The 72,089-nt window shown below is 32.5% G+C and overlaps 7 protein-coding genes across 7 annotated transcripts; 4 read left to right on the top strand and 3 right to left on the bottom strand.

The window, feature by feature from the left end:
- Positions 1 to 14,639: 14,639 nt before the first annotated feature.
- Positions 14,640 to 16,869, bottom strand: LOC112033248 (probable glutathione S-transferase). The gene is made up of 2 exons (XM_024066018.2): positions 16,540 to 16,869; positions 14,640 to 15,282 (listed from the first exon to the last, which is right to left on the bottom strand). Exons 1-2 carry the CDS (start codon positions 16,852 to 16,854, stop codon positions 14,938 to 14,940), a joined length of 660 nt encoding a protein of 219 aa, XP_023921786.1. The 5' UTR covers positions 16,855 to 16,869; the 3' UTR covers positions 14,640 to 14,937.
- Positions 16,870 to 21,223: 4,354 nt separating this feature from the next.
- LOC136066067 (uncharacterized) lies at positions 21,224 to 23,063 on the top strand. Its single transcript, XM_065769936.1, has 2 exons — positions 21,224 to 21,607; positions 22,374 to 23,063. Exon 1 carries the CDS (start codon positions 21,257 to 21,259, stop codon positions 21,587 to 21,589), a length of 333 nt encoding a protein of 110 aa, XP_065626008.1. The 5' UTR covers positions 21,224 to 21,256; the 3' UTR covers positions 21,590 to 21,607; positions 22,374 to 23,063.
- A 9,610-nt stretch (positions 23,064 to 32,673) lies between these two features.
- On the bottom strand, positions 32,674 to 35,839 carry LOC136065821 (L-ascorbate oxidase-like). Its single transcript, XM_065769539.1, has 4 exons — positions 35,241 to 35,839; positions 34,933 to 35,025; positions 34,625 to 34,837; positions 32,674 to 33,218 (listed from the first exon to the last, which is right to left on the bottom strand). Exons 1-4 carry the CDS (start codon positions 35,538 to 35,540, stop codon positions 32,856 to 32,858), a joined length of 969 nt encoding a protein of 322 aa, XP_065625611.1. The 5' UTR covers positions 35,541 to 35,839; the 3' UTR covers positions 32,674 to 32,855.
- Positions 35,840 to 43,155: 7,316 nt separating this feature from the next.
- On the top strand, positions 43,156 to 44,317 carry LOC136066201 (putative F-box protein At5g66830). Its single transcript, XM_065770115.1, has 2 exons — positions 43,156 to 43,432; positions 43,599 to 44,317. The coding sequence occupies exons 1-2, from the start codon at positions 43,156 to 43,158 to the stop codon at positions 44,315 to 44,317; spliced, it is 996 nt and encodes a 331-aa protein (XP_065626187.1).
- A 1,253-nt stretch (positions 44,318 to 45,570) lies between these two features.
- LOC112026062 (leucine-rich repeat protein 1) lies at positions 45,571 to 51,606 on the bottom strand. The gene is made up of 6 exons (XM_024058741.2): positions 51,131 to 51,606; positions 48,591 to 48,662; positions 48,221 to 48,364; positions 47,757 to 47,828; positions 47,592 to 47,663; positions 45,571 to 45,971 (listed from the first exon to the last, which is right to left on the bottom strand). Exons 1-6 carry the CDS (start codon positions 51,364 to 51,366, stop codon positions 45,899 to 45,901), a joined length of 669 nt encoding a protein of 222 aa, XP_023914509.2. The 5' UTR covers positions 51,367 to 51,606; the 3' UTR covers positions 45,571 to 45,898.
- Positions 51,607 to 59,428: 7,822 nt separating this feature from the next.
- LOC112036028 (L-ascorbate oxidase homolog) lies at positions 59,429 to 61,811 on the top strand. Its single transcript, XM_024068844.2, has 3 exons — positions 59,429 to 59,830; positions 60,012 to 61,121; positions 61,242 to 61,811. Exons 1-3 carry the CDS (start codon positions 59,583 to 59,585, stop codon positions 61,540 to 61,542), a joined length of 1,659 nt encoding a protein of 552 aa, XP_023924612.1. The 5' UTR covers positions 59,429 to 59,582; the 3' UTR covers positions 61,543 to 61,811.
- Positions 61,812 to 63,240: 1,429 nt separating this feature from the next.
- LOC112036057 (cytochrome P450 82C3-like) lies at positions 63,241 to 64,461 on the top strand. The gene is made up of 2 exons (XM_065770112.1): positions 63,241 to 63,316; positions 63,794 to 64,461. Exons 1-2 carry the CDS (start codon positions 63,241 to 63,243, stop codon positions 64,459 to 64,461), a joined length of 744 nt encoding a protein of 247 aa, XP_065626184.1.
- The last annotated feature ends 7,628 nt before the right edge of the window (positions 64,462 to 72,089 follow it).

The raw sequence follows: 72,089 nt of genomic DNA, 5'->3' as shown, positions 1-72,089 counted from the left end.
CAGGATTTTTACTTTTTAATTTTTGAAACCTAGGGTTTTAAATTGGGACTTAAAATTCTTTTTTCCAAATTGGCTTTTTGCTTAACCATGGAACTAGTAGTACTTGTGATCTAACTGGTAGTGCTGTGATCGAACTGGTAGTGCTTGTTAAACAACTATGTTTCAATTTCATCAAACTAGGTTTTTGCTTCCTAAAGTACACTCTGTGATCTACCATGGAACTTGTTAAACAACTGGTTTTTGCTTCCTAAAGTACAAGCTTTTTGTTCTGTTAAACCTGAGGATTACTATGTTTTACATACTGTGAATATGTTCTGTGCCAACATATATATTATGATTTTCAAACCAAATGTGAAAAAAAAGGAATATGCTCGTCATAAAAATATGTTTTGTGCCAATTACATCCATTTTGAGTCACTAGCAAAGGAATATGCTTGTCATAAAAAAAAAAAAAAAAAAAAATGTAAAAAAGGGGCAATGCAGACAGGTTCAATTCTAAGCTATGCTTTCTCATGAAATTGGGTTTTTGATTCTATTCTTCAATGTAAAGCTGCTAGACCATAGTATTGATTATTGCTTTTCTACTTTTCCTTTCCATGGGTTTGTCTCCCAAAAACAAAACAAAAACTTTTAATAATATTTTTTGTTTCTGTGTTGTGCTTTATGTGGACCATAGGACCACATGATACTTTTCCACATGCAAACTCATCTCATACTTTATTCTATTGTATTTTATATGCAGATGGCTGACTTGACATTCAATTTTGAGATTCATCATGGTGGTCAGTTTGTGTGGAACCCAGATTTGGTATATTTAGGAGGTAGTACTTCTTTTATTGATAATGTTGACCTAGATAAACTTAGTTATTTTGAAATACAAGATATTTGTTCTGATATGGGGGCAGTTAGTACAAGTAGATTTCATTATCTTATTCCTGGAGGTAATTTGGAGCAAGGGTTAAGGCTTATAAATGGAGATGATGATATAATTTATATGTGTGAGATTCATGCTGCATGGCCTACAGATAAGATAACACTATATGTTGAGGGTGGTGAGGAGCCACTTGCAGTTGAACAACCATTTGGTAATTAGGAAGTAGAAAATGATGATGATGTGCATGAGGCACCTCAGAATGGTGATGATGTGCATGAGGTGGGTCAGAATGATGATGATGTGCATGAAATGCATGAGGGAGGTAATGTGGATGCTGAAGGAGGTGGTGGATAAGATTTTGATTGGCTGGAGAAAGGGTTTGAGGGGCTAGATTTTGATGATGATGTATTTGGAAATGTAGATGATGGGCCATCTACACATGATGGAGTTAGTGTCAATGCAGAAAACCCACATAGGCCCTCTGAAGGAGATGATGGGCCACCTACACATGATGGAGTTAGTGTCAATGCAGAAAACCCACATAGGCCCTCTGAAGGAGATGATGGGCCATCTACACATGAGGATCTACCTGTGTATACAGCCCCACATAGGACTACTGCAACTGAGAATAACCCACCTCTTGAAGAGGGTGAATGGATTGACCCACTTTTTGAAGATGACATGGAAAGTCTAGTAGGGTCTGATGATGATCAACCAGCACCAATTGCTGCAAAAGAACCTGAGTTTAATGTCCAATTTGACATGAGAAAACCAGAGTTAAAGAAATGAATGAAATTTCCAAACTCTAAGGTATTTAGGGAGGCATTGAGGGAATATGCTATAAAGAAGCCAGTAGATATCAAGTTCTAACTGAATGAGAAGAAGAAGATATCAGTTTATTGCATAAATGAATGTGGATGGAGGTGTTATGCATCTCAACTATCTGGAAAGTTGACATTCCAAATAAAAACATTCAATCCAAAGTGCATCTGCCCTAGATCCTTCAAACACAACTAAGTGACTTCAAGTTATGTTGCAAAGAAGTTTATGCAAGAGTTTGACAAAAATCCCAATTGGAAAGTGGCTGGTGTTCAACATCATGTGAAGCAAACACTTAAAATTGACATAAGTTACAGTCAGGTGTATAGTTCAAAAAGGAAAGCCACTGACTTAATTATTGGGGATGAACAGCTGCAATATAGAAAGTTTAGGGATTATGCAGAGATGATAAGATTGAATGATAAAGGAAGTAGGATTATTTTGCAAACTGAAATGGAAGATGAAAATGCACAGCCCAAATGTTATTATTTGCAAACTAGTTTAGATGGGTGCAACCTAAAAGGGAGATTTGGGGGGCAAATACTTTCTGCCATAGCTAGAGATGCAAATAATAACATTTTCCCAGTTGCATTTGCTGTTGTTAAGCAAGAGAACAAAGATTCATGGGTATGGTTTATGTAGCAGTTTTCAGATGATATTGGGAATCCAGAGTAACTTAATCTGGTCTTCATCATTGATAGACAGAAGGTATGACCTACAATTGTACTAACATATTTAACTCACATATTTAAAGTTCAATAATACATGCCTCAGTTCATTTCAACATGTTTAACTAACATATTTACTTGATTTGTTTTATATATGAATTAAGGCCTTATACCTGCAATTGAGATGTTGTTCCCAACTTGTAAGCATAGGTATTGTGTGAAGCATATCTATAATAATTTTAAAGTGGATCATAAGGGCTTGAAGATAAAGGATGCACTGTGGAGATGTGCTGGAGCCACAACAATCAGGGAGCTTGAGAGAAGAATGTAGAAATTGAAGGATTTGGATGTCAAGGCATAGGAGTTTCTTGCTGACATCAACCATGCACAATGGTCTAAGTCTCACTTTAGTTGTAGAGCTTTGTGTGACTGTTTAGCTAATAACTTAAGTGAGTCTTTTAATGCCATAATCTTAAAAGCTAGGGATAAGACAATTTTAGCAATGTTGGATTGGATCAGAGTTAGGCTCATGACCAAACAATAAAAAAAGATGAAAGGTATAGCAAAATACACTGGAAAAGTGTGTCCTAATATTCAAGATAAATTAGAAAAGTTAAAACATGAATCTATATCTTTCAGTGGGGAAGGAAATGATGACCACCCCACTCACGGAGGGCTATAAAAGGAGGTTGAAGCGAAGGTAGTAAGGGTGGGATTTTTTGGGGAGGGAACTAAGGCATGCACAGAGAGAAATAGAGGGAGGTGCCATACTGGGTTATTTAGGGGAATTGAGGGAGACTATTGTCACTAGTTTGGGGCCTCGCTTGGTAGGATTGAGCACCACATCCACTTACAAATAAATTGTGAGCCTTTTGTTGCCTCAGTGTTCGTCTTGGGCATGCACAATGTTGCATTTTATTTTTAACAACTTGCTAGAAAAGGATCAAGTCTCATTCAACCAAGGTAAGTACTACTACTCACTAATTCACCATCCTTGTGTTCTAGAGAGAAAACTGACTTAACCGTCAGAGGGTCTTTAACCGATTCACACCGATCACCCTTGACAGTGTTTTTTTTTTCCTCTTCAGGTCATCAAGCCATCACCGTAGTCCAGAGCGTTTAGCCTACTAATTCTCGTGCTTCATCAGAGTACATTGGTTTGCCAAAGTACTCTGAATTTGCTTCTCTAGAGAGATTGGTCCTCATGATAACAAAAAAATGATAACAAACAAGCAATAAATGGTTAGAGACATTTTGATCAAAGAATTATGGTAAATATTAAGATTTTGGAGCTGTCTTAGCAAATCTAATTGGCTTGCATATGAGCCACTTATGGGTGCTACACCAAGCCCACTTTGCAACCCTGAGTAGTGCATTTCTTGGAGGTTGAGGTACTCTAGTAAGTTTGATGCTGATTTGAGTATGATAGGGGTCTAAATTAAGCTTAGTTCGTCCCTAGTAGTTGTCCATGACCAAATCAAGTCCAAAACGTTTTACAAGGAAGGAAGCCCAATAGAAGCACCACAAACATGAATAGGATCCGTCCATGAATATCGTGATCATCCAAATCAAGATAGTCGTCCATAGCATACAAGGGCATGGATGACCAACCAACACTTATCTAATTTCAAAGGATCTTTCTACAAGCTCTATGCAATCAGACCACTATCATTCCAGAATGTGAGGAGGATTCTCCAAAATCTGCTCCATTTTCTCCATTAACTCCACACATCTCCCATGATGATATGAATCTGATCAAGTAGACCTACTCCTAACTCACTATAAAAGGATCAAGTCTCATTCAACCAAGGTAAGTTCTACTACTTACTAATTCACCATCCTTGTGTCTTAGAGAGAAAATAGACTGAACCGTTGGAGTGTCTTTGGCCGGTTCACACCTGTCATCCTTGACAATCATTTTTTCCTCTTCAGGTCATCAAGCCATCATCGTAGCCCAGAGTATTTAGCTTATTGATTCTCATGCTTCATCAGAGTACATTGGTTTGCCAAAGTACACTTAATTTACTTCTCTAGAGTGATTAGTCCTCATAAAGCTATTAAATTTATCCTTCCCCATTCCCTATGTCTTCTGCCTATATTATCTCCAAAAAAAAAAAAAAAAGAAAAAAAAAAAAGCTCTATTGTTAAATGATGACAAACAAATAATAAATAGTTAGAGTAATCTTGATAAAAGAATTATGGTAAATAGTAAGATTTTGGAGCCGTCTTAGGAGATCTAACTGGCTTGCATATGAGCCACTCATGGGTGCTACACCAAGCCCACTTTGCAAAAATTTTATTAGGCCCATGAAAAGTACAGAAAAACTAAAAAATGCCCTCTTTTACTCTTCAAAATACATTCTATTAAATTCCTCAAGAAAATTGTTTGTGCGCTTTCGGCACTTGGACGACGTCGACCAAGACAAAAGAATGAGCCCAATAATATTTGGTCTTGATAATTCTATATGGGCTTTTCCTATATTGGACTTAGAAACAATTGAGCCTTTTAAAAGTTCACACTACTAAATCTTTTTTTTTTAAATGCAAAATATAAAAAATAAAAATTCACATGTCAGATTCATACGTATACTTTTAGTCATGACTTTTATTTATTTTTGTTCTTTGTCACATTACTAAATGTTTAAATAATTTAATAACTCAAGTAATTTAATAGACACAAATAGTAAATAATCAATTCATGTAATTCAATGCATGTACATATATAGTTAATGAACAAAACATCATTAGAAACTTATAATAAATTACACTTTACCACCCTAAACTATGCACTAGATTACACTTTACACCCTAAACTATCTAACTGCACACTTTGCACCCTAAACTATCACACTTATCACACTTTGCACCCTGGTGTTATTTTTACTGTTATATTTAACAGAATCTTGCTGTATGTGACAAGCACATGCTTCTTATTTAGGTGGAACAAAGTTAAAAGACTAAAATAACCTTCCTCAAACTCAATTAAAACAATTTCCACATCTCCCTTTATCTCACGTGGGGCCATCCTCTTCATGATTCCACGCAACTTCATTTGCATTGTCTCTTAAAAAAAAAACACAAAAATCTCAAAGTTTCTCTCTTATCTTCCTTGGCCATTGACAAACCTGGGTGCTTTGACCATCAAAAAAAAAAAAAAAAAAAAAAAGGTCTATTGTTAAATGATGACAAACAAATAATAAATAGTTAGAGTAATCTTGATCAAAGAATTATGGTAAATAGTAAGATTCTGGAGCCGTCTTAGGAGATCTAACTGGCTTGCATATGAGCCACTCATGGGTGCTACACCAAGCCCACTTTGCAAAAAATTTATTAGGCCCATGAAAAGTACAGAAAAACTAAAAAATGCCCTCTTTTACTCTTCAAAATACATTCTATTAAATTCCTCAAGAAAATTGTTTGTGCGCTTTCGGCACTTGGATGACGTCGACCAAGACAAAAGAATGAGCCCAATAATATTTGGTCTTGATAATTCTATATGGGCTTTTCCTATATTGGACTTAGAAAACAATTGAGCCTTTTAAAAGTTCACACTACTAAATCTTTTTTTTTTTAAATGCAAAATATAAAAAATAAAAATTCACATGTCAGATTCATACGTATACTTTTAGTCATGACTTTTATTTATTTTTGTTCTTTGTCACATTACTTAATGTTTAAATAATTTAATAACTCAAGTAATTTAATAGACACAAATAGTAAATAATCAATTCATGTAATTCAATGCATGTACATATATAGTTAATGAACAAAACATCATTAGAAACTTATAATTTATATATACTAAAATAAAACGCCTCTGACTTATATTTATTTGACCTTTTTTTTTTTTTACTACTTTAGGAGTTGCCACATAGGATTTAGAACTTCCATATTTTTCCACATAATCTATATTTAAAAATAAAAAAAAAAAAAAAATAACTAAAATTTTAACTCGAATTTTCCTACCACTAAAACCCGACTCTGAAAATAAAAAACACAAACTATTTCTCCCTAACGTCTCTCTTCTCTACCCTTCTCCTTCTCCCAAAATGTAAAATCAAAACCCAGCTTTGAAAATCAACACTAAATCAAAAGAAAATTTTGTGGAGTACCACTGTAAGTCTACATGTTTACGAGATAGAAAGATCAAGATCAAAAGGCAAACGAGGTGGCATAAATCTTTATTCTGCGTAGCCTTCTTAATGGTTCATAGGTTTGCAAAAAAAAACTCTTAGGGGGCGTTTGGTTGCTATGATGTTACATTACACCATAATATTACGTTATTGTAATTTTACATTAATGCAATCTCAATATAAGAATACAACATTACATTATTTTGGAAAGTAAGGAGATTAAGATGATGTGATATATTGTGTAATTTTAAATTATGGTAATGTTAGGAATAATAAAATAAACCAAAAATTTTAATATCACATTATCGTAATGTGCATCACAGCAATGACACATCACAACGAAAAAGTTGAAACGGTGAAGGAATGAAGGAGGAGAAACCAAGTACAAAGGAGAGAGTAAAGTTAAAAAGGAGGAAGATGAAGAAATTAGAAGGTGGGGGATGGCGGGTAGGTGGGATTAGGGAATGGTAATATCTGGATTAAAAATTTTGGACTTGGGAGTGCCAAGTTTTGGGTTTTAAAATTAACTAGTCGCAGTCATGTGTGTGTGATAATTTTTTTAGGCTAGTCTTTTTATAATTAATATTTGTCATGTTATTACATCTTAAGTTGTGTTATATACGTATCACCAATATATAGTAAGATTCATGCTGACAAGAGCTTTTGCTCATGGAACTTTATTTTTTTTTATTAAAGATTACTATTAGGAACAAAATGAGGATAATTAATCTATATTAAAAAAAAAAAAAAAAAAAACTAAAATTTTAACTCGAATTTTCCTACCACTAAAACCCGACTCTGAAAATAAAAAACACAAACTATTTCTCCCTAACCTCTCTCTTCTCTACCCTTCTCCTTCTCCCAAAATGTAAAATCAAAACCCAGCTTTGAAAATCAACACTAAATCAAAAGAAAATTTTGTGGAGTACCACTGTAAGTCTACATGTTTACGAGATAGAAAGATCAAGATCAAAAGGCAAACGAGGTGGCATAAATCTTTATTCTGCGTAGCCATCTTAATGGTTCATAGGTTTGCAAAAAAAAACTCTTAGGGGGCGTTTGGTTGCTATGATGTTACATTACACCATAATATTACGTTATTGTAATTTTACATTAATGCAATCTCAATATAAAAATACAACATTACATTATTTTGGAAAGTAAGGAGATTAAGATGATGTGATATATTGTGTAATTTTAAATTATGGTAATGTTAGGAATAATAAAATAAACCAAAAATTTTAATATCACATTATCGTAATGTGCATCACAGCAATGACACATCACAACGAAAAAGTTGAAACGGTGAAGGAATGAAGGAGGAGAAACCAAGTACAAAGGAGAGAGTAAAGTTAAAAAGGAGGAAGATGAAGAAATTAGAAGGTGGGGGATGGCGGGTAGGTGGGATTAGGGAATGGTAATATCTGGATTAAAAATTTTGGACTTGGGAGTGCCAAGTTTTGGGTTTTAAAATTAACTAGTCGCAGTCATGTGTGCGTGATAATTTTTTTAGGCTAGTCTTTTTATAATTAATATTTGTCATGTTATTACATCTCAAGTTGTGTTATATACGTATCACCAATATATAGTAAGATTCATGCTGACAAGAGCTTTTGCTCATGGAACTTTATTTTTTTATTATTAAAGATTACTATTAGGAACAAAATGAGGATAATTTATAGTAAAATTGAATTTTTTTTTTTTTGAAATATTAATTCTACCATACTTAGTTGACTAATTTATACATTTTCAAGTCAATTGAACACATTTTGCATATTACATGTATTTCTTGTTTCCATAAGGTTAAGGACATTCCCAATGCCAATGATCCACTCCAATATTTTTGCATGCTTGGTTTTGGGATACGAAATGTGTTTGTTCCAAAAAATTGTATGTTGAAGGATTTGTCGATAGTATTGGAGAAGGTTTTTTTTTTTTTTTAATTATTTTTTTTTATCTGGTAATTGATTTTAAAAAAGAAAAAAAGAAAAAGAAAAAGAAAGAGTAGTTGTATTCTCTCATCATTTGATTCACATAACAACACAATTACTAGTCCATATTTTGCATTTTTGTCCCCTTCTATGTTGGCTTGAAGAAGGATTTTTTTTCCCCTTGTAATTTGATCTTATACAAAAAATTTGTGATCATGTTGTATGCTCATTTTGTGATTGTGTAGTTGTATGATGTTTTTAATTTGTAATTTTTAAGTTGTTTAGGATTGTAATTTATAGTGTTGTGTGTGTTTTATGGATTAGTGATTGCTCTAGTTATAAGCAATAATTTTTCCTTGTCAATTAAGTGAATAAAACCTTATCATATACCCTCCACTATAAAGCCCAAGCCTTATAGCAATTAATATATTTTTCAATTATAGCTTATGTTTAATGTTCTCCTCAATAAATCCCAAGCCAAATAGTCTTTTACGCTACAATACCTATTCAATTGCCACTTTCCTTAAGAAAATCAAAAGACACTATTATTAAATTATTGTCTTTCACAATATCAAAAGTCTCTTATAATTAAATTTTTAATAATACTTAAACAGCCGAAACAATCATTAATATCTAGTTCTTCGGCTCTTACTCTCTTTATTTAACTGAATTACTTCTTCATACCTATTCAATTGCCACTATCCTTAGAAGAAATCAAAAGACAGTATATCTATTATCTGAATTATCAAAACTCCTATACAAATTAATTATTAATAATTTTGAAGTAGCAGAAAAGTTATTAATATTCACATCATTTATTTTACCTTCACATAGTAAAAGGTGAAATTAAATGTTGGAAAATGAGATATTTAAATTGGGTAACTTTATTTTTTATGTAATTTATATTATTACCGAGGAAATATCCTTGGTAGCTATGTTGTTTTTATTTTTTTCTAATGCACTGTAACTCTCTCTGTCGTCGGTGCGTGGGGGTGGAGCTGAGGTGAGCTTAAGGATGAGTTTCGAGGTGTGTGTGAGAGAAGTGTGTGAGGAGTGTGTGTGAGAGAAGTGTCTGAGGAGAAGTGTGTGAGGAGTGTGTGTGAGAGAACTGTGTGAGGAGTGACCAATCCGGAAAATGGAAATGAAAATTTAAGTGGGTGTCATTGTAGCATCATCTAATTTCTTGTTTGATTCAGGTGAGAGTACGTGGAAGAGGTGTGTTTGATCTGATTTCTTGTTGGATTTTTTGATGAAACTTGTTAGAGTAACGAAAAAATTAGAGGTGGGTTACGGAGCATAAACGGCAGTAACCTCATGTGGGTAAAGTGTCAAAATTGAAACCACGGGTAGGCACATAGAAATAGAGGCAAACCACAGGTGGGTAAATTGTAATTATCCCTTATTTGAATTTAAGTGCTTTCAACAATTGTGTAATTTCAAGTAGTAATTCAAAAATTAATTGATGTTGAATGTTCATACTTTGATTGTGTAGTTCTATTATGGATTTGGGTTTTAAGTTATAAGTTATTTAGGAACTCTATATGTTCTACTTCCTCAAATGATTAAAAACATATACTATTACCATAAATCTCTCTCTCTCTCTCTCTCTCTCTCTTTGAGAGAATATATATAATTTAATAGATTTGGAGGATGTAGTTGAATTTAAATGTTGAATAAAATGAGCTGAGATTATATTTTGATTGTTAAATAATGAACTTTTTATTTCAGCTTAAATGAGTAAATTTCATGGAATAGTAGTAGCCACGGTTGTCGGATGGTATTGATACAATTCATTATTTTTCTACATTTTACAGTTTATTTTTATCAGTACTAGTGTTTAATTGGATATGCTTGATTTGTGTACCTCATGGGGTCAAAAATTTTGATGCTTTATTTATTTATTTTTGTTATTTTAATGAAAATCAAAGTAGGTAGAAGTTAAGAATGTAGGTAGTATAACTTGTATAAGTTTTGATTTTCCAAAAAGATTTTATTATTAACGGATCAAAGACTTTTACTTGATTGTTTTGACACAATATGAATTCCTATATTTGAACTCTCATTCTTCCTTCCAATTATAGTTGTTAAGTTTTAGTTGAAACACAAATGCTTTTCCAATGAGCTTTTCTATTTTCATTCAGTAGGTTGAAATTTGCATTTATCTAATAAAATATTGAATATAAGATCATATATGCTAATTGTATGGTCTTACAGTTGCAGATTTTTTTGATAGCTCTCTTACTATTGTTTGAAGTAATTTTTTAGCTTCCTTATCAAACAAAATAAATATAGCACACAACTTACAATTATTATTATTATTATTAATAATGTTGCTTATGAAACTCATATGAAGTCTTGTTATTTAAGAAAAAATAAAGTAGAAACAATAGCTTGTAAATAACCAAAAAAAAAAAAAATGCAAATCTACTTTCAACCATTACAATATTAATATACAGAAATTAATAGAGAAACATTGAGCACAAGTTCAATGAAAATATCCCTATTTAATAATATTATCGATATGAAACTTGAAAAATTATTATAGAAAATTTGGGGCAATATTTTTTGCTCTATTAAAATTTAGATGATTTTAAACTATGGTCTATAAAATTTTAGAAGTACAGTCCAAAAATATGGGTATTACATTTGATAAATGATCACAACCCCAAAAAAATAAAAGTAAAATTTTGATTAACTAAAATTCTAATTTTAAAATTTCTTTCCAATTATTTGTGTAAGGACACGATTTGGATCCCAAGCCCAAAGTGTAAGTGGATCTAGGCATAATGAGCCTAATACAATGAATTTGTAGAGTGTGGGTTGGAAAACTTGGTTCTAATGAGTTAGGTCACAGGAATAATGGATCCTCCAGACAGTAAAGTAAAAGTAAATTGGATTTATCCAAGGAAAATTGTTCTCAACACAATCCAAGGAGATTAATTCTTGTGTATATTACTTGAAATTGGTTACAGAATACAATTTGATTACTACAGTGTTTCTTTCTCACTCTCCAATCCCTTCCCTTAGGGCCTTCCCTCTAATTTATACTATCTCTCCCTTCTCATCTTTATCCTACACGTGGACAGTAGATTGCTTATGTTGATCCTTGTCCTATCAGCACCCTTCTGAAGTCTTTGGGGATAGTTGTAAGGCTAAAAAGCATTGTTCAGATATCATTTCTTCATTAATGCGGCCGAAGAGTTAGTTACAGAGCATTTAATGCGGTGGTAGCAGCTTTCTCTTAGATATTACTGAGTTCCCATCCCTCCTGTACGTTCATAATGCACGTCCTTATCAATGGAACTTCCTGGAAGGTCACCTTCGATGATAGGGAACACACTTTAGCCTCCGCTTTGTTTAGCCGAGGGGATATCCTTCCTTGGACTACCTTCAACCCATAAAGAGCTGTCTTCAACCTAATAAACACTTACTTAATGTTACTCTTCAAAATATAACATGAATATTGGACTCTCCTTGGTCAATCAAGGTTGGTTGATACCTTTTGCTGGGCCAAAAAAGTGCTACCCACATTTGTCCTATGCTCTCCCATAAATTTTTTTTTTTTTTTTCCTAATTGAATCAAACAAACCTCTAATAATCCTAACTTATAATATTTTAAATATGTAGCACCAACAAAAGAAATAAAAAAGTGACCACAAATATATGAGACACTGCATAACAAAAGCTTCCAAAGTTACACATGTATTCTACTTCTTTATTCTATTCTATTTGAAATCATGCTTTTTACCATTTTATTTATTGCTTTTAATAAATTTATTTTTGGTTCTACTTTGTCAAATTTTTTTCTTCGTCTACTTTAATCAACTCACTTTCTTACTGGTAATCATTCTGAGAATTTAAGAAAAATAAATTTTAGGATAATAACATATAATGAAAAGAAAATGCACAAAATGTACCTTTGTATCAACAAAATTAGCCCAGAACCTAGCTTGAGCTCTCTAGTAAGGATCAGAGGGGAACAATGGAGACTTGTCATTCTAGACCTCATCTATGTACTGAACAATGACAAGAGACTCACATACTGGTTTCCCGTTGTGGATAAGAACTGAGATCTTCTTGTGAATGGGATTCATCTCTAAAAGCAGAGGGCTCTTGTTGTCATTCATCAAGTCCTCTTCCTTGTGATAATATATTTGAATTGCTTTTACATTTCTAAAGAGTTTTGATTGTTTTTTTCAGTAAAATATTTTCTTTTTGACTAAATTATACATTGCATAATTTAAGTTTGAACAAAGTTTGGTAACAAAATTAGTTGTACCATAAGGCTATAACCTTATTCAATATCTTTTTATTGGAGGTGAATTTTGATAAATCCACTGTTAGATTACATTTTCTTTTTATATCCTCCATGTTTGCAAAATTTCTATTAAATTAAAGATCAATAACTATGTCATCAATAAATTGTTTAAATTGTAAGTTTTTGTAATTTAAAATTATGCATAAAATGTAAGCTTATAAATTATATAGTAAATAATATTCAATTGTCACAAAATTTAATATATATGTGTGTTAAGAATGTAAAGAATATACAATTTAACGGTTAAAATTTTAAAATATGTAGTAATGTGAATGATATTGAGTAAGGTTGTAATCTTAGGTTAAAACCAATTTTGTAGCTAAACTTTGTTCTTTAAGTTTAATGTCATTTTTATTTCATCTCATATTAAAAATTTATTTTTTCCTATATTACAAGCTTTTCTATCCAAGTTGGTTGTTAAGGTAGCAGTTAAAATTCACATAAACCTGTCATACAATAGGTCCAATCATATCATACTATATTATTATTTTAATTTATTTATGTCACATAAATTTAATAGCCTAAAAAAATCAATAATCTCAATCTACAAACATATCAACCACTACTGACAACACAAACCTCATTGCATTTCTTACTATCACACCCAGCTCAACACTAGTAAGAATCCTCAAAACTATGCCTCGATCAAAAGTGAACCATTAAATAGTGAAAAAAGTTAACGAATGTCTTAATTAGGGTATTGATTTTTTTTTTTGCTAGGTAAATGCAAAGGCTCGAACCCCCGAGCTTAAGGTATACAGGGACACCAGGTGCTACTAGGCTACAAGGCCAGTGACAATTAGGGTATTGACTTACGAAACATTTATAGGAACTTTTTATTAGAAATGAATGTCTAATATAAGTGATACAAACTACATTGTCTTCGTATAATATTGCCGAGTTATCTTTGATTAATGAAAATTCACATCGTTCTTAAATATGTTGAATTGTCAATCTCAACTAAACACATTCACAACTTGCTTCATGTATTGCAACAATCCCTATGCGAATTGAAGAAATAGCATATTGTTTACTTCTTCTTAAAAATAAAAGCATATTGTTTACTTAATAGATCTCCATGAAATGCAAGGTGGCCATAAGTGAACAAATATTATTTTGTGATTGGCCTTTACATGGATTAGAAATATGTAAAGCATTAACAGCAAGGGGAGAAAAAATAAGAGCACTAATCTTAAAAAATTTAATTCACAACTATAAGATTGTGAACATGTTTATGTGCAGTAATCTAAGTAGTTTCGTCTAAGTAGTTTCAAAAAAAAAAAAAGTAGTTTCTTCTATAGATCTTACCGATCTCCAATCTTCAAAACAGTATTATAAACTCTATTTTATTATGATAAATTGAATGGATTTGTGCCTTAATTATTCAATTGACTTTACATGAAAAGTTGTTCCACCGAAAGATATTGGAATGAAGATATGTTTTTCAGTTTTTGCCTACAGAAAGAAAAACACAAAATATTTCATGTGAATTTGACGGATTGATTCTCATATGTGATTATTCACTTATTAATGATTACTTGGGTGACATGAGTGCATTAATATATATATATATATATATATATATATTTTGTGACTATTCACTACATACGGTAATGCTTTCTATTTTTTTATTTTTATGACCATATAAAATACCATAGACAATTTTTTTTTTTCACAATATTTTTCAAAACTTGCTAAGGTAACAACTTGTTATTAGAACAGATATCGATTTCACATGAAACATCACTTATGCCACTTGTGCAATTGTCCCAATCACAACATTCTATGTTAAGGGGGTAAAAAATATTGTAAAAAGTTGAAAGTTTTGTTTCCTCGGATTGTTGGTACCGATACTTTTGTATACACTTGATGGCGAAATGGTAGAGTTTGAATAAGTTTGATCTAAAATTTAGTTCACACAACAAAGTGTCATTCTTATTTATGATTCGGTACAAGCCCTTTAGATCTAAGGCTCAGCACTCAGCAGAGACACATCATAGTATCTTACAAGTTAAACAGTACAATACATGCCCTCTAGAAATGCTCAGCAGACACGTCAAAGTGTCTTGCAAGCTAAACGGACACTAATAAAACAAATCCAAACTTAAACATTACAGAAAAACAACGCTATTACATAACCATCCAAAACCATCATATGCTAGCACTTCCAGCAGATTGAGGCCTAATCGTTCCTCTACGCCGAAATATCCTTTTTCCTTGTCTGAGCAACAAACTCATAAACCTTCTTCTGGTCAGGAAAATTCTTGGCCACAGTCTGCTTCTGCATGCACCTCTTAGCCCACGCAATAATCTTGGGGCACTCCGCCTCGAAATTGATATTGTCTAAGACCTTGTAGGCATGGAACCAGCTGTAGAAGGGAATAAGAGAAATGTCCACATACCCAAAATTTTCACCCCCAAAGTAAGGCTTGTCACCAAGCTCCCCCTCCATTGTCTTTAAGGTTTCAAGGTATTCCTTCTTGCCTTCCTCTTGCTCTTCTACTTTTGGCCTCCATACCTTCCTTGAAGCTACATAAACCTGAATTTTCCACACATTATGTTACTAGGATGAACAATGACAGTAATGAATTTCAAATCAAGTCTACTGGGCAAACTGAATGTTTCTCTAGAACTTAGCAAGTGGGAAAGGCCCATAAAATATGTTCTTGATTGTATGATAGAGAGAGACTACAGAACTCTCCTAACTTTTATTTTAATTAGTGACTTACACACAAACTAATGGGTCTTGAACATGACTAATGCTAAGAGTGGAAAGAAATAAGGTTTGAATTTGGTACCCAACAACCACATAAATTGAACATGGTCGATGAAAAGCAAATATAAACCATCAAATTTTCTTTCCTTCTTTTTCTCCCTGCTCTTATTTCTTTCAATTTTTTTCCCCTTTTTCTGAAAGACATCTTAGTAATCACTTGGGCGTTTAAGTTAATTCACTGCTGACACTCTGCTTTGATCTCTAGGATCTCCTAGGATTGGAAACAAAAACTTGAAATTGAGTGTGAATTTCGGGAGCAGATGTAAGAGACTCTTGAATCCACAAGGAGAACTACTCTAGTAATAAAAGAAATTCTTAAAAAACTTTAACCGAGGAATAATAGATTTCAATTTGAATTGAAGGCCAATATAAAAGCTCCATATCTCAAAAAAGTACCTTAATTTCAGTAGGAAATCATATTTGAAGGTTTTTTTTTCGTGAATTCTCAAGATGATGCAGGACAGAGTATGGGGTTGCCTTTTATCCACTGTTAATTTCATTTTTTTTTTTTAAATTTCATGTAATTTTCTGAATTTTATATTTTAGGTTGCTATTTAATCTTCCTCAAATATATGAAATCCTTGGTGAACAACTTAATGGATAAAGAACAAGACCCAGTATCTTAGACTACTTATCAAATGATAAAACTCTAGGAGTTTTAAGATTTTTTTTTTTAAATCACAATATTTTATATAGTTTCGTAGAATTAGCAAGTTCTTTGGTCAAATATTTTATACAGTCATCTTGCATGTCTAATTGAATCACTGCCTTGACATGACCTACGAATTAGTAAATTATAATAGAATCTATAAACATTCCAACATAACAGTTTTTAAAAGAAATCTAGCGAATCCAACCTCAGAAACATAAACATAAAATATTTCACGCAGTATTAAGTATTAACTGAACATTAAAAAACTAAAATAAAACAAAACAAAATGGTCAAATGTATGAGACTCAGACACCAATAAAAACCGAGAAAAAGAAAAACACAAGGAAAAGAAATTGTACAAAAGGTACCTTCTTATCAACAAAATCAGCCCAGAACCTGGCTTGAGCTCTCTGGTAAGGATCAGAGGGCAACAATGGAGACTTATCATTCCAGACCTCGTCTATGTACTGAACAATGATGAGGGGCTCACACACAGGCTTCCCGTTGTGGATGAGAACTGGGATCTTCTTGATAATGGGGTTCATCTCTAAAAGCAGAGGGCTCTTGTTGCTCAAGTCCTCTTCCTTGGACTCATACTTCATACCCTTCTCAGCCAGAGCAATCTTGACCCTCAAAGCAAACGGGCTAGGCCCGGAATTCAACAGAACCACCTCGCCCGCCATTGTCACAGAACTTATATTAACAAACTCTTGCCCATTTTGTTTTTAAGAGTTGATTTGTCTCTACTTCTCTTTCCATATTGCATTATGTAGGGTGGAAGTTTGTTTTATTCTTGATTTCTGCATCTTCGAATGTAAATGATTTTTAGTTTTGATTTTTGGCTCAAATGGTTATTGATTTGTAGGAATAATTGCATTTGGTGAGTGATTAGGATCTTAATGTCAAAGCAAATGAATTTATGGTGTCGACCATAGTTTTTTATTTTGAGTTTTGATGCCATGATTCATGTGGGTGAAACAAATTAAGGACATGATATAGTTGAAGTTTCAAAGAGGATAGACATGATTCTAAAGAGAAAATTACCTTCTATCAATTTCAACATCAAGATTCTAAACCGTTAAGTATGGATGAACAATCCAAAGTCCAAAGTTCATATGAATTTGTAACAATGACCGTAGTTTATTAACCAAATATGTAATGAAAGGTTGTAATAGACCTGGAAATTTCACATTAACTATTAGTTACAATTACATGGTTGGTCTATTTTATTGGTTTTACTTTTAACTATTTTTGTTTATACTATTGTAGTTGATTAATCCTTATTTAATTATCCTATCATTTGGCTAACTTCCTGTTATTATAGCAAGCACACAAATTTAAAATTGATACTTAAATTTAAGATCCTTGATAGGACAAAAAATTCTATAGGTTTAAGTAACTATACACTAACCACCGTGCACCCTTAGTGCGGTGGTCACTCTACAAGTATAAGTTCTTGTGAAGTGTGAGGGGTAAGGGCTGGGATTCAAGTTTTTAGGAGGGAGCTTCACACACATATACATTTAGATTAGGTTAGAGTAGAAATTCTATCTTGGATTAAAAAAAAAAAGGGGGCCTACAAGAGTGTAAGTGGCAAGATAAACCACACCATTATTTCAATCATTTAACCAAAGAAAAGAAAGTTGTTCTAAAATTTTCCTTTTTGAGGGTTCATCTATAGTTGCACAATACAGTTAAAATAGTAGGAATTTATTCAAACATATCCCTCTAAATCTTGATCTTTGATACTTAATATATTCTTAATTTATTGGCTAATATTGATGCCCATGTTATGCACTTCTACATTTTTTAGAAATAAAAGCATATCTTTGGGGGTAAAATCCAAGCATTCAAGTTTTAGGCTTCCAAGTGTTTGTTTGTGTGTGTGTGTGTGTGTGTGTGTGTGTGTGTGTGTGTGTATATATTTGCCAAGAGTTTTTAAGTTCGATTGGTATTTTCTGGTGTATCCAACATAGACATTTTGGGTTCACATCTCTCCCTCCCATTGTTTTAACTAACTAATTTAGTAAAAATTAAATAAAAGTTGAGGCTTGTGGATCATTAATTTGAGATTTTAATATATTAATATTAGTTTCTAAGCACATGCTACCTGAGTGCGTGCTCATAAACTTTTCTAACTTTCTCCCTAAAGCTCAACACTTTTTATTCATCCTAATTCTAAATGGATGCATTTTCTTATCACAAAATTAAATTGGAGTATGATGAGATTTAGCACAAAAAAATTAGTTTAGACACAAACAAATGCATAAATAAGTCTACCCATTCTTGTAGCATCCCATATGAAAGAATATTGATGCACAAAAGATGGACATGATTGATATTTCAATCTAGCCTCTAGGTCACTCCCTCCGAGATCTGACCACAAAGCCACAACTCATTTTTCCCTTTATAATTTTGTTTCCCATGTTTCTTATCTAGCATTGTTATCAAGTTTTTCCAGTATATACTTCTCTGTATTAGATTTTTCCCCATGTAGTTCACATATCACAGTGATTGTGTCAATTTTATTTTTAAATTGTATTTCGTTGGTATACACCCTTTGTAATGTAGAATGAGGTTGGCCATATTTGATCAATAGGGCTAAGATTGCAGACTTTGCATTTGAATTGGATTTTCGTTCCTATTTATTGATAACAAATGAAAATTAATACATATAAGACAACCTTGAAAACCAAATACAGAGGGAACAAGAAGCTGAAAACAGAAAGAACAGGAAGCTGAATACAGTAGAGAAGTACAGACCAATAGGTATGCGCAGAGAAATTCAAAGCAACAAGTATGCATATTGTAGAAAATACAGACCAACAGGTATGCAGAGAAATACAGACCGTGACAAATATTTTTAGATGTCAAATATTTGAGCTTTGAGTCCCAATATTTATTTATTTCAAATATTTGTTAAATGATGTGCTTCACCTGTTTTTTAAAAGAATTAAATCAATAAAATTTTCAGAAATTGTTGTTTCCTTTAAGACATGAGTTTAATAATATGAACAATTTGCAGAACCCTTTACTCTTTTGCTATGGAATTGTTGTTTTAAATGTTATGCGTTATCCTTTCTTATTTATCCGTTCATATGCATTTAGTTTCTTGCTCTTTTCATGTTTGATGCATCTTAATTTGTTATAATATTTTGCTATCTTGGAGGGTTAGTCATGTTGTTAAAGTGTTTTCCACTAGAGTCACTAAGTACATTCTCATGTTTGTAAGATTTCAATTTAATTTTTCAAAGTACAGAATTTAAAAAATTTTCACTGGGTGAATTTCTAAATGCTACTCAATGACATTTTGTGTTTGTAAGGGCATTTAAAAATCAAACAAAGAGGTACTTAAGAAGATTTTTGAAAGCATGAGAAGGTTTATTTACACCAAGGACCCTGAGCAAGTCCAAGGATGAGGCTTTTGGCTTTATTTTTTTGGAGTAACATTTGAATCTCATAATTAATTGTTTTGTTTTGATGCTAAGCAAAAAAGTGAAGTTACCATGTTAGCTTTTCTGTGTATAAAAATTGATAGTTTTGTTTGATTGAACTTGGATCATTTGAAGGTTTTTTCTTTTGACAATTTTCTTTACTAAGATGTGTTACAATTCAAAATTAATGTATATTTCCCTTTATCTCTATTTTTACTTTTCATTATTTCAGTGCTGTGTATGTGCTATACTCAATTTTCTTTACTAAATTTGCTGTGAAAAAAATGTTTTTTTTTTTAACTTATATTGACATTGACTTGACTTAATTTCGATTCAATTTATTTTCCATTTTTATAATTATTCAATCTTTGCTGTGAAGTGTCATAGTCATTGGGTTTTTTCCCCCATTAATTTACATGTAAGGGTTTGCTGTGGCTTGAGCCACATTGTCTAAGGAAGTTAAAACACTTTAGTGAGAGTTCTGTTTTTGTTTATGTGTCCGTAGGTATGTTTTATTCTTTTGTTGATTTATTAATTATTTCCCTTGATGTGCTATATCATAATAGGTTGTTGGTGGTTGCTTTTTCATCATGATTAGAAGGTGAATATAGAAATTACCCTTATCAATACCTGTTGTGTCTTCGTCATTATCACAAGATGTAGATAGGCTTTTTTTTTTTTTTTTCCAAACCTCATCTTGCTTAACAAACCTTATATTCATCTGTTTGTACCACATATATTTATCTATTGATTTTTTATGTATATAATTTTTTTGTTAAGTTGTTCTATACAACTATTTTAGAATTGTTATGAAATATTGTTTCCGTAATTAAAGTTTAACAGTTTAATGTTGGTTTATTTTAACAATTAGTTAAATTATACAACATGCCCCAGAAGAATTTTAATGTATTTTATTGTCTTCTAATAAGTAAAATGACCCCGCGCATTACGCGGGTTAAACGCTAGTTATAATAATAGCACTGTATGGCCAAATGTGCTATTTTTATTTAAGCAATTTTTTATTCACACTATTGCATTAGTACATTACTCTCTCTCTCTCTTTCTCTCTCTCTCTGAACAAAAAAGAAAGAATAAAAAAATAATTAAAATGAATATTTGAATAAAGTGGTTGAAGAATAGAAGATCTAATATATGGTGTATTGTAAAATGATGTGTCAAAATAGATAAAATAGCTTTTTAATTTGTCAAAATAGCATTTCTTTTAGAAATCCTTATGCTCTAAGTAAGTTGTCTCTTTTTAAGTAAAATAAAATAAATAAATAGATGAGTTTGAAATGAGTTTGGATTCATTAAATATGTACAAATTTGAAATTAAATTGCTAAAATTTAGTAAAATTTGAAACGAGTTTGAGATCTATATAATTTTTTTTAATAAATTTAGATTTAAAATATATAGTTTCAACCCAAATATATGAATTGAAGTGCACTGAAACGGACCGAATAGGATCCAAATGCACTGAAATGGACCGATTTGGCCCAAAATGGACCGAATTGAATAAAAGGACCGAATAAGCAAAAATAGACAGAAGGGGACCGAACGTCAAACGACGAGGTGTTTTCCATTAGACGCACTAGAAAGTAGAAACTCCTTAAAAAAAAAAAGGGAACCATTTTCTCTTCCTACTTACAAATGGCGGAAAATCCAAAGGAAATGGAGAATCCAGAGGAAGTGAAGCTCCACTGTGCGTTCTTGGCAGATTTTGGGGCTATTCATCAGGAACTTATGGATCAAGAAGCCAAAACGGCGCAAGCTGAAGCCGCAGCTGTTGAGATGGCACAGACATTGAAGCTTGAACTTGTTTTGCCTATTACCAACATGCAGGAAGCTAAGGCACTCTCAAAGCTCCATGAGGAGTACGAATTTAAGGGTTCTGTGGAGCTCCTCCACCAGGGTCTTTCCATGGCTGAGAGGAGAGAATTATTGGAGGTCGCTAAAGCATACATGCTCAAACTCAGTAACTGAAAAAAAAAATAAAAAATGGTATGGTTTTGAAGTTAATACTGTGATATAAATGTTGTCATTTTGTTGGATTTTTAAGTGACTGAGTTTTTCCCAATGGCAATATTGTTATGGAGACCAATGTGTAACTGTTCTTGGTGTTGTGTTTCTGTATAACATGGTGTACTTGTTCATATGCTTGTGTGCCTTGTTTAAGATAAAGATGTAAAATGTTATTGTGGATCCTTGGGATTCTCTACTTGGAATAGTGAGCTACATGTTAATTATGGATTCTGGTTTAGATGGTGGATTTGATCATTTCACCATGTAATTTTAACTCTCCCCCTCACGTGTGGAATCAAATTCCTTTTTAATGGGTAAGGCCCAACATATGGTATTTTGAATAGGAGGTAGAATAGAGGCGACAAGGATCAAATTTTGGACTTCTTACTTTGTTAAACTACCAATTATCTTAAATAGTGGATTTAATCATTTGTTCACATAATTCTAACAATATCATTCATGTTGTCTTTACGGATTTATAGAACTTGGATTAAGTTGATGCCATTTCATGTTGTCGGCACATTTAGCCATTAAAAGTTTGTCATGTCTAATGTGGTGCTTGTGTTGATAATTCTCATATTGGTTTGGTTAGGTGGCTTAAAATTCTGATTTTAGTTTTTTTGTATGGTTTTATATGACTCATTTATAATTTGTTGAGTTTTAGTACTTTGTCTTTTAGATCTTAGAAATTTGACTTATGTTAAATGACTTGTTTATTATTGATTTTTCCCCCTTGGTGCTGTAGGTGGAAAATATTGGAGCAACTTTCACTTGGAGTTTGGAAATGGAAGCTCTTTTGTATGTACTTTCGCTTGTAATACTGATGTTCAATGATCTGGAGATATCTTTGCTATTTTAGGTAAACTATGGATGTTAGCTATTTTGTCTACTGCTTTACTGTTGTTATTTTGTTTGACCGTAGTTATTATTTTCATTCTTTAATTTAGGTGATACGATTTGCACATTAATTTTTTGGTCAAAAGTTGAGTTAATGAAGTTGTACATAGAGTTTTTCAATGCTTTATCTGGGATTTGTTGGGTATTGGATCTTATAAACAGTGAAAACAAGGCTGACTAGTTCTTTCTTTGCTGAGAGTGCTATTGTTGGTTCTGTTGAAAGTTGCATATGATAGAATATTGGGAACTATTGAGGAGTTGAGAACTCTTTACTACTTATGAAGTGATCTCTATTGGTGGCCTGTCTTTTAGCTGTCTATGCATCTGGAAAGAATATGGAGGCTTTGTCATGCCTTCTGCATGAATGAAGGCTTTAGAAATTTCGACTATGACTGGCCAGATAGCGGCTATGCTTATAGGAAAAGGACTGGTCAAGTCTTGCAACTTTGCAATTGAGTTTAAATCATCTTTTCCTCTTATAAAATATGTCCGGCTTTCCCTTTTTCCAATATGGTTTATTCTAGCCCTATTAATATCCTATGTTTTTGAACTATCATTTTCAATTATATCCCACAATAATTTTGGTTAGAATCTTAATGATACCACTGCCACTAACCACTAACTGCTTTGAATCCCCCAATTAGGCTGATTTTGCTCACCTACATCATAAGCAGTGGCTGCAGTGCCCTGAATAGAAGACTTGTATATATAACTTCTCATTCTTAGGTTTCACATTTTGCCTTGCTTTTGTAGACCTTGTTTACTCAATTATGATTATAAAAGTTTGCAACGTCTCAGCAACAAGGTGCATCAACCATCAATAATCAGTATTGGTATAGAAATTGTCTTCTAATCTCATAGTGGTGGCAGTTGCCTTTTGTTGTTGCTGTTGTTGTTGTCGCTGTTGTCCTTGTTTCTCTTTCTTTGTCCAGGTCAAAAAATTTTCAGCTTTTCTGTGGGATATAACATTGAGTTTGTAACAGTTAATTGTCCTTGTCTCTGGTGCTCTAGTGCTCAGGTTATGAGTAATCCATTAATTGCATGAAGCAAATTAGTGTTTATTTTGTTGCCTAGAAGAGAGACATGCTGCCAAGCTGCAATAATAATTGAGTTCTCCTTCTGCCTTGCAATGTCTCCTCAGTGAATGAAGGGTTTTAGTTGAAAATATGGCTTATACACCTAAGATGAAAGTGAGAAGCATATATCCTTCAAAGGATTGTCATAGTCCTTAGGAGTCAGGAATGAGAACCAGGCTGTTGACACAGTTCAAGTTACTCCTACTTGCAAAATTGACATTTTGTTTTTGGCAAGCGAATGTAAAAGAGAAGAACACACCACTAGGAGTCAGCAAAAAGAACCAAGAGGTGTTAACAAGCCTACTTGCAAAGTTAGGGGTTACAAAGTTTGCATCAATAGGAATTTTCTGGGCAGCCCATTAACAAAGTGTTTTAGTTGAAAATATGGCTTATACACCTAAGATGAAAGTGAGAAGCATATATCCTTCAAAGGATTGTCATAGTCCTTAGGAGTCAGGAATGAGAACCAGGCTGTTGACACAGTTCAAGTTACTCCTACTTGCAAAATTGACATTTTGTTTTTGGCAAGCGAATGTAAAAGAGAAGAACACACCACTAGGAGTCAGCAAAAAGAACCAAGAGGTGTTAACAAGCCTACTTGCAAAGTTAGGGGTTACAAAGTTTGCATCAATAGGAATTTTCTGGGCAGCCCATTAACAAAGCTTGGAAGAGAGGCTCAGATGTCCATGATAATGTACATATTTCTAGAGATTGGACCAGATTAGGATCATCTTCTATTTTAATGGATTCATTTCATGGTTTTGAATAAATATTATAAATCTAAAGGTGTATCTAGTGTCATGTAATTTATGTTATTTAAAATGACATGGCATGCTGTATACTATCAAATCTTTAAAATAAATTCTAGTAAGATAAGTTTTCAAAAAGAAAATTTTACCTTGCAAACTCCACACCATCAATTCATGAAAAATTAACACCATGTTAAATTAGCTACAAAGAAGGAGCTACTTTATCAAATTGCCACAAACAAGAGTAAATAGGTAACAAGTATGAGCAATTACCTTGTAGTCATATATGAGAAAGTCTAGGTACATAACAAAATGCTACAACATGTTTGCCAAAAGTTATAATGGGTCCCGGTTTAGTATTTTATTGTTCTATTTTGACCTATGACGAACCAACACTTCAGTTGTTGTGTTCTTAGAACAACTCGCTATATAGGATCAACTTTGTCCCATTTCTCAAGTTAATTACCAAATAAGAGCCATCTCCACCTCTGCTCCAATTCTGCCCCCTTCTCTTTGCCAATCAATTCAAGCCCTTGCTTAATCACACAACAATTATTGTTGTTGTTATTCCCGGCTTTCCCAATAGACTACGCCTTCAGTGGGGCCCCAAATTTTCATCATCTGATCATTTTTGGCATATATTTTTCTCAGTGATATATATAATATAGAGATCATCGATGGTCTATTAATCGTTTTGTTATATTACAAGCTAAATGTATACAATCTAAATCAGTAATTGACTTCAATTTGAAAGGTTAAATAACAGTTCCAAGTAAAAAATAAAAAATAAAAAACGCAATTAATGTTAAATTAAAATGGAGATAATTGTCAGCATTAGCTATTGCAATTCATATTGCCCATCATTAAGTAGTTACAATGAAAACAGTAAAAAGACAATCATCACATTTAACAATTAGTTTGTACTCTCTCTCTCTCTCTCTCTCTCTCTCTCTCTCTCTCTCTCTCTATATATATATATATATATCAACTGGTACCTAGCAAACAACACCACTTAAGCTAATATTAATGACAATGATTAAAGTATAAGTAATTCAGCTCCTTGAGGTAGATTTTTCTTGAGTTGGTTGCAACATACACATACATACCTTCAAAGAAAGATAGATATGGCAATGTACTTTAATACTAACATTTTCCTTTCGACTTTCTTTGCCATTACTGTAATTCTATTCTCTAGTAACAACAACAATATGGTTGTTGGCCTAGGTGGCTGGCAAGATTTGAAATATAAAAGTGTTGTTTTCGTTAATTAGAATGTGCCAAAGATAAACCTATTATTAGTTGCAAATCCTGCTAGTCACCTTGATAACCTTTGTCAACAACCATATTGTCGCTGTTACCAAAAAACAGAATCACAATAATCCATGGCAAAGAAAGCTAAAAGGAAAATGTTAGTATTGAAGTACATTGTCACATCTATCTCTCTTTGAATGTATGCATGTGTGTGTTGGTTTTGTCAATTGGGGTCAATAGGGTGGTGATAAGAGGTGGTTTTTATAGGGGTTTGGTTGGATGTAACTATCACTTGGGTAAATTGGTGGTTGATAGGTTGCATGATGGAGTTCTTGTTTAATAACTTGTTAAAATTGTCATGATTTATGTTGTACATGATGAGTTGTCAATAGTTTTGTTGGATGTAACTATTGCATGGATTAATTGGTGGTTGCCGTTGGTAGGTTGCATATTGGAGTTCTTGTTTGATAACTTGTTAAAACTGTCATGATTTATGCTGTATATGATGAGTCATTAAATTATTGGTGTGAGTCTGGTTAAGTTGGACTAGGGTTCTTGCTAGTTTATGATTTTATGAGACTAAGAAATATTAGACAAATTAGGATGACTGTTTATTATGGTTGCTTCCGGAATTTTTATTGTAAGCCATGATGATTAAAATGGCTAATTAGCTGCCTATTAATTAATATATTTTAACACGACTAATGTACGTATAAAAATCCGCACATGAAAATATGATCATTTGCTATTATTTTTATGATTTTATGTGTAATTGTGTCAAATCTGTCACTTTGAAATTTTCTGTATTAATGGTGATTAAAAATCTGTAGTAAGTCATATATGTTGATTGCGGAGGGTTAAAATACTCATGGGACTTAAATTTAGAATCAAGTTTTACAGCAACTGAGTTTTTATTATAAGAACAATGAATTTTATTTTAAGATCTCAAACCTGTCAATACAGACTCTAGTTTACAGACTTGTGGAAATTTAATAAGTTATAGAGAATTTATCTCTAGCTGAAAGCTTTATGATATATGCTAAACTTATACGAGTATGTCCCTGTCAAATAGAGTGATAATTGGACAATGGTTAATGGGTCAAATAACATTAATAGGAAATCTGACCTGCAGGGAAACTAATTTACAGTAAATAACCCAAAATGAAGAAGCTTTAGATAATTAATTTATTCTAGAAGTAGCAAGATTGGTTTAAGTTGGAATTATGTATGCTTCATAAATGCCATACACCTCTATATTAATAGAAATCCATCATTTTTTCTTACTATTCACAATCGATCATCTCAGAATTTTAACACAAAAGTCGTGTTTTTGAACTTTTTTGTGATTTTGAGTAGATATAGAACAATGACATGTATATACTTTCACAACATGTATGCACTGTCACAATCAAGATACAAAATCCTAAGCTCAACATTTTTTTTAAAAAAAATTTCAAGCAAAATGGAGGCATGCATATACTGTCACATTCAAGATACAAAATCTTAAGCTCAACATAATTATTTAGTATTTATTTATTTATTTTCAAGTAAAATGGAGAGATTTCACAAGGTTTTTTTTTTTCCCCCATAAATATTTGCCCAATCAACTCAATATGTATAAGGGGGCATGCTAAGATCAACATCAAACTAGCAAACCACACATTCCCAACAATGCCTATTTCACCGTATATGTTCAATCGCTTTAATGTCTCACTTGATTACAGGTTTATCTTGCTAAGCTCAGTTGTACTAGGTTAAGGTGCATTAATATTCTACTATTTAATTTTTTTTCATAATAAGTTAAATCCTACATAAATATATAAATAGAACCCAGCATTCACAAGCAACCTATGAACTAATTATTGTGGATTTCAGTTAACTCAACTGGTAAAGTCTCTGATAGTTGAATAAGAGATTTGGGGTTCAATATTCGCCTATACCAAAAACCAATTAGTGTTTTAGTTTAATAATAAAGAGTTATCATCAAGAGCAGACATTATAGGTTGAAATTCTCCAAAAAAAAAAATTATTGATACCTATATGCACTGTAGCTTTGACTCATTAACATTCTTTATCATGTACATCAATTAACAAGTAACTTTTAAACAGTTAATATCCTTGAACATGTACCCTTATGTAGTAGTTTAACAAGACCCCTCTAACCTTTCACTTAATTAGAACCAACCACAGAAAAAATGTGTGCCTGAGCCCATTTGGTACATGTTTTTAAACACATGTTTTCAATTTTTAAACAATATTATACGTATTTTCACACTTTTTTACCCACATGTATTTCAAAAAAAATACAAATAACATTACTAGAATAACGTTACCAAACAGCCCCAATTCTCGACCCACCAACTAGTGCTTAAACATGATGTGTTCATGAGGCTTATAGTTAACGCCTTTGAGTTGAAATGATGCTCCTGCCTCCCCGGCTGTTGTTCACTAAATAAGTAAATGTAATTTGTAAAATTTTAATTTTATATTTTACCGACTCAAAAACCTACTTTATTTATTTTAACACTTTACTTCACAATATACCATACATAAAAAGTTCTATTTTTTTTTATTACTTTATTTAAAATAATATAAAATAATTCATTAAAATAATAATAAAAATCTCCACAAACACCAAAAGCAATTAGCCGCTTCATCTAAGGAGTATAAAAATATTTTTTTGTTATAAGTTTTGAGCTACAATAAACTGCCATCTATGGCAATCTACCATAGCTTATTTGCCAAAATGTTTAGGAATAGTAACATTGTTGTAATGTGTTTTTTTGTGGAATGAGTTGCTAAAATTTGAGTTTTTAGCTTTAAAGAGCTTTAGTGTGTGCTTGGCAAAAATTATTTTTGCCAACTTATTTTACTATTCAGCTTATTTTTGCAACTATTCATGAGCTCTACCACACTTTTTGGTATTATTCATAGGTCTTATTGTACTATTTCAGCTAACTTTTACCTTTATCTAAAGTACTTTTAGCAAAAAGTTTTCAGTTTTAGCAAAATAAGTGGATTCCAAACATACCCAATTGTGAATGCTCAGCTTCTTGTTTAGTGTCCCATTAAAGCATACCAATGTCTAAGGTAAAACAACTTTTACCTTTATCTAAAGTACTTTTAGCAAAAAGTTTTCAGTTTTAACAAAATAAGTGGATTCCAAACAAACTCAATTGTGAATGCTCAGCTCCTTGTTTAGTGTCCCATTAAAGCATACCAATGTCTAATTATTCCTTTGAGATTGATACAAAGTTCAAAGTCTGTAAATAGTAAACAATTTGAAGGTAAAGCTTTATGGAAGTGCCAATTTTGTTTAGTGAAATTGAATTTAAACACACGTAGAGATCATGATGAGATCAAAACTTCAGCTCCAATTTTACACTAACTGATATGACAATGGAGTATGATTCTTTATTTGGGTTGTAAGTAAGAGACATTTTCACTGTTTAAATCAAATGAAACCTTGAAGAGGTTTGAGAATTTTAATGAAGCTAAGCATTCATTGCCCCCATATAGATTTCACGTGGATTTTTAATTTTATTAGTACCGGTAACTAACTAGCTTGTTCATGAATATGCATGGAATACATTTACGAATAAATGTATATTAAAGTTTTACCAATTATATATATATATATATATAATATATATATATATATATAAATACTTGTATATTTGAAAATATAAAATAGCTACTAATAAAATGAATATAATTTTATTTGAAGCAAATGAAAAATCATTTAAATTGTTATCCATGAAATTCTCAATTATAGTTTGTCCAACCACTATTTTTATAATAATAATAAATAATCATCATCATCATCATCATCATTGAAATGAATCAATGATTGTGATTTTTTTTAAAAGGTTTATTAATTTTATTCTATGGTTTTCTCACTTATTAACTCATTTATCACAACAAATTAAGAAAATTAAATTGTACCCCTCGATCTTTGTAGTGTAGTAAATAGCTACACCAAAATTAAAAAAATTGAATGGGACACATGGCGTAAAATTAGACTCCAATTTGAGATATAATTGGATTTTCTCACAATTATATATATATATATATGATATGCTTACATATTCAATTAATTTATATCTCTTGCTATAAGCTTTGGACCTTTATCAAACTCTTTCATTGGTTTTCAGGCATGTAACATGTATAAGGCTTTTAACAATTTTTGTGCATAGGATCTAGAAGAGAAAAAGTTTGAGTTAGAGGTTAGTATAGCTAGAAGGCAAATTAACTCATGCAATCAAAACTTCCAAAGAGCTAAATTTACATCAAGTGAATTGCAATGATGTATCTCCTAACAGCATGTTCTATTTACTTCATTTCAAGTTTGTATCTCTTTGTGTACAGTTATATAAGAAAATCAATGTAGAGAATGGGCCCCATAACTTGAATTTTCTTTTTCTTTTTTTGTAATAAAAAAGGTGGTTTCGATTAGACTTATCGACTCCACGCTACGTATGGCAATAAGTAATACCACGTGTACTATACGGGCCTTGCTGGAGCTATCGCTCGAACCATTCCTCTCTAGGTGCAAGAACAAAAACTCCTATCATCAAGCACACCCCGTGTGGTCCATAACTCCAATTTTCACACCTAGTTTTAATTAAAAATATATATTGTAGGCAATGTATATATTACAATTGTGATTTTGATATGTCTAGAACTTTATCATGTTCTATGTGAGTTTACTAGAATGTCCCCCCCCCCCCCCCACACACACACAAAAAATCCTAAATTTGCATTATTTGGTTTCTTTCTCCAATGCTGTTGAGCGTAATTCGGTAATTGTGTTCCTTTTCTTAAGAATTCTATATATTGTGAGCTCCGTGGGCTTTGTTTAGTGTCCAATAAAAGGAACAGTATCCATTTTCTCCTTTGAAGTTGATACAAGTTGAAGATTTGAAATTACAAAGCGGGTGGAAGTGCCAATTTGTTTATTGAACTGAAATCAAACACATGCAGAGATCTTGGTTTTCCTCATTTTAAAAGCATCACCATGTGGTTAGGCTTAACAACAACTAAGTTCTCTTAAACCAAGCTTCATGAATGTTATTATCAATTTCTTCCCCTTAGAAATTCTCTTATTCCAGTGGGTTCATTATACCAAAATCCCCATAGGAAAAACTAGATTCCAAGGCAAGAAGAAACCATGAAAAAACATTGAATGGCTTTGATTTGACTCACCAAGTTGCTAAGAAGTATACCATAGACATGGATTGAGATCAGATGCAATATTTACTGCACCTGATGCGATAACAATGAAGGGGTTGGGATTAAAAATTAGAAAAAGAAACTTTCTATCTCAACCATTAAATAAAGAAATATAAAAAAGAAGCAAAAAGTTAAAGTTTAAAAGTTAAAAATGTAAAAAAAAATTTGTCAAGGAAAATGGATAATTGCACTGTGCAATTGCATGATCTCAATCCTATAGACACATAGAAACGTTCCAATTCAAAACCAAAAGCTTACAAAAACTTGCAATCCTTATCAGCTAAATTTAACGGGCCTTCAAGAAATTTTCCTAATGGACCAACTAAAAAAAAGCTCACTAAAGCCCATTGTGTATTACCCATTCTTACACTATGGCCCAAGGCCTTCAATAGTTCAGCCTATTACTATTTAATGATTTATTAATTCTTTGGGTTCGATAAAGTATTTACTCTATAGTGTATGAGCCCATATCAGGAGCCATAACAATTCCAAAAAGTTGATAAAAATGGGCTAGTAGTGACGGCCCAATAAGAAAAACACAAAAGGAAGAATTGTTGGCTATCTCATACTCAATCTCAGTGGACCTAAAGCCCAAGCATGAGATGTGCAAATCAGTGCGGTGATTTCGTTGGGCTCCGGCTCCCTAGCTGTTGTAAAATTTTAATTTTGGCATCTGTCTTGTCAGTTAGCTCCATGAATTTTGTATAGTGTTCCATAAAAGCATAACAATGTCTAATTCTTCCTTTGATATTGATACAAGTTCAAAGTTTGTAAATAGTAAACAGTTTGAAGGTAAATCTTTATGGAAGTGCCAATTTTTTTTTAGTGAATTGAATTTCAACACAGGTAGATATCATAATGAGATCAAAATGCTTTCAGCTCCAATTTTACACCAATTGATATGACAATAGCATGATTCTTTATTTGGGTTGTAACTTGTAAGTAAGAGACATTTATTTACACTGTTTTTATCAAATGAAATCTTGAAGAGGTTTTAGAATTTTAATGAAGCTAAGCATTCATTGCCCCTAAAACAGATTTTACGTGGATTTGTAATAAACAATTGGAGATTTCTAACTTCTAAACTATATAATATTTAAATCAAACGAACGTGTTAGATCCAAATATAAGAAGATAATTAAATCACTGTGTTAATGTTGTGGGTCGGGTCTTTATTGGTAAAATCTGGGTTTTCAAAGTTTTACTCAAAAAATTGGTCTATTTATTTATTTTATAAATATATTTAATCTAGGGCCTAGGCAGGGTCAGTTAAGAGGCCCCTCTGTAGTATGGGCCTGATCTCTTTAGAAAGGTTGATGGGTTCTATTGCAGCTCACAGGGACAGGTTAGACATATGGGTTGGGTCTATAGCCTTGACCCAACTTATAGGAAAACTAACTTTCACTAGTTTGAGAAAGAAAGATAGAAAAAAGAGAAATGAAAGGTTTGAAGCCCAGTAACCATCCCAAGTATCTTATATATACATCAAAGAGGAGTACTATGTCATTTACTTATTTACTAAATGTATAATGTAGGATAGTTAACTTTACTAGACATTTGGACTATCTTCTATAATTTGGCATTTCAATCTATATATCATTGCATGTTATTAATGTATTAATTTGATAGGTTGGTTTGTCCACTTCTTTATTTAGTACTAAATGTTCTAGACATATATAAACAAGTTGATAAAACTGCCTAACAAGTTGTTACACAAAATTATTACCTCAAATTTTATTGCAACACCTCGTATTAACTATTGCAATGACTCTAATGTTATTGCAACGATTTTTTTCGTTGCAATAAACTTTTTTTTTTTTTTTTTTTTTTTTTTTTAACTGTTAATTAGTTCAAAACCACTGCTTGAATTTTATTGGAAAAGAGCAGCGGAATTATTTTATTCCTTCTATAATGATTTAAGCCACTTTTGACAACTTGTCTGTCTCACACTTTGTCAGTCAGTGGCGACAATGAAATGCATAACAAGTGTGATATGACATAACACTACGTTTTAAAATATTCTCATCTGTCAACCAAATTAAAAGGTTTATGGTCTCTACCATATAAATAAATACGTATGTGAAAGCGATCGAATTGAATAATAATATTCTGAAGTTTTACTATTTTAGCACATAAAAAAATGCATGCGCAAAGATGCAAGATATAGTGGCAATGCAAAATTATTACCCCAATGGCCAAGTTGAGTGAAGCTAATGAAGTGGCACTGGCAAGTCTTAGCCTGTAAGTCTTATTTGGGAGCACATGTAGAATCATGGGTGCACATTGTTCCGTTCCTCTTAATTTGCACTGGCTAATGGACGTATTGCTACTGAACTTTGCTGCCAAGGAACAATTGTACTGTCCCCTTCCATTGATCAGCAAGCTCTGCATGGGAATTGGATTCAATAAAAAGGAAAATAATGCATAATAAAAGTTATTTATATTCTATAAGTCTGATAAAAGAATCCTAAACCTATATAATGATCTTTTATGACTTTAACGGGGTGATATAAAATATATCCAATACATGATAAATTTTCTCAAATTTAACTCACTCTCAATAACAATATAATAAAATACAATCAATGCACAGTTAAATCAACAGATAAAAGGCAATTTATGTATAATTAATTGAAGGGTACATACATTAAATTAAAGAAGAAGATACTTTTAATAATGAGAAATGTTAACGAGTGCACTTAGGGCACTGGTTAATGATTCATTTAAAGAAAATTTTTATGGGAAATGAAAAAAAAAATTAATATTTTGACAGATTTTTTCATTTCCCATAAAAGTGATATCAAAATTTTTCTAAAATGAATTATTAACCAGTGCTCTAAGGGTACTCGTTAACATTTTCCTTTACAGGATAATAATTCATTAGCTTACATATGATCAGATTCATTATGATAATGTATGTCTTTTTTAGATATATGTATATAGTTTGATTTTTTTTAAATACATAAAAATATTATTTAACAGATCATTAAATGCATCTTAACTAGGGAGAGAAAATGAGTTATCATTCTTGGTGGTGTTTTATGAAATCTTGTACAAAACCAATTTTCACTAAAAATAGAACATCAAAATAGTTTCTGGGTGAAATGTATGTAGTGGCGGCTTGATGTATTTGGGGGTCAAAGGCGAAAATTGATTATCTTGTTTTAGATATAAAATTACTACTAATTAACATGAATGAAATTTTATAAACAGAAAAAATTTGACAAAATTTTTCATACTTGTTGATATGGTAGATTAATAATGATAAGTAAAAGAGTGGTGTTAGTGGTAGACTTGGATGAAAACTAGTAAAAGTTTGCTAACTAAATTCTTATTATTATTCTTATTTTTTTTTAGAAATGCAACATTCACAATATTTTTTTACAACAAATCATAGGTTTTAAATTGCTTTTTGTTTTCTATTTGAAAATATCACTATAATTATTTTTTTGTCATTAATAACATGCTGTAACAATCTATTACTTAGCATTAGTTGTAAAAATGTTGTGAAAAATATTGTAGATGTTGCATTTTTCTCTTTTTATTTTTATTTTTTTTAATCTAGTAAAAACAATATTATTTTATTTATTGATTATAAATAATCCCTATTGATTAAAATTTGGAAGCCTTTTTTTTTACTTTGGGACTTAGGCGACCGTATCTCTTGCTCCACCATTCAGCCGCCTAAATGTATGCATTGTGGTAACATCTTTCGTAAAAAAAGAGACTTGTATGAAAGTTTTAGAAAAAAAAATAATATCAGCCATAACAGATTCATAAACAAGTTTTACCTGGGATTCACCAACCCAACGAAATGGGTTGGTGAAGAGGCCAATCTCTTGGTCATGAGTATTTTTGTGCCACCAGTCACTCAACAATAGATTGAGCTCACCATCATAATAGAATGGCTCTTTCTCTCCTTCTGCCAAGTCCACTATCAGAGACCCATACAACCCTGCTGATCTCTGCATGCCCAAGTGCCCATGGTAAAAGTATGTTCCTGGCTGCATGCACCAATATAATTTATAAATAAATTGAACATCATACTTTATTTCCAATCCAAGAGAGCAAACAAAACAGAAGTAGAATACGTTTTTACCTTATCAACTTTAAACCTATAAGTATAGGTCTCTCCAGGGTTGATAGCACACTGTGAAATGGAAGCAGTTCCATCTGCCCAAGGTGTTCCAGTCTGAAAACAAGAATTAATATATTCAGATAAATAAATAGCTATAGCCTTAATCCCATACTTCATGCTTTTAACAAAGTAGTGTATTATGATTGATATATAATAAAAATGAACAAAAGTGATACTGCTCTAATTACAACTCTGTTAGCTCATATATCGTGAAAAGAATTATGAAATTTGTTGTGTACGTAAAATTGTGAAGAAAGTGAGAGCAAAACCTGTCTGATTCCATGCCAGTGAATTACAACACCTTCAGTGGAGAGTTTGTTAGTGAGTTCAACATTAATGGTATCTCCAACTTTTGCCCGGATCGTCGGACCGGGAAATTGGCCATTGATTGCCATCACAATATTCTCTATGCAATCCGGAGACCAATACTTATACTCCACTTCCCATTTGAAGTGCCTGGTTTTGGCTCCCAAAGATAACTGTATACAAGGTAACAAAATGACACAAATAACAATAGCCCTCACATATCTATAAATTGGGTCAATCGTTAAACCACAAGTTGTACCCATTTTCTGCTAGAGGGGTGCTAAAAAAGATTTTAGTGATTGAAGAAGAAGGAAAATATACTTTAAAAGCAAGCAAAGTCAAGCTATGGCTAGTGGAAGGTTGTGTGGGTGATGAAACTCTTCGTAGTTTTGAAAGGTAGAGGTTTGTTTTGGACAAGGACGATTGCAGTATTGGTTCGATATATATATGCATATATATAGGAATCAGCATAAGACTAATAATCTTACAGTGCCGAATTTGGGGTAGAGAGGAGAGAATTAGGGGGAGAAAGGAGAGAAATGACCTTGCAGACCATTTTTTTTCAGGTTTTGAAGAAAAAAAGGGCCAGTTGAAAATTATTATTGACTTCCTTTATTTAGCATGACTAAAGATAAAATTGTTTTCTATTTAAAGTTTTCTAGAAAACAATTTCATTATACACCAGGTTAAATAAGATAGTTTTCCAACTCATTCTAAGGTTGCTACTAAATAAAAGGAAATGAGATAATTATTTTTTAAAATTCTTTATGAAAAATGATTCTAATTGAGTTGTAGAATTCCTCGACAGTTATTCATTTTCCATAGAATAAACTATTTCTTATTTTATATTTTAATTTAGTAAAAAGGGAATACATTTGTAAATTTTAGTAACCTTGATTAAAAAAGTATCAAGTAAAATTTAAATAATTTTCAAACATATTATATGAGTTAAACAAAAAAAAAAAAGTTAAAATGAAAAAATATTTATTTTACTGATAAATTATTCTATGAATTTCAAATATGACATAATTACATAAACAAACAAATAATGTCAAAATTTAGGAAAAATATTGTGGGGGAGTTTTTTTTGCTCTAAGAAAACTTAGGAGTACTCATTTTAGGCAATTTTAGGCTCTTGTCCCACGTTGGAAGAGTTTCCTTCCTCCTAACACTTTATAAGGTATGAACCAATAGCATTAGAGTACCACTGGCATTGAGAGAAGAATAATTACAATAAAATCATACAATAAAAAACTCTAAATATATGAATTATAATAAAAGCTAAAAAAATTATTTATTTTATTAATATATACTAATTGACACATTCTAATGTTTACAATGGAGATGTTCAAAGTTTAGATCTACCATCTTAGGTTGTCATAACTATTGATTCAATTCTATGGTTTATTGTTACTATGGGCAAAAGAAAAAATGCCGAATTTCCTCTCTCCTCTTAATGCCCTCTCCTTTCTAGCCTAAATTTGGCACTGACAGATAAAAATGTTGGGAAAAAGCCAAACTCTATTCAAAATTTTGAGTTAAAAAGTGATACTTGGTATAAATTTTGTTAGGGCATTTTTGGTACATTAATGTGGATTATGATAAGAATGATAATCTTTATTGCTAGGAATAAATGTGTTATAATGGAATAACTAAATATATTCATGAGTTTGGTTGTGAGTTGTAACATTAGAATAAAACTTAAGATCTATTTTATGAAATTTCTTACTTATATAATTATATTTACTAAAAAAATAATATGAGTTACTTTTTGAAGATTCTTTATTTCAATAATTGTAACGTGAATATGAAAATTTTATTTATTTGAAAATATGTTAATGTTAGAAATTATTACAGATACTAAGGAATAATTATTACAACATTTTTAGAGAGAAATATTTATTTCTTATTTTAAAGAATAATTATTCATAAAAAATGACTATTCCTTATAATAAAAATATAACTAAATTACTGAATAGTTAAACCATAGAAATGTTAAGTTTTATGGAGTCTAGTTGTGTTTGATTCGGATTATGACCCGACCTAAAATAATGTTGTTACGGTTTTTAATGGGAGATTTTCTGAGGCTTAGTCCATGGAGTGTAGGATATAAAAACTGTTGTTTTTGGAGATTAGGGTTTTATGTTGTTTTTTTAGAGAGAAAACTGTACTACAGCATTTTGTATTTTTCCCAGAGAATAGTGAAATTCCTGTAATTTCATGGACGTAGGCAATTTGTCGAATCTCATAAATATTGTCTTGTGTGTGATTATTTTTCTTTAGAATATATTTTTCTCTATTTTTGCATTTCACTGATCTGGGAATTTCGTACATATTCCAATCAAGAAATAGTTATTACATTACGATGTCTATTACAGTCTACCAAACATGCTTCTAATATTATTCCTCACTATTGCATTTGGTAGAGTTTGGTTTATTAAATATTTTTTTTGTAGTGTGACGATACTGTTATAGCTAGAAAGATCTGGAGATTTAAAAGTTGTATATAATAAATATGGGGGCTAACTTTTATTTTGAAGTCATCCAAAGAATTTAATAATTTTTCATTGGATGAATATTTTGGAAATCTATTGTCAGATTATGTTGTTTTCTTAGTCCCTTTCTACTTACAAAAATGTCAATATGATTAAAGATCAGTAACTATTACATCAATAAAATGTCCAAATTCAAATTGTTTGTATTTTAAAAAGATACAAACATATGAGTAAAGGAATAGATAGTAAAGTACATATGATTGATATAAATTTTGATACATGAATTTTATGTATGGGAAGAGTATATAATGCAATGTTTATACTGTGAAAGATAATAATCTAATTTATAGTTATTGAAAGGTGCAACTGTAACTTGGACCTGTCTATCATATATAAGCTACTATTGTATATGTTCATGCCAGGTACCAAAAAAAAAAAAAAAAAAAAAAAAAAAAAAACCTTAACTTTGAATATCAAAACGCAAATGTGAAAACGCTGTATCCAAACTGGACTTTAGATTAGACTAGAGTAAAATTTTTATCTTGTATTAAAAAAAAAAAAACTAATAAATAATAAACAAAAGTATTCGAAGCAACAAGAATTAAAGTTTACTTAACAACAATAATTAATAACTTTATTATAGTACTTTATAGTAAGGATTTCCAAGATTTAATCCTAGAAATAATAATTAATATTTTAATAAGGAAATCACATGTTTTCACAATATTCATCTCCTAGCTACCTAAGATTTATCTTCTAAGAGAACTTTGTGTTGACTTGAAAAATTCTACTTCGGATCATGGGTTATGACTTATGAGTAAAGGTCTATCTTATATTATCCTAATAATCAAACAAATTATATGTGTGTGATAAGGACAACTCAAATTATTTTTGATCCAAATTCCAATCACATTGACTTAGATTTTGTTAACTGAGATCAACCATTGATCAATCAAACAACACTCACACTCTACAATTTAATTCAATCCAGGATATCAAATGGGAAGCTACACCTACATTAGGGATTTGAACCTGAATTAATATATCTGCATAATGGGTTGCATAGAAAGTTTCCAATCATTTGATTTGCCCATGTAAGAATCATACTCAATGTAAGATATTTAATGACTTTGTGAGCATTATCTTTGATTTAGCCTTAGGGATCGATGCTTTTATGGTGGCCGGGACATTCATGAGTCATTTTCTTAGAATTTTGGTCTCTTCATTTCCTTCGTGTTTATTTTTAATTTCATGTTCTCTGTGAGGCCAACGAAGCAGCACATCATCTTGCTAGCTAGTTGGGCCTTCTCGATCTTATAAACAAAGTTGGAACCATCACCATCTCCTCTATTCCTTCTCATGTGTTAAGCACTTTTTTTTTTTTGGTCAAAAGGAAAAAGCATTAGATTAATTAGCCATAAAAGGCGAATTAGTGGCTGAAAGCCTTAGTGAATACAGACCATGAGCGTCAGAGTCACTATTACATCTAAAATAACAAAATCAGCTGCTAAGGAACATGATCCTGTGTGTAAAGCACTTGATGAATATGGGAACGGTTCCTCTTTTTTAGTATTTTAATATAATTATTATAATTTTTCAGGAAATATATATATATATATATATATATGAGGTGCAATGTCCTAAGCAAAGGATATTTGCATGGCTATGAGGCATCTATTCTTGGCATCTAGTAAAGCAAAAGGTTCATTTTTCTTTTTTGATGGAACAAAAGGGTCACTTGTGTGTATCTTTATATTCAACTTTTTATTAATCTTATACTATTCGATCGAAATACTATTGGAAGGTTCTCAAAAATATACCATTGGATTATTCGTTATTTTTATTTTGTATACATACATTCAGATTCTTGTCAGTCCAATTTTATTAATTATTTCATCCATAAAATTATTACTCAAAATTATATATATAATTTATGTATATAAAAAAAAAAAACTAAAAAACAAAGTCCTATATATAATTTAGGCAAAAATACAATCTATACTCTATAAGTTTGTGATTGTTAGTTTAGTCTACTAAATTTAAATTTTGTTATTTTTGTCCATTAAATTTGACAATTTTGTCATTTTGTTCATTTCTGTTTGGAAGATGCTATTAACTTATTTAAAATGTCATTTCATATTTGTAACATTAAGGGTACGTTTGGTACACTGAATGGAAATTATGACTGGAATTGTAATCTTTATTACTAGTAATAAAGTGTGTTGTAATGTAATAACTAAACATATTCATTAGTTTGGTTGTGAGTTATAACATTAGAATGAAACTTAACATTTATTTTAGGAAATATCTTACTTATACAATTATATCTCTTTAAAAATTATTATTTTTAAATTTAAGAAAGATATGTGTTATTTTTTATGATTTTTTATTTTTATAATTGTTAGATGTATATGGAAAGTTTATTTATTTGAAAATATATTAAATTTTGAAATTATTGTACTTACTAAGGAATAACTAATACCACCTTTTAAAGAGGAATAATTATTCATTATTTTGAAGAATAGCTATTCATAAGGAATGATTATTCCTTGTAATAAAATCACAACCAAATTAAAGAATAACTAAACCAAAGAAATAACTATTACATTACAACACTTATTACATTCTACCAAACATGCCCTAAAATAATGGTTTTAAAATAGTGTCTTTTTAGGAGAGTTAATGACGTTTTTCAAATAGCAATGAATAGAAAGATTAGAATGACAATTGACAACGTTATTAAAGTTAACGGACTAAAATAACAAAATTTAAACATTTTTTATAATGAAATTTAGACTTATATGGTAAATTAAAATGGAAATCACCAAACTTATAGGGTGTAAATTGTATTAATTTTTTCCTGTAATTTAAAATAAATAAATAAATAAAACATAAAATATTTGATAGATAGGAAGGTTATTGATCTCTAATTGTGATGATTTTCTCAATCATAGATGGTATAAAGAAACAAGTAATCTCAAGGTAGATTTCCCAAAAAAAAATCTAATACAAAATTAATAAATGACATTACATTAGCAAAAATTACATCTACTATAACAAAAAATGGGTAGAGGGGGGGATTTGAGTTAGCGTCATTCACTTGGGTGTGACCATAGTGACACTCTACCCATTGGACTCGGGATTGTGGGAGTAAAAAATCCGGATGAGCCATAGTTGTGTACGCAGCCCCCATCAAGAATGCTAGTGTGCATGAGTCAAGAGCATAAGGTAAGAGAGTATGATTACATTTAGAATTCTCAATCATAGATGGTATGAACTTAATTGTTTATATGTCGATGAAGTCTTATCCACTTTCATCAATAACATTGTGATTATATTTAGGCTATTTGGCCTTTTTTTCCCTTCGGCCTATCATGCTTTTCATGATCCTATCATGTTTTTCTCATAAAAGAAAAAAAGTTCAACAAGAGAGTCCATCCCCATTTTGGGCCTCCTTAGAGGGAGCAATTCCCCAAAAAAAAGAAAAAAGAAAAAGAAAAGATACTTCGTACTAAAATTTGTGTAACTCAATTGGTTGGTAGAGATATCCAGTCACAATTTTGGACCTGCAGCCAGTCAACCAGATAACCCACCTATGTGCTATTTTTCACTTGACCCAAAAATTTAAGGATTTTAGTTAATGGGCCTTAGACAAGGCTTAAATGGGCCCAAGCCAGGCCTGGAGACTCCTTGTCGAAAAAGGAAAAGACTTCTTGGTAAGTCTTCTTCTTCTTCTTCTTCTTCTTCAGGTAAAAACACTACTCTTCTCTTCTTATTTTCATTGATGTGCCTCTTCTTTCATTAATCAGTAATCACCCGTGTATATATCTTCGAGACCTTTGCACCTTTAGGCAGCCAGTGGCGGCTCCAGAAATTTTGTTTAGGGAGTTCATTAAAAAATTTTAATAAAAAAAGAACTTGAATATATCGAGTTACTGACAAAAAAAAAAAAAAATAAAATAATAATAATACATGAAGTTTTACAATTTCCTTCTACAAGTATTCAAATTTTGAATTGTTATATGATAGTTCATTATAAGTATCTATTGCCAATGTGAGTAGCTATGAGCCTATAATCATTTTATTTTGTTAAGTTTATCTAACATTTTTTTATTTTTATGCAGTTTTTATTATCTATTTGTTATTGTTTTTATAAAAATATTTTAAACTAAATGACTAAACTAAACTCATTGGCTTTGTATTAATTATTGACGCACACAACTACACTCATTTATATATAAAATTATACACTAGGGTTTACTTAACCAATCAAATGCTTGGACTATCACTAACTTTATATTTTTTTTTTTCTTGAATTTCACTAACTTTATAACAAAAAATTATTATAACATGATAACAATATACACACATGTAACAAACCATATCTATTTCCTAATTATTAAATTATATATATTTATATTATAATGTACACACAAATATCCACACACATCATAATTCACACAAATAATATTATAATAAAAAGTAATGCACACAATTAATATTAGACACATTCACACACATAATATAAATTTATAAAAAATAGTGACACTTACAATTCACAAACACTTACATTTTATTCTTAGAGTTATAAATACTTGTAATAAGGGTGTGTAAAATTTAAGTTAGTGTGCGCAAATATATTTTTAAGAAAAAAATTATAGTATTAAACTAAAAAAAATATTTTTTACATATAAATTTGTGTGTGCGTGTGTCCCTGAGAATAGTGTAGAGCCGCCCATGTGGGTAGCGCATGCATTAAAATTTTATTTTTATTTTTATTTTTTCCATGCAACGTATATATAATGTACGTATATTGAGTAGTACTAATTAACATAATGTCCGTGGTTCTCTCTCTCTCTCTCGCCAGACTCTTCTTCAAGCCCTAAGCAATTTATTCTGGCTTCGTCTAATGAATTTTTATGAATGTAAATTCCTTTTGTACTTTCTATTCCCGTTTTGAATTATCTGTTGGTGTATGTGTGTTTAACCCTGTATTTATCTCATGAAAGAGCATTATTTTTTGTTTTAAATAACTAATTGTAGTTTAGTCACTGTCATAAATGAGCTAGCTAGAATATGGTGCCTAATATAACATGCATGTTCTGTTTGGTTTATTCCATTGAAAGTTCAAGACCTATTTATGATTAGAAAACCAACTTTTTTCTTTGGTTTGCATTGAATGTTTGAAACCCATCTAAGTAAAAGAAAAGGACTTAATTCATTGCCCATGTGCTCTGTAACATAAGATACCATAATTTGAGTTTTAAGTTCATCAGGAAAATTGTTCATAATGATTAGAAATTATTCTTCCTTGATGTGTAAATTAATATTCTTCTTTTGAGCAGGATTACATAATTAACTTTCGTACTTGTTGTGTCCACCAATGGCTCCACCTCTAGTCTCCTGGTCTGACCTCCCAGAAGACCTGCTGGAGCTAATTCTCAAGCAAGTAATGGACATTGCTGATCTTTACCAATGTCGCAACACTTGTCATTTATGGCGGTCTATTGCAAAGAAACTATTAGCATTGTCACCTCCACGGCTACTTAGTAAAAGAAACCTCTACAATAATAAAAACCATAACCGTATAAAGTTATTGGACCATTTCACCGGCAATTCCACTTTTTTTGAAACTCCCAAGTTCAAGAGTCATGATGGCTGTACATATGTCCGCAACCATGTCCACTCCTCGCGTGGTTGGCTAGTAATACATTACACCAAATCATCCAGCTCTCCAAATCAATGTATCTATCTCTATAACCCATTGTCAAGAATGGGGTTTTGGCTCTCAATTTTCCTTCGTGATCATTGTAACAATCCATATAGCTTACCAATCCAGCCAGAAAATGTGGTTTTTCCACCAATCAAGTTATATTTATCATAGAAAAAACCAACAAGTATTAAGTTGCATTATTTTCAATCTTGGTCTTGGAATTTATGCTGCGTGGGAGAGGAAGTTTTGGAGGCCAGGAGACAAGAAGCGGATACCCATCCTTCGTTCCGGCTTCTGTATTAATAGTATCATACACTACAAGGATGAATTTTATGGAATTGATCCTTACCCTCACCACAGCTATGTTAATGGAGAAATAGAACAATTCTTTGTGCAATTGGCGTTCATGAGTTCCTTCCCTGGTGTCAAAAGAATTCCCACTAAAATCAATAGACCACAGTATATGTCAACAAACGATGCCTCTCAGTTTCTGGTGGAATCATTGTGTGGGAACTTCTTGTTGGTTTGTAAAAATTGGATACATATTGATAGAATCTGGAGGCTCGAGGTGTACAAATTGGATTGGGAGATGAGTGAATGGGAGAAGATCACAAGTTTAGGGGATCAAGCAATTTTCTTAGAAGAAGATTCTATCTGCATACAAGCTAGTGCCTCTACAAAATACAAACAGAATTGCATCTATTTCATGGGTAGGGAATTGAGACACCTAGTTGCACTATATGACATGGGAAATCAGACTGTGTCTCGGCCTCCTTTTCCTCTCCCTGATTTTGATTGGAGATACACCAGTTGGTTTAGACCAGAAATATAATCAAATGTCATTCGAAGACATACACCTCAGCGCAAGATTCTTCTTCAAGCCTTGAGCAATTTATTCCCTCGTTTATTCTTGCTTCTAATGATTTTTTTTAATGTTAATTCCTTTGTACTTTCTAATCCCGTCCTGAGATATCTGTTGGTGTGTGTAAAAACCCTGTATTTTTATCTCAAAAATGAGCTGGAAAACATTATTTGTTGCTAACTTAGTAGATAATAATTGTAGTTTTAGCCACTGTCAATCTGTCATGTTCACCTGCTACTGGCTATGACCAGGGAAAGAAAACCAGTTTGTTATGATCACTATGGGGGCTATGTAACATGTTCCGTTTCGTTTATTGCATTGAAAGTTCAAAACCTATGTAAGATAAGGAAACCAATTTTTTGTTTGGTTTGCAATTTGCATTGAAAGTTTGAAACCAATCTAAGGATAAATAAAAAGAAAAGGGCTTAATTCATTGCCCACATGCACTGTAACATAAGATACCATAATTTGAGTTTTTGTTCAGGAAAGTTGTGCTTAATGATTAGAAATTATTCTTCCACGATGTGTACGAAGGGAAAATTCACGGTTCGCAGCACCTATAAAATTGCTTTGGCTGAGTCCATGAATAGCTGTGTGGGAGAACCTTCTAATAGTGATAAAAACACAAATTTTTGGAGAACAATTTTGGGTTTGAATATGCTAAATAAGCTCAAGTCTTTTGCATGGAGAGTGCCGAAATATAAAAGCAAATCTGTGCCATCAGGGGGTTATTAACAATAATGTTTATAAAGCTTGTGGATTGGGTATAGAATCTAGTGAGCATCTGATTTGGGAATGTGAAAAAGCTCGTGAGGTGTCAGTCAGTGTGTCCAGCTTCCCATCCCATGGGATGAGCTTGGGCTTCAAAACCTGTTGGGGGGCAAGGTCTCCCCTCCTGTAGCCAATAAAGAACAAAAAAAGTGAGCTTACGCGCCTTAGAATGAAGGATGAAGTTCATTCTACTTGATTCTCCCAACCAAAATGAAGGCTTACATATATGAACTAGAGAAAAGCAACATAACTATAGGATGCACGCTAGTTCCTGTTAGGAACCACCCGAGTAAACTAATGTTTAATACCTTGCAGTCCAGAAATAGCATACATCAAACTTATTTTCAATCAGTATTCCCAAAAATTTTGAAGCTGGAAAGAGAACTAACAGAAGTATATGAGCTTGTATAAAAATCATTAGTAATAATTAGGACAAAGTAAGAGAGATGAAATTAGACCAAATCAACCATTTGCTCGATAGGTAAACCCTTTTCTAGTATTACATTAATACATATTAATGTCTTGAACATATTATGAGCAAAACAGTCAACCAAATCAACCATTCGCATGGTAGGTAAACCCTTTTCTAGTATTTCATCAATACATATTAATGTACTGAACATCTTCGAAAGAGCACAACGGTATAGTAAAATTTACAAATAGTTATATATGAGGGATTGAATTTACCACCAATCCCACTACACTGTAGGTAACACACTTCCAATTTCTGAAATACATATCTATTCCATGCAAAGTTGAGTTTTGCGGCATCATTCATCTTCATGAGCAGTTAGTGTCATAACTTGCAAGTCCTAGCAACTCTGGACCTTCTAGCCGGGGATTATTCTCAAAGCTACACCATTGGAACAAAATAAAGATAAATTCCTTTGGCCACTGGTTTAAACAGACCTCAAAAAAGAAAGAACAATTGGTAGCAATGACATAAAATAAATGGCAAAGCTTTGGTTATGGTGCAAGCCCTGCAGTGCAGAAGCAGCAACCACATGGATACTGATATGCAGATGACTACTAAACCAGTAAATATGCCACTACAATCCTAGTAACTGATCTGATTGCACAAAAGTGAACTATAGGACGATCTGGATTGATCCTTAAATTTATCATAGTACAATCCTACAATCTGGAATATGATTAGTTCGAGACCCAGCTTTAAGCAATGGAGCATTAGAACCTTTTCAACTAAAAGGGGAAAACAATTGTAGATACCAAACATACAGCCAATTTCTCATTCTCAAAAAGACACACAGAAAAGGTAAGAAGAGATTCAACGGGATTCCCACAAAAGCATCATCAGAATGGGTGAAAGGATACAGTTCAATGTCTCAAAAAGGCACATAGAGAAGGCAAGAAGAGATTCAATGGGATTCCCACAAAAGCATCATCAGAAAGGGTTGAAAGGATACAGTTCAATGTCTCAAAAAGGCACATAGAGAAGGCAAGAAGAGATTCAAAGGGTTCCCCATTCAGCATGGGTGGAAAGGAACCTAGTTCATTGTATGTAACATTTCTCACCAATCTAACGTGTGTGAAATCTTTTTTTCTCTAACAAGTTACACATGCACCCGATGGATCTTGAACCACAACTTCATCCTCCACCTTGCTCTTACAAGGAAAAAAGTTGTCATTTGAGCTAGAGCTCATTGCTGAAACCTTGTTGTGATACACCATATATGAATTTTCAGCAAATAGAAATATGTGAAAAGTACTTAAACCACCATACTTAGCCATACAAACTGTATAAAAGTAAGATACTTTCTTAACTCTCAAATTTTCATACTGAAGTCAAGTCTCAGTGTAACAGCAAGATATAGGAACTTTCACAAAACAAGTTATTCAGCATCCAAAAGATCCACAGTCAAACAATGTTTGGGTTAATCATTTTCCGTTCCCCCTCTTAGGTAATTCAGATTTGTTCTGGGACTGATTGCCAATAAATACTTTTATAATAAAGAGATTATTGTAGCCACTCCAAATCATATGTTTGAAACCACTTGAAAGCATATGTTACAAAATAGCATGAAAAGTATACTCCCCTATTGCCATGTACAAAACCCAGTGGTTATCATTTTCCAACAGCTGGGAAATGCTATTCATATTATACATCTCCAATTCCTAGGCTCAAGGCAGAAAATAAACAACTACACACGCTTTTATATTATAGACATTACACATCATACATCAGAATTCAATATAAACTCTTGTATGGCATAGCAGAGAAAAGGACTCAGAAAGAGAGAAACATGATTAATTCACATCTACAAATAAGAAGAGGAACTAATACACCTTAAGGTCTATGGGCAGTGTCACACAGGTCAAACCAACATAAATTCTGACAGGATGCATAAAAGGGTGTCAGTGGTAGAAGTAAAACAATTTTCCAAAAATTTTAGTACCTATTCTTGAAGATAATAGAAAATACACTAAGATGGATAATGAACAAAAAAAAACCTACTTGTTCAAAGGAATGTGCTCAAACGGTCCGCTGGTAGGAATAGTTCCACACAAATCATTGTTTGAGACATCCCTGAAAAGACAGGCAAAGTTTTTAGAACTTTCAGTATGTGTGCTACTCTACAAAATACTACTATCCACCCAAAAAGGAGTTGAAATGACTTACACAACTTTAAGGCTTGAAATACCAGTGAGTTCCCTGGGGACTGGCCCAGTTAATCTGTTATCATTAAGCCGTCTGCCAAACCAAATATTAATGAGAAAGAATATTTAATGGATGTTTCCATGTTATAGAATCATAATTAGAACCATTAATAATTTGGCCAGGGCCCATTAGATAATAATAATATTGGTAAATATTAGCTAACCAGCAACATTGGTAACATGTTTTTTTTTTTTAATAAGAGCATTGATAACATGTTCACTTGGCATCCTAAATTTTGGCTCTTGGTTGATTCAACGATCTGCCTCACTTATTATTTACAGATCATATTGAGAGAAAAATATAGGTGCAAATAAATTACTCAGCTCTAATCCAAAAAGATAATTGAGAGAAATCAAAATTAAGGCATCAGAAAGAAAACTCTAGTCATGCATGACAAGATGAGTACTAAGTTTGATCAAACTTACAAAAAAACAAGAAACTTCAATTTCCCTAATGAAGGAGGAATTGTTCCAGAGATGTTGTTATTGTATAAGTCCAAGCTGATGAGGCTTTTCAGGTTACCAAGCTCTGCAGGGATAGTTCCTTGGATGTTGTTTTTATATAGCTCCCTAATGCAAACAAAGTGAAAAGTGTTTGATGAGATTAAGATAATACCCAGATATAATAGCATGCTGAACTTTATTGCATGGCAATCAAAACCGTACACAATCGCCTTTAGATATCAAATACATGATCATTTTGCACTTAACAATAACTCAAACAGGGAACTACTTGTATTCATGCCTATTATCAAGATAAAATTAACCCAAAAAAAAAAACAAATAATACGCATACAAATACTGTAGATGCTCTAGCTTCCCAAGTTCAGGTACCAGATGCCCAGATAAATTTGAATTACCAAGATCCCTGCAGTATGAGAACATAACATTAATAATCTTCTTGAGAGACGAAGAATGTTAAGTGTTTTTATAAGTTAAAATCTACATCTGTGTAATATAATAACCAATAATAGGACACGCAGTCACCACTCACACATGATAGAAAATGACAACTGTACATCATGTATAAGAGCACAGAGACATTTCAGTCAATAGTTGAAACAAGAAGTCATCGCAAGACAAAGCACTAGGTTCCCAAAGCACCAATACCATCAGAATAGCATGGTCAAATTCAATGATTTTATGGAAAGTCATCTATTTTGTAGACCATATAAAATGAAACAGAATACTTTATTATTTTTCCACTTTAGATCTATACTATAATTTTTCTTCTTCTTTTGTTTTGGCAATAGGAGGGAAAATGAGGTTCCCATTATGCAAGATGAATGAAAGAACAGTATGTAACATGTTACTTATTTTTAACAGATACAAATATAGTCCAAAAACAGATTATAAGGCAACAATTTCAAATCAAAGTGATCATACTTTTCGACTAATGAGATCGCAGTTAACTAAAAAGCCAGCTTCCCCACCCACTAATTAGCAGAAAACTGCAGAAAGATTGGAGAGATACAATGTTCAAGAGACAGCGGTCTCCCCAACTGCAAAAATTCATTTTTTTGAGCATCAAATAGCAATAAGGATATGTCCTTAAATCTACATGGAGTTCTTTAATTTGGAGATTCATCACCAAGCTTCAAATATATAGTGGACATTGTGGAATGCGTATTTTTCAGATTAATCCAAAAATACAATTCTAGAGACAATCATCATATTGGTTTTAAACCTCTCAGGCTACTTTTAAAAGTCAGATCAAAACAATGGACTGTGAATCCATCATGTACAGGTCCATTCCCCTTCATTTGCTCATAATAAATGGACCTTCCGTTACAAAGCCATAGAACAAAGCTAATGAGTTGTACTACAAAACTGTGATGATTATAAAGGACTGTGGAGACAGTATTAGTATACAGGCTGTATACTAAAATTGCTCAGTAGCTCCTATAGATAACTAATTCAAAGAATCGAAGAAGTTTAAAATACTAGAAGGTCTACACCCATCTAAAGACACTCAATAAGATAAGGGGTTGACAAACATCAACTTAATTTTCTCAACTGAAAAGCTCTTCCCCCTCTAAATCTGAAAGATTTAGGTCTCCTTATCCAACATTGAAGCAACTCTTGGACTGAATTAGACACCACCCATTTAACTCCAAGCAGCAAAAATACAAAAGCCCAGTAGTCCATAGCACTAGAGTAATGTATTAGTAGATGGTCCACGGTATCACCACTATGTTTACACATACAATACCACTCCACCATTGTCATCCCTTGTTTGATAAGATTATCCACTGTGATATGATAAGTGTAATATTTGATGGTGTCTTCAGTCTCCAAATAGCTTTCCTAGGAAAGGCAGATGTATTAGTCCTTTTCAAAGCCCATAATAGGTAGGAACAGTAAATTGTACGTTCCATTTTAACTTCTAACAAAACCCTGTCTTCCATCCCAAATTGAGCTTTCAGCATGAGACAGTAGATCAAAAAGAGCACTAAATGACTTCACGTCCCAAGCCTAAACTCGCCCCATGAATATTGGATTCCTCTGCACTACTCCCCTGTAACCTCCATGTAGGAGCACAATTCCGGGGCTTTGTTGGCTCCAACCTGGAAAAATTCCAGGTGTAAAAACCACAAAGCCTCATCCACACGCACACAATGTGTCATGCCAAAAACTAAGTTTCCCACTATCTCTAATCCTAAATCTCAAATACCCTTTACATATATAGAGCAAAGTTCCTATACCTAAAGCTTTAAAAAAGAGCTTCTTAAAGTAATAATTAAAGTTAAATAAATAAATAAAAAACCCTAGAATGTTCTTAAGTCGCGAGCTACAGAAACCTAAGGCGATGAAGCAACCTTCCCAACTTCCATAATGTTAGGAACATCCACAAAGAAAGTAAACCTATGTAGACACAAATGGCCTTTTAGGCCCCCTTAAGGTGGCTCAATGTCCAACCTTCCATCCCCAATAGCTCGAGCTACAACAATAATCTAGGAAACACGGACACGGGTATAATACAGTAACACGAGCAATTTCTGAAAAATTATAACATGAAACAGCCGATACGACACTCTAAATAAAGATGCCTTAGTTCCAAAATTATCGGGGTCAGCTATGAATCTTCAACAGATTAGTCAGAATCGGTCACATGTATTCTTTTTCATTTCTACCATTCTAATCTATCAAATAGCCCAACAGCTCAAGCTATAAAATATTTAAATAAAAAAAGGTTAAATCAACTTATTATGTTTTACAGAAAGCAAGCAAATCCATAATTCAAGAACTAAAATATAAAAAGAAAAGAAAAATCAATCAGATCAATTATAAGGAACAGAGAGAGAGAGAAAGAGAGAGAGTGAATGATAAACAGACAGGCGGGTGACGCGGTTAGCTTGGTTACAGGTGATATGGAACCAAGTACAGGGGTTAACGAGAGTTGGATCCCAGCTCTGGAGGACGTTGTCCGGATCTGATAAGCTCCGCCTCAGGGTGTACAGTGCGTCCCCTTCTGTGTTCCCTTTCACTTTTAACGGAATTATTCCTACACTTACAACTGTCACTACTATAACTCTAATTACCCACTTCCACGTCATCGTTATCATCATCATCCTCGTCTGCTGCTCCTTCTCCTATGGCTGTTTCTTGATTCGATTCGATTCAGATTCAGATTCACCAAATCTCTCTAGGGTTTGTATCTACTCCTTAAAAGAAAAAAAAAAACACTTTACTATTGTTATTGTTGTGTCAATAATATTTGTGTGTCTAACTGTGTTTTGCCTACTACTACTACTATCTATGTTTGTGGATACTGTTGTCAAAGGAAAGAAAGAATGAGTCAAAGATTCTAAAAGAAAAGTGTGGACATTGCGGATCGGCTTTGGGAATATCTATAGACTAATTGGAGTAAAACATGGTTTGGTGACTTTTCACTTGCATACTTTTTTTATTATATTTTATTGTATATTTTATGTGTTTTTCTTTTTCTTTTTCTTTTTCTTTTCAAAATCATTTTGGTGTTTGATTTTCTTTGTTGAGTGTTTGTCTGGTGAGGTTTACACTAGTTTAGTGCTTTTTATAGTGCTCAACAAGTACGGAAATTTCCAAAGAGAGGAGATTATGATTGTTTCTCTCTCTCTCTCTCCTTTTTTTTTTTTTTTTTTTGGGGGGGTAAAACAATGGCGCAAATAAGTCTATTATAAAAAATATTTAATTTTATTTGAAGCCAGTAAGTTCTCCACCACTTATGGTGGTGGGTTATCAAAAAGAACAAAGTTAGAAGATTAGTTAGCTCCTAACTTAGCAAGTGTATCTGGTATTCCAGTTAGTTTCCCTATAAACATGCTGAACTTTAGATTTGTAGAAGTTGCTCAATAGGTCTTGCAATCATTGAGTAAAGGCTCCATCATAAGATGATTCAAGGAGGGGTTGTTAAACAATAAAACAATAATCTCAGCGTCTAATTCCACATAAATAGAATTAATTCCAAGATGGGATGCTAAATTAATACAATCCTTCAAGGCTCATAGCTCGACCAAGCCATCGGCCCTGAAATCTAGCCCCCATCAGATTTACTTTACACCTTATAACTTTTTTCAATTGTCATTTTAGTTCATTAAGTTTAAAAATTATTATTTTAGTCCATTAACTTTGATCAATTATCATCTTAATCCAGTAAGTTTAAAAATTATCATTTTAGCCTATTAACTTTAAACAGTTGTCATTTTTGCCCGCTAAGTTTAAAAAATTATCATTTTAGTCTATCAACTTGATGATTTTTTTTTTTCTTATAAAAGTTAAATAATGTTTGTAGGAGGCAAAAATTTGTCAAGCCAATTACAAAATGCCACATCAAAAATTTAGTGACAAATTCCAAATTAATATGTCATTAAATTAATTAAGTCAATTGATGACATGTGTCATCCAAATTGACATCACATTGGCATATTAAAATTTGCCAAGTGTCATTTGGCCCACGAGATAAAGATAAATTTTCTATTCAAAATTTATGGATAATTATCTTTATAAATTAATAAAATAGAGATAAATTTTCTATTCAAAATTGATAGATAATTATCTTTATTAAAATAAAGTAAATATAGATAATTATTTATCTTCATTGATTATTATCTTTATCAAAATATGATATTTATCAAAATAGATAAATATAGATAATTATCTCTAAGAAGAATTTGGGCCAATCAAAAGTCTACTACATACTTTCAAGTATATCAATTCGAAATGGAGTTTATCCTCTAAAAATTACTATAAATAGAGGACATCCCCTCTCATTTTCGACACGAAGTTTTGGAAGAAGACCAAACTCTGGAGAAATTCCGTCTCAAGAAACCTTGAAGAACTTGAAGAACATTCGAAGAACTTGAAGAACATTTGAAGGGCTTGAAGAACTTGAAGGACAATAAATCTCTAATAAGCTTGAAGCTAGAGATTTATTGTGAAGACCAATCAATCCATCTTCTAATTAAAGTCAAGAAGATTCTTGTTCGAGTCAAGTTTAAAGAAGATAGAATCAAAGGGCATTCTTTTGTAAAAGAATTGAAAGAGAGATTGTACTCATTACTTATCAATACAAATTTATATTTGCAAACCATATTTCTTTCTAATTGTTTGATTTTCTACAATTGAGAAATTTTGTGTTTACAATGTCATTTTAAGGGTGCTAACCAAGTTTTTTTTTTTTTTTTTTAAATGGCAATGAATGGAATGACTAAAATGATCTCATTATCAATGTGAGAGGGAGGGACCCAAACAAAAAATGAAGCTCATAGGTCCAATCCAAGGAAAGGCAAAGGCCCATTCAAGTGCCAATCAAAGCTTGACATGTAGACAGAGTCTGAAGAAGTCAAACATGAAGGCAACGCTAGTTCAGGCTAAATATGCAAGTAGAGGTCCGAGGATGGGATACAGGCGGACCCATTGTCCGAGGAAGCCCGAGGAATGATAGCACCTCGGGATGCCCCAGTTGTCCACCTGCACCTACAAGCAAGACACCATGGAAGATAGAGAAGAGAGGAAATATCTGTAGAAGGTAACCATCACCTCTACATTCAATGCTTTGCACCTATTGAGCTGACCGCATTTATGAGGAAAAGACACCTAAACAGTGATTCCATAGCTCACAACACTTTCTACCACCTCCAGAAAGGTCTTGATGAGACAAACATCCAAATTATTCCCTTGAGATGTACAGGTGGAGGGTTGAGATGCAATAGAAAAGACTATATAAGGAAAGGAACCCCTCTAGAAAAAGGGATTGGCAAGTAGAAACTTGAGAAGTGAGAATTAAGTGTAAAATTGTAGAGACAAACATTGACTTTTTATGAACAATCCATCTTTAGACAAGCCCGAGGAAGAGTTTATACTAAATTTATGCTTCATTTGTTCATATTAAAAGTCTTATTCTTTAAACATCAAGCTTGAATCTTACTTAGCATTGCAATTGACTCAGAAAGCCCACTTTCTTACAAATAAATTGTGTTGGGCTCAAAATACTGGGTACCACTATTCTAAGTGGGCTTTGGCCATCTTTTGAGCCACTACCATCAAAGTTAGTGAACTAAAATAACAAATTTTAATTTTAGGGGACTAAAATGACAATTAATCAAAGTTATAGGGTATAAAATCATTTTTGCCTTTCTTTTCTCTCGTTTCTATTTTGTGTGTGTTTGTTTTAAGTTTTTTTTTTTATTCTTTTTTTTTAATAATTTGTTGTTTTCAAGTTTAACAGATGAGAAAAATGAATTTATGAAACTACTACTGTTGAGATTCTTATCGCTATTCTAGAAGATGCAAACTGGGTTACTTATAAAATCACACAACATTTTGCAAAGCCCACATAGAGTAAGCTTTCCAATATGATAAAACGAACTATGACTAACTATATGAAAGGGTAGGATTAACTATTGCTGTTAAGGAGTTAAAAAGATTGAACAACAATAATAATAATAATTAACAAGAAAAGTCTCTCATTCACACTCTTATTGCTTCAAACCTTCCAAGAAAGAGGGCACAATCTACAAAAATAGGAAGTCAAGAAGAACATGACAGCTCAGTTACAACTTTGGATCCAAAGAGAGAAATGTAAACAAATTACCTATGGAAGAAAAATACTAGTCCCAAAAACAGATATTCAATGTGACACCAAACTTAAAGGTGGAAATTTACTACACAATCTCTAATAAAATAAAATATAGATATAGATGAGTTTGACAACTTTTTGCTTTTTGTCTCAGCTTTATTTCAGATAATCTCACTTTTATTGAGATGTACAGGTGGAGGGTTGAGATGCAATAGAAAAGACTATATAAGGAAAGGAACCCCTCTAGAAAAAGGGATTGGCAAGTAGAAACTTGAGAAGTGAGAATTAAGTGTAAAATTGTAGAGACAAACATTGACTTTTTATGAACAATCCATCTTTAGACAAGCCCAAGGAAGAGTTTATACTAAATTTATGCTTCATTTGTTCATATTAAAAGTCTTATTCTTTTAACATCAAGCTTGAATCTTACTTAGCATTGCAATTGACTCAGAAAGCCCACTCTCTTACAAATTAATTGTGTTGGGCTCAAAATACTGGGTACCACTATTCTAAGTGGGCTTAGGCCATCTTTTGAGCCACTACCATCAAAGTTAGTGAACTAAAATAACAATTTTTAATTTTAGGGGACTAAAATGACAATTAATCAAAGTTATAGGGTATAAAATCATTTTGCCTTTCTTTTCTCTCGTTTCTATTTTGTGTGTGTTTGTTTTAAGTTTTTTTTTTCTTTTTTTTTTAATAATTTGTGTGTTTCAAGTTTAACAGATGAGAAAAATGAATTTATGAAACTACTACTGTTGAGATTCTTATCGCTATTCTAGAAGATGCAAACTGGGTTACTTATAAAATCACACAACATTTTGCAAAGCCCACATAGAGTAAGCTTTCCAATATGATAAAACGAACTATGACTAACTATATGAAAGGGTAGGATTAACTATTGCTGTTAAGGAGTTAAAAAGATTGAACAACAATAATAATAATAATTGAGTAACAAGAAAAGTCTCTCATTCACACTCTTATTGCTTCAAACCTTCCAAGAAAGAGGGCACAATCTACAAAAATAGGAAGTCAAGAAGAACATGACAGCTCAGTTACAACTTTGGATCCAAAGAGAGAAATGTAAACAAATTACCTATGGAAGAAAAATACTAGTCCCAAAAACAGATATTCAATGTGACACCAAACTTAAAGGTGGAAATTTACTACACAATCTCTAATAAAATAAAATATAGATATAGATGAGTTTGACAACTTTTTGCTTTTTGTCTCAGCTTTATTTCAGATAATCTCACTTTTAACTTTTTGTCTCACATTATGCAACTAAGTTAATGAGAATAAGTTGTTCTCAAACAGACAAATACGTACAGATTATCTACACAACTGCCCTTTACAATCAGCCAAACCTAATAATAAAGTATAAACTAGGAAATTTTGAAACCAAAAGCCTTGATTTGAATACAATTAAGACTGTTTTCCACAGGCCTAAGAAAATGCATGAATATGGTTCAATCTGTACAGTTTGTCTTGCTGCTAATTGACTAATTCTCATACCCCATCATAAAGAAGCAAAATATCAGAAACATGCAGGTACAAATTAGCTTGATGTGATAGCATCTGACCACCCATTTTGAACACCCTCTCTTTGATGCATTCTGAGAAACAAGAGACATACAGCCACGGTATAGTTCAGGGTTCAGGCTCCATTTTGATGACTTTAGAAGCTTTATGCAGCCCTTCCTAGTTAACAACATTAATCCATTACCTGGGCAAATCAACTCTGCTGACTTGCTTCTTTCATAATGCTTGAAGGGAGTGTAAATTTAGAATTGACTTCAGCACCATTTTCACAGTCTTATGTATTGCAAATTTGCAAGTTTCATTCCCAAATCTTGATCCACTAGAAGGAGAAGGGCTATATCAACTTATGCTTGGACTTGCCAATATTTTTCTTTTCCTTGAAAGATATGATGGAAGGCTGCAATGCATATGTCCACAGGAAAAAGATACCAGATAACAAGATAACAAAGCCTAAACTTTGATTTCATTTCCACCATATACACCCAAAAAAAAAAAAAAAAAAAAAAAAAAAACAGTTCTAGATCCACAGCTAAGAGAGGATGTGTATTGCAAACAAAATCTGACAACTCTTGTAAGCCTTCAGAGTCTTTCAAGTTTTCTCTGTTCACTAAACATGTCATCAATCAATAAATAATTCTGAATAATACACCACACGAACATGGACCAACCTTTAAGTAATGTGAAATCGAGTTCGATTAGGATAGTCATTATGCATAACCCTTGTCGGTGTGGACTAGCTATAATTAACAACATATTCTAACACTGAAAGGTAAAGCTGGTGAAACATCCAGAAAAGCCAAAATATGTAATGGCCTTAAACCTCTGAATATGTAGCATGCCTGGGAGAAACTGTATATGATGGCATTTACTCTGACTCTGCCTTGAGCAAGCAACAAGTATATCACAATTAACCAGTATGCTACAAAAACTATGACAATTTCCCATTTAAAGTACATGCAACAACAGTGTTTACAATTGTCAACCTATCAGAATTCTAGGAGAGAAAATAATTTATCAATCCAGTACAAAGAGTGCACATAAACAGAACATTTGTTTTGTCTGGTGAAAAGTTCTATCAGCTTTCAGCTCAAAAATCACAATTGGTCAGGAGCACAGATGAGACAGCTGGTATAGTGAACTTATCTGTGGAGAAAAGGCTAACTTACTCAATTTACTTCACTTGTTTCATCAACTAATTCGTCAAGCTCGTTATATAGTTTTAAGAGAGATATTCAGAAAATTTTCAAATCAGAGATGTCATTCAGTTAATCTAACTGTAATTATGATACTAATTGATGAATACATTGTGAAACATTACAAAGTGCTTTTGAATTTTAATGATTCACCTCCTAACCATAAAGGAGGCCCCATGTAAAGTATAGAGAATATACATATATCTTCAACAGCTTGTGAAATGTTTCAATTATGAATACCAAACCATTCCAACCCAAAGCTCTAGATTTAGCAAAATAAGTACGGCCTCAAACCCAACTATTTCACATTGCTTGTTCAACGTGCTAAAATTTGATAAGCTATTTATTGGTTTTTATTGCTTCACCTGTACACCATGAGAAAATTAAATGATTAGACCGCTAGAATTCACTTAACAAGGATCTTCCCTGTAAATTTTCAGCCTTGGAGCTGAGAGACAACATAGTCTCATTTAATGGTGAAGATTTGATTATCCCTTGCAGCCAAATAATATCAATTTGAGAAGTTTCTACATCCTTAAGAATAGGTGATAGTTCATTCACTTTGAACTTTGTCAGCTGCATAACTGAAGTGGATTGTAACTCCTTAACCACAAAGCACACACATTCTAGATAATTAGAGAGTATGGCAATTTAATTCTAAGTAACAACTTGCTGCTATGTCTTGATACAATTCTAAGCCAATTTTAATATAACCTGAAGGTAATACTTTAACTGGAAAAATAGGAGAAGCATCAAGTGTCCTAGTGATGATTTTCCAACAACAATACAGCTCTTACTTTTTACCTAGCAGACCCAAAGGGCACATTGCTTATGAGTTATGACTTATGACTCAATACATTTGCATACCTTTCAGTCTACCCTACTTGTATCCAAATTAAATAACAGTACTAAAGCTTGTAGCTTACAGTAAAAGGGGAACCACATAATAATTTGTCAACTATAAACAGAGAGTAATTTATTTTGCCAGCAGGGGCCGTGAACATTTTACATTCAGTGGACAAAAACCACAACTCCAAAAGGAACTTAAGAAACCAGCGATCAACATAAGCAACACAAAACACACAAATGAAGTGAAAGTTTTGTTCTTTACTAATTCAAACTGTTTCCCCAACTACCAAACAGACCAAAAAGATAATTGAAAATCTGAGAAGTGAGTAAGATGTAGATCAGAGTTCTGAACCTCAGCATGTTAGAATAAATAGAGTACCTTAAAGAAGCATAGCTGACAGATGAGAAATTGGGCCAAGAAAATGATGATTTTGAGCAACAAATCGCAGGTACAGGGAAACAACTTAATGAGATATCATTTTTCTTTGTGGGGGAGGGGTTAATACCAACAAAGTAATCTATAAAACATAATGTCAACTTTGTAGAACAAGAAAAGGAAGAGAGAGTAACTCTTGAATCAGCTTTTTGTGGAAATACAGAATGTACCATGCTCACTTTCAGTGAAATTAAGGTTTTGTCCGTTTGATCCTTACCTTAAACAATAATCAAAACGACTTTGATCCGTTAAGAAACCTACAGCGGTGTGACACCGAAATGAGATTGACAGGCATATGAGAAGAAAAAATCTGTTTTAAAACAGAAACTTAAATTAATGGTCAGGATTAAAACCACACTAAGTTTATAGTTAAAGGATTGCGCGTAGATTTCATAAGTCCCCTGTGACATAGACATAGTCAAAAAAAAAAAAAAATGAAACAATAAGAGGAAGGGCGCAATGTAAGGGGCAAGAAAGAGGGAGAGCTATGAGACAATAACGGTTATGTTCCAATGGTCAAAAAATAGCCACTGACAAATATAAGAAGGGAAGGGATTGGAGTGCTATGAGGACGGTAGAAGAACTCTCTTCTTCCACTTTTAAGGACATGTAAAGAATTGCCCTAGAAGGAAAAGATTAATTTCAAAGAGAGAGAGAGAGAGAGAGAGAGAGAGAGAGAGAAAGACACAGACAGAGAGAGAGAGAGACATGGGAACCTTGAGGTTTATGTTTCTGCTGTGCCTCTCGGCTGCAGCGATGTCTGTGGTCCGGAGTGAAGACCCTTATCTCTTCTTCACGTGGAATGTCACCTATGGCACCATTTCTCCACTTGGAGTCCCCCAACAAGCCATTTTCATCAACGGTGAATTTCCAGGACCCAATATCAACTCCACCACCAACAACAACATTGTCATCAACGTCCACAACAACCTTGAGGAGCCATTCCTGGTGACTTGGTATTCATTCTTTTCTTTTTCTAACGTGGAAATGAATACGATAGTTGGATTTCAAAAACATAATAATAAATGAATGTCCTAAATGTATTTTTTTTTTTTTTTTTTAATGATTGGTGACGCATTAATTTGTAAAGGTTATCATATATGTTAATGTTTTCGATTTGATTAATCTGGCATCTAGGAACGGCATCCAACATAGGAAGAACTCGTGGCAAGATGGAGTGTTGGGAACCATGTGCCCCATTCCCCCTGGCACGAACTACACATATCACTTCCAAGTTAAGGACCAGATTGGGAGCTACATCTACTATCCCACAACTGCCATGCATCGTGCAGCTGGTGGCTTTGGCGGCCTCCGCGTGAACAGCCGGTTGCTCATTCCCGTCCCATATGCCGATCCTGAGGATGACTACACTGTACTCATTGGTGACTGGTACAGCAAGAGTCACACAACTCTCAGGAAGTTCTTGGACAGTGGCCGCTCCCTTGGTAGGCCAGATGGTGTCCTCATCAATGGAAAATCCCCTAAGGGTGACGGCAAGGAAGAGCCTTTGTTCACCATGAAGCCTGGCAAAACCTACAAATACAGAATCTGCAATGTTGGGATTAAGAATTCCTTGAACTTTAGGATCCAAGGCCACCCAATGAAGCTTGTGGAGATGGAGGGATCCCACACTGTGCAAAACACATATGATTCCCTTGATGTTCATGTAGGGCAATGCTTTGGAGTTCTTGTCACAGCTGATCAAGAGCCCAAGGACTACTACATTGTGGCCTCCACACGATTCACCAAGACCGTCCTCACTACCAAGGGAATCGTCCGCTACACCAATGGCAAAGGTCCAGCCTCACCTGAGATCCCTGAGGCTCCTGTTGGTTGGGCTTGGTCACTTAATCAATTCCGTACCTTCCGTTGGAACCTCACTGCTAGTGCTGCTAGGCCTAACCCTCAGGGCTCCTATCACTATGGTGCTATTAACATTACCCGTACCATCAAGCTCATCAACTCAGCAACCAAGGTAGATGGCAAGCTTCGATATGCTATCAATGGTGTATCCCATGTCGACCCTCCTACACCTGTGAAGCTCGCTGAGTATTATGGAGTCGCAAACAAGGTCTTCAAATACGACATCATCTCTGATGACCCACCAGCTGACGCTGTAGATAAAGTCACCTTGGCACCCAATGTCATGAACATGACATTCCGCACCTTTATAGAGATCATCTTTGAGAACCACGAGAAGAGCATCCAGTCATGGCATGTGGATGGATACTCCTTCTTCGCAGTCTCGTAAGTTCTATTAAATTTACCATTTCCTATCAAAGCAAGTAGTCCAGAGTTCGAATCCTATAAAAAATTGTGAGATTCTTGACGCGGAAATTGACTATTTTATGTGTTTGTTGATAACAGTATTGAGCCTGGGAGGTGGACTCCAGATCGCAGAAAGAACTACAATCTTCTTGACGCTGTAAGCAGGCACACAATCCAGGTGTTTCCCAAATCCTTTGCAGCTATCCTCTTGACATTTGACAATGCTGGCATGTGGAACATAAGGTCTGAGTTGACTGAGAGACGCTACCTTGGTCAAGAGCTCTATTCTAGCGTTCTCTCTCCTGCACGATCCCTCAGGGACGAGTACAACATTCCTGACAACGCCTTGCTCTGTGGCATAGTCAAAAATTTGCCCAAGCCCCCACCATACGAAATCTAAAGATGATCCACGTACCTCTTTGCCATGTCGCCACTTCACACAATGAGGGAGAGAGAGAGAGAGAGAAGGAAGGAGAGAACCAGATATACATCGTGTGTGTAATAGATGAGAGACAATTATGTAATTGTATGCATTTTTTATGCAAAGAGTGTAGAAGATGGTAAAGAATAACAATGATTGAAAAAACACGTAGTGTAACTGTTATATGTAACCTTTTAAACACGACATTAAATTTTTGTACCCATTCATTTTAATATAACTATCTTTTATAGTTCTTGTTCTTTTGAGTAAAACTTTGTAAGTTATTTAGCCTCTGTATAATTTTTCTTTGCTGCTGCTTTGAATTTTCTGCCAAATTATAAAAATGTCTATGGTCCAATTTGAACTCCAAGCACAATCCGTTGGAGGCCACCACTCCTTAAAAAAATAAATAAATAATAGTTCAAAAATCTTCTCATTCCCTTCTCCTTAGAGCCTAAACTCTTTTTTATATGTTTTTTTTTAATTAAAAAAAATATTGCCATGCAATCCCTCAAAGAGCATTGTGAAACATATAAGTGGTTACCTTTGAATCGATATGGCTATCTTGTAATAAGAAATCATGATATGACCTCTTCAAAGACTTCCCACACCTGCAAAAAGTAAAGATCCTCTTGATACAATTCCTTCAAAATTTTATGCTGGGTTGGTCGGCAAACATCTTACAAAGAAATCCTATGAGAGGACTTCCAGCACAGCCATCTTTCTCACTTGGCGCCAATAGGGACCGTAAGGGCTAAACCCAAACATGGCATAGTTGTTGCCCAATAGTTCTAAAGCTAGAGCTTTTGGACGATTGGCGAAGGCTTTGTCATTAGTGGTAAAACATTCTTTAACTATCTCCCAACTGCTTACTACTAGAGTTTGATGCACACCTAACCAGATAGTGAAGATTGGTCCATACTTGTCAGCCAGGTTACCCAAGGTAATATGGGGTGGTTGTGACCCTCCTAATAGGTGGAGGTGGCCAATCAAAGGCCATGCACTGCTAGCTTCAGGTGGAACTTTCCTTCTACTATCAGATTTTTTAACTCTTCTTGATATCCATAAGTATGAAAGAAAGAAGAGAAATAGGAAAAAGGTAAAGATGCTGGCCACAGAACTCATAGAAGATAAAAGCTGTGAAGGAATATTGTAAGAGAATGAAGAGCATATGTCTGCTATTTATGGCCCCTTGGCTGCAGCGAAGGGGTTTTTATAACGTGACATTTCTTATTTCTTTAACTTTTGTTTAGGCACACACCAACCTCAGTGGAATTTAGTGTAATGTGACATATACCATCTCCATTTTAGTGAGGCTTTATTTATGCATTGTGTTTAGTCTATAAAACACTAATGTTTACCCTTAATTTATTATGACAAAATATAACTTAAAAGTCAAAACTTTCAACCAGGAACAGGAGAGTGGCTTTGTTACTAGCTGTGAGCAATTACTCTGGCCTCAGACTGCTGCTTAACCACTGAGGGTTTTTTTTTTTTTTTTTGTGGGGGGGGGGGGGGGGGGGGGTGGTGTTGTTGTTAATACCTATCGTACCAGCCACTGAGTATGACTAGCATTTGAAGTACCGGTCAATCAACCAGTACAAAAACTCCCTTAATCATACTGGTAAAAATTCCAGTGTATATTCTAGATCTACTGTACCATACATATCGTCGAAAATGGGCCATTTCTTGGATATGCTCAAATTGAGAGCTAATAATAAAGTTCACTCCGTGTATAAATTTGAGATCCATGGTATGGATTTGTTTTTTTAATCTACCCATTTATTGACCGAGAGGTAATTTGAATACATATCCAAAAAATCCTATGAGAGGACCAAGAGGTAACTTATATGTGACGTCCCAAGATTTGAAAGAAACATTCAAATATTGGATTTTTCTTTCTTTTTCTTTAGCTATTTGATAAATGATCGATGAGCCCACTCAAAATCTTTGGTCCAAGATCAACAATTCAAATAAATCATTCACCAAAGCGCCCAAGATGACAAAATTGTCAAAGGTTAGGACGACATTTTGGATCCTAAAAAAATAAAATTGAACAATTGATTCTCTCTTGTCTTTGTGGATGTGGAGTTAGGAACTTCGGATCACGTTTTGAAACTTTTGAATTATTTTTTTTACTAATTGTTATTACTGCGAAATTCAGTTGAGTTATATTTTAACTTTACAGCATCAACGTAGAAAAATTTGGGTTCCCTCTTTACTTCTGTAGGGTATTTATCAATTCCCTACCATCCAATTATATTACTTTTGCAGGCCCTTATCTTAGCGGCCACAGACACCACAACAGTAACATTGATCTGGGCTGTTTCTTTACTTCTCAATAACCGTGAAACTCTAAAGAAAGCTCAACAAGAATTAGATATCCAAGTTGGTAGAGAAAGGCAAGTGAAGGAATCAGATGTGAAAAATTTGGAGTATCTCCAAGCTATCCTCAAAGAAACAATGCGTTTATACCCTGCTGCACCACTCTTAGTGCCACACGAGTCTTTGGAAGACTGTACTTTGGCTGGCTATAACATCCCATTAGGTACACGACTCCTTGTTAATGTTCCAAAACTCCATCAAGACCCAAGTGTGTGGGTGGATCCGACTGAATTTCGACCTGAAAGATTCCTTACAACTCACAAGGATGTTGATGTTAATGGCCAACATTTTAAGTTGATACCGTTTGGCAGCGGTAGAAGAATGTGCCCTGGGATTTCATTTGCTTTACAAGTTACACAACTCACATTAGCTTCCTTGTTGCATGCTTTCGAAATTGCAACTCCATCTGATGAACCTGTGGACATGACTGAGAAAGTTGGACTTACCAACCTAAAAGCCACCCCATTGGAAGTCAATCTTACTCCTCGTCTTGCGGCTCAAGCATATGCATAATTTGAATGATATTGTATGATAAATAGTATCAATTCATATGTAATATGAAAATAATAAACAAAAAACTTTGATCTTATGAGTTGTACTACAAAGTTGTGTGTTTTCTCCATATAGATCAGTATAAATATATTTGTTTTCTTTAGCTAAAACTATTCTGTCAAAGTCTTAAATATTAAACAGATTAGTTAAAATGTTAGTTAAATAATTGAATTTAGTATTTCGTAACGATTTAAATTTTTGGGATAATCAAACATTTATTGTGATATTAGAGGAGGAGATCTGGAGTTAGAATCTTATCTCATTTTGGGGAGCATTTGTTTGCTAGCTACAACCTGTTATAGGATTAAATCTTATCATATACTAGTCGTAGACCCACGTGATGCATGAGAATATATAAATATTATGTAACGGGGTATAGTATATGAAAAGTAACAATTACATCAATGATTATTAACACAAAAATTGTCTTTCTACTCAATGTTTATGAAGTTTAATTTTAGTAATAAACTCCCCACAAAAATAATATAAATCAACCAAAAAAACAAACTTTTAGTATGAAAAGTGAAAACATGGTAGTGATTTTTAATGGATTGGGGTAATGGCACTGGCTTTCAATAGAAAACAGTTTGATTTAAAAAGTCGCAAGCTCATACAAGAAAGGAATTGAAAATGATGTCTAAAACAAATTTTGACTTCTTGCTTATTCCCTTGAATATGTCAAATTATTCTTTGTATTATTTGCACTTGAATTTAATTATTTAAATGATAGCTATGACGCTACATGATAATGTTTCACCTAAGACAATTAGTCAAACTTTGAGAAAAAGATATCTCACATTTATATCATAAAGAACTTGCATTTTTATTTCTTTGTTCTATGATAAGGTAAGTACTAAGTCTTCAATTGAAAAGACTTCTATGACATAATGATGCAGCAACCAATATATAAGTATAATGTGTAACAACATCTAAGGGGAGCAAACAGAAAAATATATACATAGACACGCTTACAAAGTGTTTTGAACTATCCATTTTTCTAAATTAGAATCCAACCGACTAAATTTAATAAAATGATTTTCATATGAATACAACTTTATATATATATATATATATATATATATATATATATTACACATTTCCTACTAGCAGGTTTTGGCATCTAACTCCAATTTCAAATGCCATATTGCTTCATGTAAACTATTGACTTTCCATCTTAATGTCTCATCTCATCCCAAAGGCATCATCTCAGCACACTGAGCCTTCTTCACCATTTCTTTAAAGTCTAGCCCATTTTCAATTTTGAAACCTCAAAGCTAATCACTATTTATCAAATGAGTAGAGTGAACCAACTGAATGACAGTTATATATATATATATATATATTTAATTTCATATCACTGAAATGCAATGCAAATCAATTGAAAAGGTATGTAATTGAATGTCACTGAAACACAATAAAAAGAATAAGCCCCAATAGGGTCAACCATCAATATGAAAAGTAATGAACTTAGAGTCATTATTCACTCCAAAAAAAAAAAGAAGTCATTATTCACAAATCAAAGCAAAATGAAAAAAAAGATAGAAGAATTTAAGCTACCAATTATGCGATATTGTTGACAATGCCAGACAGCCTTAAAAACTTTAGTGTTGTTGCCTTATTAGCCCCAAAGACTCACAAAACAGAAACATGAAACAAAAACATGGAATGGATCTGAAATTTTCTCAAAAGGAAAGAAAGCATAGAATACCTTTGTAGGAGGCAAAAAATTGTCAAGCCAATTACAAAATGCCACATCAAAAATTTAGTTACAAATTTCAAATTAATATGTCATTAAATTAATTAAGTCAAATGATGACATGTGTCATCCAAATTGACATCACATTGGCATATTAAAATTTGCCAAGTGTCATTTGGCCCACAAGATAAAGATAAATTTTCTATTCAAAATTTATGGATAATTATCTTTATAAATAAATAAAATAAATATAAATTTTCTATTCAAAATTGATAGATAATTATTTTTATTAAAATAAATTAAATACAGATAATTATTTATCTTTATCAAAATAGATAAATAAAGATAATTATCTCTAAGAAGAATTTGGACCAATCAAAAGTCTACTACATACTATTAAGTATATCAATTCAAAGTGGAGTTTATCCTCCAAAATCACTATAAATAGAGGACACCCCCTCTCATTTTTGATACCAAGTTTTCAAGAGGCCCAAACTCTGGAGAAATTTTGTTTCAAGAATCTTTGAAGAACTTGAAACATCTTTGAAGAACTTGAAGAACATTCAAAGGACTTGCTTGAAGAACTTGAAGGATAATAAATCTCTAATAAGCTCAAAACTAGAGATTTGTTGTATAGACCATTCAATTCATCTTCCAACCAAAGTCAAGAAGATTTTTTGTTCGAGTTCTTTGAAGTTCTATTAGAAGTAAGCTAAAAAGACTCTATAAACCTCAACAAACCCAAATCTTTGAAGCTCAACGGATCAAGCCTCTAAAGCTCCAAAGAACTTCAACCTCCAAAGAACTTCAACCTAAAAGCCTTTACATTCGAAGACTTGAAGAAGAATAAATCTCTAACAAGCTCAAAGCTAGAGATTTGTTGTGAAGACCGTTCAATCCATCTTCTAACCAAAGTCAAGAAGATCTTTTGTTCGAGTCAAGTTCAATGAAGATAGAATCAAAGAGTATTCTTTTGTAAAAGAATTGAAATAGAGATTGTACTCATTATTCATCAATACAAATTTATATTTGCAAACCATATTTCTTTTCAATTGTTTGATTTTCTGCAATTGGGAAATTTTGTATTTACAACCTTACATTAAGTTTTGTGAATGTGATACCTTATGCTTAGTGAAAGTGAGGGCCAGATTTGATATCCTTCTTAAGCAAATAAATACCAAACATAAGATCTGTATTAAAGAAAATAGATATCTAACTATTATTAAAAAATTTAAAAAAAAAAAATCACATGAAATTAAAACAAACTTGCATAGTTATTAACCAAAGATTGTGTGCACCATTCCTACACTTGAAGTTTGCCAATGAGACAAAGGGATTAGGACAGGAGATAAAAGGGAAGAAGAAAACATCAAATTTAATATTTAGTATTAAGTTTAAGATTCAACCAAAAAATTCTCAACAACAAAATACATTGTCAAAATTTCTCAACCAACCAAATAAATAAATAGAGTAACACAAATTCTATTAGTCTGAATAGAAAATACACTAATTTTCTAGAAGAAAATATTATATCTTAAAAACCAATGCCTTTTTAGGCAGGATGGTACCTCTTCACATATTGGGTGCATAGACATTTTAAGAGAGGGGTTCAAAATTTGAACTACTCGGTCAGTAACAAATTAAGAAGAAATACCATAAGTGGCAACTCCCTGATCATCAGCCAGTAAAACAAAAGAATGGAAGCAACATATGAAGATAGGATCATATATAATATAGTACCAATAATATTTTTGGATAGGGAGGCAACTTTGTCACCACCATTTCTTCTCTCACATTAATTTTTCTTCTTGATTGCTAGAAGATTTTTGGGTGAATGCTTTCATCTATAAAACAAAAAATAATATGTAATCAAATACAAAAGTCTATGAGGGTCCCAAACCAACACCAGACTCTAGTAGATTAGACAGATCTATGAGCGATGAGTTTTTACTTATTAAGCCTCTACAAAATTTAGATAAATTTTCAGTCTTTTAGAGCAAAGGAATTAGATCAAAAAATATATGATACATGTAACATGTGATGTGATCATAAATATATAAATGATTTAACACAACAAAACACAATCAAACCAAAGAGAAATAAGAGTGAAATAGAAGAGAACAAAGGAGGAGAGCCACTGCACCTACTGGTTGCCTCTTCCGTAGGGATGTTGTTAACCCAAAAAAGATAGGATTTGAAATCTGGGTTGCTATCAAAATCAATCAATTTATTAGTCTACGAAAGAATACCAAGAATCTCTTTGATGTTCAGCCACCTTTTTCCTTTTGCCACAAAGGAAACTTGAGAATCATAAAACAAAACCCAGGAACTGAAAACCTAATAACAACTCAAGTGGTAGTATTTGAACTTTACGATTGATAACCAATAAGTATGACAAATTATGTAGAAGATAATCATTAAGGAATTATTACCTTTGCGTTCTTTAACATAGAATCAATAAACTTCTCCTAGCTCTTCTCTAATAAGCCACAACACATTAAAAGAATGAGACATGAATTACATTGATTGGTTGGCTACCATCTAGAAACATGTTCTTTAACATAGAATCAATAAACTTCTCCTAGCTCTTCTCTAATAAGCCACAACACATTAAAAGAATGAGACATGAATTACATTGATTGGTTGGCTACCATCTAGAAACATAATAGCAAACACGTTGTGAGCAATTTAGCATCTAGTCTTAACGTTAAACAAAAAATACTAACCATCCAAAAAGTCATCAGAAGTTGCGATACAAATATAGTGATAATTCAGCATTGTGAAACACACCTAAACAAAAATCAAGAGTGATATATAAAAGAAATTGACTAACAAAATTTGAATAAAGGATCGAAAAATTCCTCTAGGTTTGTAAGCAATAATCAACAGTGGAATTGAATTCTTGATAGTTTGCATACCTTTGTCTTGCATATTTGTTGGACATTGGCTAAGTACGGAAATTTGGGGGAAAAAAAAACTAAAGTGGAAAGAGAGAATTTACAAGCAGAATATATAAGATTTGGATTAGCTATTTAAAGTGAACGGGTGATTTGGATAGAAGACTCTTAACTTTGCATTTATGTTAAAAGAAACTGCTTTGCTTCCAAATTCCAATTTTGGATGGATGTGAATAGTCGTAACTGAAGATAATAACTCATGCTGTATGGATAACAATTGAGAAGATTTAGTATTTAGTAGTAGATGAATAGTCATCTTTTTCTTTTTTTCTTTTTTTTTGAGAAGGAGATGAATAATCATTTTAATAGAGTGCATCAACATGTTTGTCCATGATCTATATTTAATTTTTTGATGAACATAATCTGTATTTAATTGTTTTATAAAAATTAGAGAGAAATTATAAAGGAAAAAAGTATTTAAGAAAAAGTATGAGGTGAAAGATGAGGTGGCTCAACAGGAGCAACTTTAAATGCTACGCTTCATCTTTTAGTTTTATATAGATATAAAAATAATAAAAAAATTTGTCATGGCAAAATTCATTCTCTCTAGACAATGAAGTTGTGAGACGCGCGATATATCAACCTAGAATTGATTTATTTTCATGGGTTGACACCATACATCCAAGTCTGCAGGTACACGTTTGAATTTTTTTTCTTATTTATTAGCAAGTTGGAAATTTATTTGAACACACTTAGAAACTCACTTATAGAAGCTTGAACACTTGTCTGTACACAAACTCATTTATTGTTGACTGAAAGAAAACTCAACTACAACTACAACTACAACTCAATCGGGTTTAATATACAAATTAACGAATTGATGTGAATGATGCATGAGTACATTATATGAAAATATTCTGTAAAATGTTTGAAAATGCTTGTTTAAATTTATCTATTTATAATGATTACTACAATCATTTCTTAGAAATTTAAAATTACTAATTGTCTTTACTTTATATTTTCATCACTTAAGAATGTTAGTTTCTTTTGCTAGTGAATGGTGAATCCATTCTAGGCCAAAGGTATTTGGGCATGCTGGGATGCCCAAAGGAGGAGAAATTATACAGTCCTCATAGTACGTAGACCACGTAACTTGTCCATTATTCCACTAAAAGACTTTCACTTGTTTTAAATTACTGAGTTAGTAATCAGTTTTTGTTTAAAAAAAATTTCTGACTCAGTAATTTTAAACAGGTAGGAGTTTTTTAGTGGAATGGTGGACCACGTCACTTGTCCACTATAAGACCTTATAATTTCTCCCAAAGAGGTTATTTGGGTAACTCCCTTAATTGGTGGTTTCCATGTGAATGTAACTCCTTCATTGTTAAGTTCCTATGGTTATGGAAAAATGCATTAGTTCTAACTGAAGGCAAAAATAAACTTTATAATGGTTTGATGGCCAGTCATATAAATATACTTCATAATCTACAATAGATAATGAGTTAAAAATTGAGACTTTCTACCATTACAAACTTTGGAACCTAAAGGCTGAAAAATAAAATAGATCTAAGAAAAGATTTCCTATCATGAAGATGATTGTCATTCTCTACAATGACATGGATGTCATTGCTCCTTATACTGCTAATTAATAACTGTTTTTCCCCTCGATATATCACATGTTATCAAATAATTTGAAAACAATATATCTAACCTATTATTAACCAATAAAAAGTTACACCTTTATATTCAAAGTTAAAATCCATCTTTGTCAATTATATTAACACCATCATATTTTTATTAAACAATATTGGAAANTAAAAAAAATTTCTGACTCAGTAATTTTAAACAGGTAGGAGTTTTTTAGTGGAATGGTGGACCACGTCACTTGTCCACTATAAGGACCTTATAATTTCTCCCAAAAGAGGTTATTTGGGTAACTCCCTTAATTGGTGGTTTCCATGTGAATGTAACTCCTTCATTGTTAAGTTCCTATGGTTATGGAAAAATGCATTAGTTCTAACTGAAGGCAAAAATAAACTTTATAATGGTTTGATGGCCAGTCATATAAATATACTTCATAATCTACAATAGCTAATGAGTTAAAAAATTGAGACTTTCTACCATTACAAACTTTGGAACCTAAAGGCTGAAAAATAAAATAGATCTAAGAAAAGATTTCCTATCATGAAGATGATTGTCATTCTCTACAATGACATGGATGTCATTGCTCCTTATACTGCTAATTAATAACTGTTTTTCCCCCTCGATATATCACATGTTATCAAATAATTTGAAAACAATATATCTAACCTATTATTAACCAATAAAAAGTTACACCTTTGTATTCAAAGTTAAAATCCATCTTTGTCAATTATATTAACACCATCATATTTTTATTAAACAATATTGGAAATAAGCCAAAAATAGAACTATAAAAAACAAAATTTAAATGAAATGTTAGGTTTTGTAATGGCTTTAAATATTTAAAACTGCTAATGATTATAATTGTCATCTATTCATCATAAGCATCCCATCATTTTCTCAATCGAGCAAGAAACAGTTGTAGTCATGATCATAAACTTTTTTCTTGCTTGCAATCGTGATCATAAACTTGAAACAAAATTGTACAATAAAACTAACTTTTTGGATGAATAAATAATTGATTTTTTTTTAGTCATGACCTGGAAATTAAGTTACCAACTACCATGGAAGCCAATAGGATATAAGCCAATAGGCAATTCAAACTAGATTAGCATTTGACATACTAAACACCAAAAACCCACCTATATCAGATGTCTCAAATTTAAAAATTTCGGCATTTATCTACAGCAACATTCTAAATTTGAGAGGGTACGGAAAAATGTTCTAAAAGTTTTATTTATTTTTTATTCCAGTCTCTCCTTTCCACTGACTCTCTCTCTCTTTTCTTGGTGTCCTCTCTCTTCTCTGCCTTCTCTCTTCTCTCAAAACTCCATGCTTTCATGGCTCTTCATCTC

Source organism: Quercus suber, unplaced genomic scaffold (assembly GCF_002906115.3).
Source record: "Quercus suber isolate HL8 unplaced genomic scaffold, Cork oak 2.0 scaffold_28, whole genome shotgun sequence".
Lineage (NCBI taxonomy): Eukaryota > Viridiplantae > Streptophyta > Magnoliopsida > Fagales > Fagaceae > Quercus > Quercus suber.
Note: the sequence above shows the minus strand (reverse complement) of the source record. Positions and strands in the feature narration are given on the sequence as shown.

Bases quoted from the DNA above. Each gene is read 5' to 3' on its own strand.
- LOC112033248 (XM_024066018.2), bottom strand. From the start codon at position 16,854: ATGGCGGGCGAGGTGGTTCTGTTGAATTCCGGGCCTAGCCCGTTTGCT. The intron at 15,283-16,539 runs GTACCTTTTGTA...TGGAAAATTCAG, and splicing joins CTGATTTTGTTGATAAGAAG to GTTTATGTAGCTTCAAGGAA.
- LOC136066067 (XM_065769936.1), top strand. From the start codon at position 21,257: ATGGCGGAAAATCCAAAGGAAATGGAGAATCCAGAGGAAGTGAAGCTC.
- LOC136065821 (XM_065769539.1), bottom strand. From the start codon at position 35,540: ATGGGTACAACTTGTGGTTTAACGATTGACCCAATTTATAGATATGTG. The intron at 35,026-35,240 runs GTTTTGCTCTCA...TCTTGTTTTCAG, and splicing joins ACTGGCATGGAATCAGACAG to ACTGGAACACCTTGGGCAGA. The intron at 34,838-34,932 runs GTAAAAACGTAT...TGGTGCATGCAG, and splicing joins ATAGGTTTAAAGTTGATAAG to CCAGGAACATACTTTTACCA.
- LOC136066201 (XM_065770115.1), top strand. From the start codon at position 43,156: ATGGCTCCACCTCTAGTCTCCTGGTCTGACCTCCCAGAAGACCTGCTG. The intron at 43,433-43,598 runs GTACATATGTCC...CAATCCATATAG, and splicing joins GTTCAAGAGTCATGATGGCT to CTTACCAATCCAGCCAGAAA.
- LOC112026062 (XM_024058741.2), bottom strand. From the start codon at position 51,366: ATGATGATGATAACGATGACGTGGAAGTGGGTAATTAGAGTTATAGTA. The intron at 47,664-47,756 runs GTAAGTCATTTC...CTGTCTTTTCAG, and splicing joins ATTTCAAGCCTTAAAGTTGT to GGATGTCTCAAACAATGATT. The intron at 45,972-47,591 runs GTAGGTTTTTTT...CCAATGGTGTAG, and splicing joins GAGCACATTCCTTTGAACAA to CTTTGAGAATAATCCCCGGC.
- LOC112036028 (XM_024068844.2), top strand. From the start codon at position 59,583: ATGGGAACCTTGAGGTTTATGTTTCTGCTGTGCCTCTCGGCTGCAGCG. The intron at 59,831-60,011 runs GTATTCATTCTT...TCTGGCATCTAG, and splicing joins GAGCCATTCCTGGTGACTTG to GAACGGCATCCAACATAGGA. The intron at 61,122-61,241 runs GTAAGTTCTATT...TGTTGATAACAG, and splicing joins TACTCCTTCTTCGCAGTCTC to TATTGAGCCTGGGAGGTGGA.
- LOC112036057 (XM_065770112.1), top strand. From the start codon at position 63,241: ATGGGCCATTTCTTGGATATGCTCAAATTGAGAGCTAATAATAAAGTT. The intron at 63,317-63,793 runs GTATGGATTTGT...TTACTTCTGTAG, and splicing joins GTATAAATTTGAGATCCATG to GGTATTTATCAATTCCCTAC.